Source organism: Arachis hypogaea, chromosome 5 (genome assembly GCF_003086295.3).
Source record: "Arachis hypogaea cultivar Tifrunner chromosome 5, arahy.Tifrunner.gnm2.J5K5, whole genome shotgun sequence".
In the NCBI taxonomy this organism is placed as follows: domain Eukaryota; kingdom Viridiplantae; phylum Streptophyta; class Magnoliopsida; order Fabales; family Fabaceae; genus Arachis; species Arachis hypogaea.
The window spans coordinates 10,539,293-10,598,742 of NC_092040.1; the positions used below are offsets into that span (position 1 = coordinate 10,539,293).

Below are 59,450 nucleotides of genomic sequence, written 5' to 3' on the forward strand. Positions count from 1 at the left end.
CACAGAAAGCTTATGATTCCTAGCTTAGAGGTGCAAATTGGGAAGATATAATAACATCACAATTTAATCAGTTTGTGTTTCTTGGTTTTTATCTAAGATACCTATTTTCTTCCTAAGATACCTGTTTTCTTTATTCTTCTCTTAAAGAAAATATCATAAAATATGTTTTATATTCTTAGACAATTGATTTAAAAATCAAAATACTTATCAAGTTGACCAATTTTTACATTTTTTTACTATTACAAAATATTTAATGAATTTTTTTCCCAAAACTAATCTCCAGTTCACATTATAATTCCAAGACACCAAGCAATGAACAAAAATATGGGAAGTTTCAAAAAAAAAAGAGCAAAAGGAGCAAGCTTTGTATGAAAACATTAATAGAAAGTGAAGAAATATACAAATGGCAGCTAAAAGTGAAGTTGGTATGGCAAGCCGCTCGATTTTTTATAACAATATGATATGATATGAAGTGTATATCGGCCGCTCTCAATTTTTTTTCCTTCATTAAAACAGATAGCATAATGTTTCTAGTTAGAGATTACAAATAATTTAATCAATCGGGATATTTACTGCAAGTTAATCAAAATTTTAAAGGGAAGATATTAATTTTATTAAAAATTATAAATTTGTAACCTGAAATTAATAAAAATAAAATAAAATAAAAATTAGTTTACATAATCTTTAAAATTATTCTTATGATGATAAAATAAAAATTGGTTTACATGATCCTTAAAATTATTCCTATGAGCATTGCTATTTTGATGTTATTTATGATGATAATTATAAATGGAGTTAGTTCTAGTTTGCAGGTGTGCTAACTTGGATGGAGATGCTGATAGACTTGTTTAGTTTACTGTACATCCGAAAAGCAGTGGAGCAATTGATCTTGTTGATGGGGATATGATACTTTCTCTATTTGCTTGATTATTCGAGAGCAACTAAGCATTCTTAATGAGAAAGAAGGCACAAAGAACAACCACCAAGCCTGTCTTGGTATAGTGCAGACCGCTTATGCAAATGGAACCTCTACTAATGACCTTAATCAGTTGGGAATTGAAATCAATTTGACTCTAACTAGGGGTGGCAATGGGTAGGATAGTAGGGTAGGTTTCGATCTAATCCTAATCTTATCCGCAGATTGAGAATATCTCAACCCTAATCCTACCTGCTCTTAATCCGTGGATATCCGATCCTACCCGCGGGTTACAGAAATGATACATTATTATTATATAACTTGATGATAATTTAAAATAGATTTGACTTTTATGTAAAAAAAAATTAAGTTTAATTACTTTGTTGGTCCCTATAGTTTTGTGAAATTTTCAATTAGGTCCTTATACTTTTTTTCTTTTTAATTGGGTCCCTGCACTAAATTTTTTTTAATTAAGTCCCTTTTAGTAGTAATTGGCTTAATTTTATAGGGACCCAACTAAAAAAAAAAGAATTGGTATAGGGACCTACATAAAAGGGAAAAAAAGTGTAGGGACCCAATTAAAAAAAAAATTTGGTGCAAGGACTCAATTAAAAAAAAAAGTATAAGGACCAAATTGAAAATTTTGCGAAACTATAGGGACTAATAGAGTAATTAAACCAAAAAATTATTAAATTATCAATTAATGATTTTCTTTTAGTGGCTAAGAATCTTTTGTGTTTAGTGAGAGGTCTTTAGTTCAACATCCACTTAAAACATATTTTTATATAAGTATATAATATATACATATATAGAGTGCGGGTTGGTCGGGTAGGGTTAAGGCTCAACCCACACCTTATCCTACTCGCACGAGAACCCTACCCGCACCCTACCCTACTCGATGTGGATCGGGTTGGCAACCCTTCCCGATCGGATGGGATCGGGTTGAATACCCGCAGATAGGATACATATTGCCACCCCTAAGACTTCAACCGGAGTTAATACTTGCATTAAAAAGCTACTGAATTTGATATTGACATATATTTTGAGGCAAATGGCCATGGAACTGTCCTATTCTCTAAATTTTTCGTAGGGTGGTTAGAGGTCACTACAAATAAACTTTTCACAAGATCTAAAAGTTTAATTCAGTAGTTCTTGTCTCTCACTTTGCTTTTGAGATTAATCAATCTCTTCTTGTAATCATGTCTCACTACACTCTCAAGCAGTGAAGTCCAATTATAGTTGATTAATGGTGCTATCATAGCCACACCTGCTATCCTACACAAAAAAAGACATATTTTGGAATGCCAGTGCAAATAAAAAAAATGTAAAAGTTGTATTATTTCTGGTTAAGGGTTCAAAGTTTTTTACAATTGCATATTCATTATGCTGGGTATTTTTAAGATAAACCATCATAGCAAAAACTGCTCTAACATATTTCTTACCTAGAACAATTAAAAATAATTGTTAAAAATGATCAAATGTCATTCTCAATATAAAAATGGTAACACATAAGAGAAAGATATATAGAAACGAAAGGTTGGTTGTTTTGTTGCATATTTGTTGACTTGAATAGAAGAGTGATTTCCGAATTTTGATCAACTTCAATGTATCTTATGGTTAAAGAGTGCGTATTGTAAGCATATGAACATATATAGATAAAATTAATTATACAATAGCAACATCAAAAAAAAAATGAGAGGACAATAAACAACATAGATCACAAAAGATTCGCATAAAATAATCTAAGCTCTATACATTTTACACTGTTCTTAGATACAAGAATCTTCCCCCTAAATTTTTTATTATTGGCTTAATTTTCAATTTTGATCTCCATTCTCAACTTCTAAGGAAGCAACAAAAAAAAAAGGAGAGGACAATAAACAGTATAGATCACAAAAAATTCGCATAAAATAATCTGAACTCTATACATTTTACACGGTTCTTAAATATAAAAATCTTTCCCCTAAGTATTTTATTATTGGCTTAATGTTCAATTTTGATCTCCATTCTCGGCTTCTAAAGAAGCAAAATCTAACAATGAAATCTGAAGGGTATGCATAAAAAAGGTTAATTAGAAAGGTTTTGCTTTCCAAGAGAATCAGGCCCTTCTGTTCTGCTTCTCACAATTCTATGGAATACTTCCCTAATCGAAAAAACCTAATTGAAAAATTCGGAAATTAGAAGTTCAATTATGCACAAAAAATAAAAAGAGAGGGGAGAGAAAGCTCACTGAGATAGATCTCTTCAAAGGATCCGCTACCAATTTTTCGATTGATACAGAACTTATTTCCGACTCGAGACTCCATTAAAGGTCAACCTCTTTTGAGCAAAACCCTAAAATTTTTTTGAAAATTTGAGAAGATAAACGAAAGCCGAGTAACAGAGTTTGACCAAAATCCTACCAATTTTCGTTGTGGAAGAAGGCAGAGGATAATGGGTAGAGAAAGAAGCGGAAGGAAGAGGGGGTAGAAGAAAAAACTGAAGTTTATCGTTTGACAAAGAAGACAGAGAAAGTGGGTGGAGGGAAGAGGCAGGGGCGCATAGCTACAGCAAGCAAGGGTTTAGTTCTAAATTTTTATATTGGACAATATTAAAATATCAAAAGAGTTGTCATCTTTAAGTATAATTTTTAATAAATTAATAATAATTTAAATATAAACCATTAGATCGTTTATTAATGTAATCTAACATTTCAAATTCAATAGTGCATCAAATAAACTCAAAAGAATTGAGTTGATTTTAAACAAATCCAAAACAATATACTTAACACATTTTTTATTGAATAACTCTTATTAGTCAAATATTTTATAAATGAGAATCGATATGAGAATTTGATTAAATTTGAGACTCACCATATTATTATTATTATTATTATTATTATTATTATTATTATTATTATTATTATCTTCTAATAATAAAATTATAATTCATTTTAATTTAACATGAATCATAGATTATACGATCAGTAGACAAAATTTGAAAATTATGATATGTTATTAAATAAAAATTATAACTCTATTTAATTATTCATGATGAATTATAACTCTACCTTAATTATAATTATTCTTAGTTTATATCGACAATTTTATTAGTCATCATTGCCGATTTAATAACCTAACAGTCATAACATTAATATCTATATAAAACACTTTTTGTCTTTTAACAAAGAGAGATTCATGAACTTTTACAAACTAATATTATATTTTAGATTTCTATACTCATATTTCTAATATTTTATATTCATATAGGGACACTTTCACAGTTTCATCTATTTTTGGTTCAACTCGAACCACAACGGTTAAAGAGTTTTCAATAAAAAATTGTCCAATCAAGTTATAATTCAAAATTACCATCTCAACTCTGACCAAGTATTCCATGAAAAAAATTTTGACGAATCACATCATCGACGAACTACACATCCAAAAAATATTAACGACATCAGAGTACTGTATACAAAAATAGATTTGAATCTTCTAAAATTTAAATTTTATTTTAAAAAATAAAATATAATATCTTATCATTAATTTTATAAATAAAATTAAAAAATAAATATAAAAAAATATTCAAAAATAAAAAATTTTATTTTACTTTTTAAAGTAAAATTTAAATTTTAAAAGATTTAAATCTTAAAAAAATGGTAGAATTTGGATATAAGAAAATATCTATACTTAATCGGATCCCAATTATTATCGATTCGTGATTTTGTCCAAATTCAAATCCATTAGCCACCCCCCTCTCTATTTCTCTTTTCTTTTATCCCGTTTTCTAAGTTTCAATGCACAATTCATTACCTCTTAATTTTTAGGCTGTGTTTCTTTATAAATATAAATATTAAAATAAATTATATTTAACGAATGAAACAAAAATAAAAATATTATATTTAGAGATATTAAATTAATATATTTTTATATTTTTTTAAAAAATATAAAAATACTAATAAAAAATATATTTTATTTTTTATTTTTTATTTTTTATTATTTTTATCAATTTTTTATAATTATATTTTTATTATTATATATATTTTTTCATTTTTTATATTAAAAAATAAATTAAATTTTTATAATTTATTTTAATTTATTATTAAATAAAATATTAAAAAACTATTTTTATGTTTTTATTTTTATATTTTTTTTTAATATCTTATGTTATTTTCATAGTCAAATACAGCTATATAATCTTATCTCGTTTCGAGTCAATTTGTTGTGGGGCATACTTACGTAGCAGCAGTTGAGGCACTTCGTTCACGGCTGATCAGTTATCTGGCAGACATTCAGAACTCATGGACCAAAGTACAAGAGAAATTAATTCACTTCAATTATTTAGCCATTAGCATTCAATGACTGTGTAGTCCGTGTTCCACCATATAAAATATTTTTTTATGTTTTCTTTTCCTTGAAAAATGTTTTATACATTATCTTTTATCGTAATATACTCCAAATAAAATAAAAAGTACAACGCTCGTACAAATTTTAAATTTAAACTTAAATATAAAATTTAATAAATTAGGAGCTATAATTTATTTAGTTGGAAAAAATTATAACACTCTTTATTTAATAAAAAGTATTTAAAAATAATTTTTTTTGCATATAAGTTTTTTTTCATATATAAAGTAAAAATTAAGATAAAATATAAATAAATATTGTTAGGAAGTCAATTTTTCAATTAATATCCATTAAAATTATTATTTATTTTAATTTTAAACACTAAATCATAAAAATTTAATTTTAGATCCTAAATTATAATCTCTAAAAATTGACTAATATTAAGGAACTAAAAATTAGTTTTTATAATTTTTTAATATAAAATAATTTATTTTTCACTATAGAACAAATTTACACTCGAAATATGTGAAAATAAAAAATATCGTTTGTCTTATTATTATTATTACTATTTTTATCGGTAGTTCATATATAATCGACCCAAAAACAGGAGGATGCTTTAATAAAATAGAGCAAAAATACCTTTTTAATAAAGTACTATGGTTCAATAATAAGTAATAAGAATATGACCATAATTGTTTTTGTTAAATTTATTTGTTTTGTTGAACAAAAAATAAATAAATAAAATGAACCGACCAATTTTTTAAATTCAAATAAAATTAAATTAAATTTAAATCGGTTTTGGAATTATATAGATTGAGCTTTCCGGTCATTGATAAATTTATTTTATTTTTTAAAAGTTAGTTGTTTCATTTGGTTCTCAAAATTTTTATTTTTTTAAAAAATCAAATATACTCCACCACTACATATCACGTTCTCATTTTCATTACTTAGTAATAATAATTCTTTGTCACAAAGCATTTGTTGGCGGTCCTTAAGTCAAGTGGGATCACAACTTAAAACCAAAAAAATAAATAAATAAATAAAAGAAAGAAAAGCGGCTATATGCCAAGAAAGGAAGGGAGAGAGAATGTCTTTCATATTTTGAAACAAAAGGAAAATGAAAACCGAGAGAGTGAGGGAGAAGAGATCACGAAGGAGAAGGAAAAAAAATGAGAAAAAAGGTAATTTTAATGTGCTTTTATTGAATTGGTAAATTATTTTTTTTTATAAAATTTTAGTATATTATTTTTTATATAAAAATAAATATTAGAATATAATTTATTAGTTATATTTTTTTTAATTTAAAATATTTATTTTGTGGAAGATTTATGTTATTTTTATTAATTTTAATGATATATTTTATTGATTGTTGAGATATTCTGATATTATTAAAGAGATTGATTTTATATTCATTATTCTAATAGTAGAAAGTTTTATTAGATTAAATCTCGTGGATTTTTTTATTTCTTTTTTAAATTTTTTATAATAAAAATTTTAGTGTTTGATTATTTAAATTTTACCATTATATTTGTTGTTTGAAATATATTTGAAGTAGTCTATTTTAATTACGCAAATTATAGAAAAAAATATATTTTTAGTGCTTTTCACGTTAGACAAATTTTTTTTTGAAACTCAATTTAATTTCCAACCGCATTTATTCCACTTAATTTGAGAAATCAGTCAAAAAAGGGAGTTGGTTTGATTACATAGTTAAAATAAGAATAGAGTACGATTTTGTTTTCTAAAATATAAGTTGAAATTTTTTTTATTTTTAACATTGTTTTTATATAAAATCATCCCTAAATTTTAATATAATTTTAAAATCGTCCTTATTTTTGGGATTAAAATCGTACGGACGAAAGTAACAGTAAAAATAGAAACAGAGGTAAATCGTGGATAACTTCTTTTTTTTCTTTTCTTTCTCTTTCTTTTTCTTCCTTTCTTTCTTTGTAGGAGGAGAAACATTCTCTTTTATTTATTTATTTATTTATTTATTTATTATTTTATAAATTTTTTTATTATAAATAATTTAATTTAAAATTTTAAGATTTAAATAAAAAAATAATTTTAGAACTTAATTTTAAATTTTAAGAATGATTTTATATACAAAATGAGAATAAAAAAAAATTTTCTTTTACTTATATTTAAAAATTAAAATCATACTTAACCCTTAAAAAAATTACTAATTAAACATATTGCTGCCGGGATTGAGAACTACTATTTGTTGAAATGGTGAACGCGGTGACCGCTCACTGTTCAATTTTGAAATGGCTCATGAAGATCTCGCCTGGGGTGAAACCTACACAATGGAGATAAAAACAATCGTAAATAATCGTGACTACGCTCCAGTGTTTAACTGAATTTTTTTAGCATTTTGTGTAGTGGCACTGTGACATCTAATAAGCTAGCTATATATACATTTAACATTTAAAATATAAAAATTACACATTAAAAATTAAAGAACTGATCTAAATTTTAAAAATTACGCATCCAAATTCTTAAAGCTACATACTTAAATCTAAAAATTAAAATAAACAAAGTTATTAAATTGATTTAATAGTAAATAATTCAAATAACACGTACAAAATTTTTAAATTCACATTTTATTATGCCATTATTTGATGTAATAAAAATGGAATATGAGAAAAAATGAACCTTATAACAGTGTTATTTTTTACCATTACTAATAAAAGTTGAGATAGGCCTTATTGGAGTATTTCTAACTCATTGGCAAATGAAAAGAAAAATCAAAAGAATTCATTTTGAAATCTTTTTTATTCTTTTTAAATATATATAAAAATTGAAAATTTATAGACCACATTGCTCTCCTAACACTCAATTAAATGAATTTGAGTGGGGGTTGAAGTTGCAATGTAAGGACATATTCGGGACAGATGCATGTGCAACACATGGGTATCAAAAATTGGTAAAGTATATTTTTTTATTCTTAAAATTTATTAAAATGTTTAAAAATATTTGTAAATTTTATTTTAACTTTGTTTTAATTTTTTTGTATTATCAAATATATTTTTGATAATTAATTTTTTTAAAAAAAATTAAAATTAATTCAGTAATATTTTTATAAAAATAATCTTTAACACATATAAATTAAATATAATTGTTATATATTATTATTGGATTGATCTTAAATTTTTTAAAAATTTAACTATTAAAAATATATTTGATGTTGATTAAAATTTTAGAAATAAAATTAAAATAAAATAAATTTAGAAATATTTTTAAAATTTTTAACAAATATTAAAAATAAAAAATATATTTTATTATTTAAAAAAATAATAATTTTTATTATTTTTTACGTTTTTTGTGATCCAAAATATATTTATTATTTTTATTAATTATTTTTAATATCAAAACTAGAAAATATACAAAAAATGTATATAATATTCTTATTTTGTAATGGAATGATGATATACAAAAAGCTTTAGGGTGGGAAAGGTGGGAACTATATATAATTATATATAGTGATGGGTGACTCTCTTTCTCCTCTCTTATTTCTGTGGGCCAACTTTTGGATTTTTTTATTATAAAATAAAAAAATTTGTTTTCAAAAATAAATTAAACTAATATTATTTGTTGGAATCCGTTATTTTAATTTTCTGAAGTTCGCCTCATTGGTAGACAACTTGGATTTTTTATTTTAATAAATAAAATAAATATTGTAATTACTGAAATAAATAATTTAAAAAATATTTACCATTTTAAATATTTCAGTTATATTTCATTTATGTTGTCGAATTTGAAAATTTTGATATTGAGCAAATTCGGTGGTACAGAGGTGAGGAAAATTAGAAGGGTAGAGTATAAGTTGCTGGCATCCATGGGCAGCGAAGTCTTCTGGTTTCTACTATTCCGACTTCAAAGTGACGAGCATGTGCGATCGATATTCGACATCTATGGGAGGATCATGGTGGAGCAAGTAATAGAGCTTTCCGCCGAGGTGCGTGGGACATAGTGGTCGCGGTGGTTTTGTACACTCGATCTATATACAGGATGACCGACCTCTCGTATCACTGCCCATTCATGTCGCCATTCCAGTGGATGAGGCAAAGGAGGGCAAGGAGGAGTCAGACGATGATTACATGGCCGATAGTGCAGACAGTGATTCGTTCGATGGTGGCGATGAGGATGAGTTTGTTCCGGAGACACCTGCCCAGACTATGGCGCGCCATGTCCTGCTTCTACCTCACCCAATTCCGGCGCTATTGCAGTGCCAAGTCACTATCACAGTCTGGATCTAGACGCCATGCATGAGAGGACTCCGTTTCTTGACACGGGTGAAGAGGATTACAATCTAGACTGCGGGGTAGAGTTCCGGGTCGGCCACAGGTTCAGAAGTCGAGAGGCAATGCTTCAGGGTGTGAAGAACTACAATATTCGCAGGAGTGTTGAGTACTGGGTGATCGAATCGGACCGGTTAAAGTACCATGTGCAGTCCCGTCACAAAATTTAATATAATTCAACACATGCACTCACAAAATTATAATATATTTTATGTTATTACTAACCTCATCGAATTGTAACCGGTCGATCGAAACCCTCCAATGCAGGACTTTAGCCTCATGTTGATCCCTGCTCTGCTGCTGCAATCCAACCAACCTGACACATCTCAAGAGAATATATTCAGTTCGTTAAGTAACATCCCATAAAAATTGACAACAATATTTAATGCAAATACATAAATAAACAGTTCTTACCTTGCAGCAAGCGGATACTGGTAAATCCCTCTATATGGTGGATGCCACTGAGAAAATCTCTGATAGATCAGGGCATTAACAGCGGAGTGCAAACGGCGATATCCGTGACGCCCCGCTGTGCCGCCGAACAAAGTGACTGGTAAGTCTAGGCCAGCACAGCAGAGCCCCCAGGAAAACGCCCTACACTCCCCAAAGTCCCAGAGAAGAGGTAGCCAACATACGTGCACCATGTTGTTGGACTTGTCAGTCATTAAATACCCTCCGATCAGTAACATAATATAGCACCTGGCGTACTGTCGTAGGGTCTCACAGTCGCCTGTCGGGGGCATCTGGTGGACACGATCCCGCAGCCACACAAGCTTCTGCGTGGAAAACTCCTTCCTCTACGTAGCGTGTTGTGCTGCCACCAGAGGCCTGGTACCAAGAAGCTACTCCACCAACGCCCATGTCTCAGTGTCGTATCACCTACCCAAGTCATGGAGGCACCCCCAACAGGGTCACCGTGCGTGCGTAGGCCTAGGTGGTACGCCACGTCCTGCAGGGTGATAGTGACCTCACCCCATGGGAGATGAAACGTGTGCGTCTCCAGATGCCATCACTCCATGAGTGCCGAAATCTGGAAATTGTCAAAAGTAAAGTCCCTAAGGGGTACCGTGTCGCCGAATCTGGCCTCAACCAGATACGGAACGATGGCGTCGGGTGGAGGAAGGGTATGACTCACTCGTCAAGGCAGTAGAAGGCGAGGCCTCTGAAGAATAAAAAAAATCATGCTTAAAAAAGAATTCAGCCAGATATTGATTTTTTTTTGGTTTAGTAATTATATCAGCTTAACATGATACACAGCACATCAAAGGTTACACAAATATTTCTTTTTAACTTAGAGCTACTTCTACTTAAGCACATACTTCGATGTTTCTAGCCTACACATGTCTCTAAATTACATATTCCATACTAAGCAAACACATACTAGAACGTTATAAATACTAACAACCTAGCACAAGTAAAACAGAGTTCCAAACTAATAGTTATATCATAACAACCTTGCACAAGCATACAGAGTTCTAAATTCCTCCTAGAGACCTATCCCTAAACCATTTAACTACGTTCTACCTCTTCAGGATTACCCTAATAATGGCCACATACTTAGATTAAACAAACAGAACACAACTAACCTCGAAGTCGGCCGCCCGGTGTAATGCGACGCCTCATTCAGCCTATTAATGTCTTCGTCGTTCCCCGCCTGGCACGCCATCACCGTATCAGTCTAAAATATGGTAAGAAAGGGTCAAAAGAGGGAAGAAAGAGATTGACAAGGTCAAACGGAGTCCCGAAATGAAACTGTAAACAACTTCTACTTATTGACGCAGACAGACCTTATCTTGTTTACAGTGTAAACGAGATAAGCATGCGCGTATCTCATTTACAATATGTCATGCTGATGTGTCATATCTCATTTACACTATAAACGAGATATGACTGAAAAATTTAAAACGATAAATATTTTTTAAATTATTTATTTTAATAATTTTTATATTTATTTTATTTATTTAAATAAAAAATCTAGACAAATTTTTGAAAATTACACAAAAATCGCCTAAGACTTAGACGGATTTTTAAAAATTACACTAAGTTTATCTAAATCTTACAAAACTTCCTTCTAACGTATATTTTCTTATTATATTTATTTTTATTTTTCTATTTTATATTATAATTAAATATTCGTTCTATTATAAAAATATTAACGAATACAATAAAATAATTGCATTATGATAGTAAGATATCTATAATAAATACACACTATATAATACCTTTTATAAACAAAAAAAAGTCATCTGTTTATATCAAATATTTATAATAAAATGGGAAAGTTTAGGGGTCAGCAGATTTATTAAAATTTGGCTAACACTTAGCTAACAAAAAAAAAAATAAGTAATTCTCCACCATTAGATGAAATCTCATACCATTAAATAGATTATTGATGGCTAATTGATGACTACAACTCACAAAATCTGCTGGTCCTTTAGCACTCCTCTAATAAAATTTTCTTGTTCTCTTAATGTATTATTGACCAATAATGTGTACAGTAAAATTTTTTGCACCATATTATTAATTATTTTTTCATTATGTTTATTCTTATTTTTCATTTTACATCATATTTAAATATTCATTATATTATAAAAAATATTAATGAACATAATAAAATAATTACTTACTAATATTTTTTAGAGTACTTATTAATATGTTTATAATATAATAAATATTTTTTATTTTAAATTTAATTAATACTAATGTATCAATATACACCAATGTGTGAATTTATTAAACCTATATAAAAGATTTAATCAATAAGCATGTTAATGAGTTTTAATATACCAATATTAGCAAGTAATTATTTTATTGTACTCATTAATATTTTATGAAAGAATGAAATGAATATAATGAAAAAATGTACGGTAGAAGAAAGGTCACCTTAGGCTTAGACAAACTTTTGGGTAATTTTTATAAGTTTGCCTAAGATCTAGGAAAACTTCATGAAAACTCAAAATAAAAAAAAAGACAGATTCCACAAAATAATGTTAGTGTAATTTATTTTTAAAAATATTTTTTTATTTTATAATGAAAAAAAATCCACAAATTTCATGGTGTTTATTATTGGAGTCTAATTTTTATCTAATTTATTTTATATAACAAATTTTAAATATTCTAAATTTATTAAATTTTATAATTTTAAATTAAATATTATTTTTTTAGTAATTAGACATCAAATTTTTAAGCACTACAAAAACTTTTTTTTGGTATTATCTTATCTCTTCTTTTCTATTGTACTCTTTCTATTGTAAAAAGTTGTTGTTGATAAGACATGTTTTAAAATTCTGCTAATAAGTCTATTGTGCTATTTTTAGAATTTTTATATACTAGTTAAAAGATCAAATGGTGAACGTGGTAGCAGCTCACTGTTCTTTTCTACAATGGCTCATGAAAATCACGGCCGGGGTGAAACCCTACACAGTAGAGATACACCCGGGAACACACATGAGATTCTGGGTTCCTTCATATGCCATCTCCAGTCCTAACCTCGTTTCCAAGCCCAAGAAGCCAGTAGTAGTGCTCCTTCACGGCTTCTGCGGCGATGGAATCATGACCTGGCAGTTCCAAGTTGCATCCTTATCCAAACACTATGCTGTCTACGTGCCGGACTTTCTCTTTTTTGGCGGCTCCTTCACCGACAGACCTAACCGGTCGCTAGAGTTTCAAGCGGAGTGTTTAGCCGTGGGATTGGAGAAGCTCAGGGTGGAAAAGTGTGTGCTGGTTGGGTTCAGCTACGGTGGGATGGTGGCTTTTAAGATGGCGGAAATGTATCCCGACATGGTGTATGGCATGGTCATCTCTGGCGCCGTTGTGGCCATCAAAGAGTCCATCATTATGGAGATCGTGAACGGTGTTGGGTTTTCTTCGTGTTCAGAGATGTTAATGCCAATGACTGTTGATGGAGTCAAGGGCCTTCTCTCTTTGGGGATTCACAAAAACATTTCGTTCCCTAATCGATTTCACAACGACTTTCTCAAGGTTTGTGCTCAAGTTATTCAACAATAATATTATTTACTTTTGGTACATTTTATTTAACGCAGTAAACTTACTTAATATTGCTCAACCATCAGTTTGACAGAATGTGTTTGGATTAAAGTTTATAAATAGAAATTTACATAAAATTGATTTTATAAATTTGATTTTGATAAAAAGTCAGTTAGTATTATCATAATTTATGTTTGGTAATTTTGTATCAAAATGAATTATAGTAAAACAAATGTTATTTGAATTTCATTATTCAAAAAAGGAATGAGGTCATCAGAATTTATTATTTTTGGCCATCAATTACTCATCAATGTTTAAAAGTATATGATAAAGTATGTTGTTAGATTACTAAACTAAAAGAATTAGACTAAAAAAATTGAGTTGATGATTAAATAATGGCAAAAAATAATAATAAAGTCTGATAACCTCCTAACATTTCTCTATTCAAAATCACGTCTAGATAAAAATTATTAAAAAAACATGAATTTATATTATTCAAAATAATATTTTTTAACCCTTTTGGCTATTTTTTTAAAGAACTTAAATTTATGTGTTGAAATTTAGTACTCTCTTATCGTAATTTTTTCTTTTATTAGTATTTTTTGTATTTAATTTGGTCTTTTTAATAAATTAATAATTTATAATATAAAAAATAACAAAGTTGCATACAAAATACATATCAATAAAAATAATTAAAAAATTTTATATGAATAATGAATATTAAAAATTCTATTAAAAAATACAATAATATGCATTAGAGAATATAAAAAAAAGCTCTAAACAAAAATATCCATATTATGAACAAGAAAAATAATTAAAAAATTGATAAAAAGGTTGAAGCTCAAAAAGAGTACTAAAAATGATAACATAAAACAAAATATTTGTTTGTAAAGCATAGCCATGAAAAAATACAAGAATTCCGATGATTGATGATTGTTCTTGGTATCTCTTCTAACAAATGAAATTGAAGGATAAAATTGACAGAAAAAAATAAATTTCTTCAATTACTTCTCCAATTTAACAATTGAACGCAAAAGTTATAATTTATTATTTCTGATATTCAAGAAGATTAAACGTGTTTTTTGTCTTTTGTTCTAATGCTAAACCAAACATACCCACAATCCCACCTACAGCCAACCCAGGCAAAACATCAAGCGAACAATACGATAGTTATTTTTTTTTATGGATTTTCCATTCTTTTTATATATGTGAAATAAATTGATCATTTACTTATCATTCCTAAAAAAGAAAAAAAACTGGTGATTTGTGTTTTGAACGTGAGATCCAAATGCTTTTTGGTGGTGGTCTCGATGTCTCCTCTAATGGGGCAAAGCCGTTTGAGGTCTTCGAGTGAAAATGGGGTGGTACTTGCAAGATACTCCGATGCTTAAGGTTAGCAAAGATTTTAGGCATGTTTTAGTAGATTGGGATTCAGAGATACATGAGTTATGAGGTGGTATATATATATAGTGGAAATGATGGCTTTATCATCACTTTTGTAACTCCCCTTCCTACTCTGGTGGGAAGTTATTTTTCCTTTTTATCCAGGAGTTGTTAAGGTCTCATATTTGAATTGTTGGCGGATTTGTTGGTGCAGTTAAGATTCTACTCGTGGGTCGGGTGTAAGGCCCAATGGATCTGCTCTCGTGTAGGTCAGACAGATGAAGAATGGTTTTCTGGACCTTTATTTTGTGCGTTGGCCTTGTCTATTTTGGACCAGATTTTATTATTAGGTCAGGGTATAAATAGTGACACTGCTCGATGTTGAGTTTGTCCAAGTCAGTGTCAGCCATTCAGCCGAGTTGCTTCTTGAGTCACTATTGTTATTTGCATAAGTTAGTTAAGTCAGCTTTCTCGACGTAATCTCATATATGAAGAGGTCGGCTATCTCAACATGATTTTAAATTGATGTGATGTTTCATACGTTTGTAACCATTCGCACGTCTTTTCAGTTATCTTGGTAACGTGCAGAATATTAAAAGCTTTTTTTAAAACAGGGTGAATTGGCTAATTTATCCCTATTTGAAGCTATATAACCTCATCTCTTCTCCCCTTCTTCTTTTTCGCTTTTCATTTCCTTTTCACATAAACCCCTTCATTTTCTCTATCATGTTCTTGCGGCACCATTTTTCTTTCCAATTTCTTTTTTGTTTGTGGTGATCTTTCCCTCTTATGAGTTGTTTCTTGCAATTTTGTGGGTCTGTCATCTCTCCGAGTCATGTGGTGTGTGTGTGCTTCTTTGTTACCCCTTCTCTCTTATCCAACTTGGCACTTCCTTTTTCTTCATTAATTTTTTTATGCTTTTACTTGTTTGAGTATGTGGTTATAGATTTCTTTTTGCATGATGTGTCTGAGTTTTGAGATACTTAATAATTGCGATTTGTCATTTCTGCAAAATGTGATTTTTGAAACTTCTGAAAAATATCTTTTAAAATCATGATGCGTCTACTTGTGGTGACAAAAGTTGTTATTTTCGTTGAGCCTTTTTATGGATGAATTTTTCTTTGAATCTTTGTTTTCTTGTGATAGCATGCTTGATGTTTTTGGTTGATCTTTGTAACATATGAATTTTTGGGGTTTTATCTTTCCCCTAAATGGCACCATTGCTGCTTTTGATGATGGTGCCATTTGAAACTCTGCGAACTAAGGTCATACATTTGGCATCTGTTATTGTTGAGAACGGTCATGGTTGCTTAGATATTTTTCCTATGTTGTTCGACTTATTGTTTGTTCGATTTTGTAGTAACTTAGTTGCATTTCTTTTTTGTAGGTATATTTTCTGTATGTCTCATTCAGTAGTACAAGTTATGCCTTCTAACATTCCCTCCGACCAAGACTGGATAGATAGCATAATCCTAGTTGCTGTATCTGTAGTAGATAGTGAGATGTTAAGAAAATTTTGACTTAAACATAAGATTTGTAAGGAACACGAAGAAGTTGAGAAGTATGTGTTAAAGTCCCCTGATCCCAAGAAGAGGATTTGTTGTGCCCAATATAACAGGTCGGAATAGCAGTTTCTCTTCATGTATGAGTGTCTCTTTGTTAGGCTAGGTGTGAAGAATCCTTTCACCAAATTTGAGTAGGGTGTCCTTTTTGCTTTTAGAGTCGCTCCTACCCAACTTTACCCAAACTCGTGGGGTTTCTTAAAAATTTACTAATTGATTTGTCAAGAACTTGATCTGCCTTTGTCCCTATAGGTTTTCTTTTATTCTTTTCAATTAAACAAACCCTTTAACTCTAAGAAAAAATAATGGACTTCTTTTTGAGTTACTCAAGATCGAAGATTTTTTCCATTTTTGAGGAATTCTTCCATGAGTTTAAGAACTATTATTTTAAGGTCTGACCTGTCAAGGGTGTCTGACCTTTTTATCGGAATGAGCAAAATGATTATATGTTTTGTTTGTATTGGGAGGAGGAGTTTGTAGTCGTGAAGTATAGTTTTGAGGAACTTGACGAGGAAGAGCAGGATATAGTAACCTTATTCTATGAATGTTGGGGTCGATCTCCCCATCTAGACACAAAGAAATTTTCGGTAGAAAATTCAAGCTATCCGCTGACCGAGTTAGGTAGATACCTTTTATTTTGTAGATAACTTTTCATATGCATGTCTTGTAATTGCTAGGTCCATATTTCTTTTAATTGTAGTCAAAATTACTAGTGGCTCAACTGCCTATAACAACTTAAACAAGCAAAGAAGAATGAGGATGCTCGACAAGCCAAGTTAAAAGAGGAGAAGTTAGGCGATAGATCAACCCCTTCTCTAAAACCTGGTTCGACCTATTCTCAATCGAAAAATCTACATAGCCTTCTCCTCTCAAACAATGCCCTCTTTCAGCCCTAGTAGTACCCCTAGTGCCTCCTTTTTCTGAGCCTCCTCAGTTGTCGGCCTCTGGATCTTCTCAGAAATGGAAATATGGTAGTGTCTACGAGTAGGGTTTAACGCTATTGCTTTTGCTAAAAAGTATATTATGCCTAGTAGCTCTATTGATATGGATGATACTATCATAGAGAAGAATTTATAGGAGCTGGCAAAAGGAGGTATCCAAACTGCTGGGGTGTGCACGACCCTTCTCAAAAAGCCTTGCCGAATTCTACTTAATGCCACGCAAAAGGATGTATCCGACCTTCGCATGGAGGTGGATGAGCTTAAGAGGGCCAAATCCAAGTTGGAGGTTGAGAGGACTACTTTGAAGTTGGATGCTTCTTTTCTTCAGAATATGGTGAAGCAGTCTAATGAGAGGGAGACAAAGAAGAGGCCCTAAGAAAGAAAGTGGGTGAGAGCTATGTCTAGGTCTTTAGGGAGAGGTTCGACTTAGAGGCCTAACTTTGAGGAGTTCAAACAGGAGCACGAGGAATTTGAGAGTGCTGTTGTGAAGGGCTTGGATGATATTGTGGGAAAATTGAAAGCCCAGTTCAAGGCTCTTGCTCCTAAGGTGGATATCTCTCCCATCAATCTCGATAAATTCGTGGTGGATGGCGAGATAGTTCTCATTCCTAAGGATGACGAGGATGCCACTCCTTCCGATGTCCTCAAAGCTTTTGTTGTCCCTATTGTTGTCCAACTGACTGCCTCTTTCGGAGAGGTTGCACATGCTGCTCCTATTGAAGAGGTCGTACAAGTTGCCCCTGTCTTTGAGGTTTCTCAGCCTGCTTCTTCCGAGGAGGTCTCCTGAGCTGTTGGTACCAAAGCTTCCCCTAAGGCTTAGCTTTTCTTTTGTTTTACTTTGTAAAGGTGATGTCCCGAGTTGTGGGTCTTTGAACGATATAATTTTTTTATAGTATTGAACACTTGTTGGCCTATTTTGGGCTTTTTAAATGTTTGATTTTTGCTAATTTCTTTGTATCGTTACTATTTTATGATTTGCATCATTTTCATAATAACGCTTTATCATGCTAAGTCATTTTTGTGATTTACTTTCGTATTATCTACACAACTCGTTTACATCCAAGCTATTTTGAAGGTATTTGCTTGCATGACTCACACACCAACTTGAATCTTGTCATTTTATTTGGCCGACCACTTTGAGGCCGGTCATGATGTTCGTGTTTTTTGGAGCATGAATTGGTGTGAATAATTTGGTAAATAACATATTATTAATAAAATGGATTACAAATGTATTTGCTAGTTGCTACCAAGAGTTTTTCTAACTCTAACTCTTAGTCCTTGCTATGATGTCTCATTAAAGCCCTCTACAGAAACACCTTTTGGGACAAAACCATGAAGTAAGAAAAAAGAGTAGATCAGGGAGAAATGTGCGCTTTCCTAGCTATAATATCTCGTTACCCTTTAGGTCGGACACTTTGTAGTAACTATTTTCTAAGACTTCAGCAATCTTGTAAGGTCCTTTTCCATTTACTGTCAGCTTTCCTTCGTCCGACCTCTGTGCCCCAATGTGATTTTTTTAATTAAGATGGGGTTGTTCATGGCAAAGTTCCTCCTTATAAATTTCTTGTATACCTTGTAGCCATTCTTTACTTCAACGCTTCCTCTCTTATCCAAGCTTGTTTTCAGACTTTTGAGAGGAGGTCTAGTTCTTCATTTGGGGCTTGAACATTACTGACTTCATTGTAAAATCTCATCCTTGGAATTTTTTCATTGGCTTTAATGGGGATTATAGCCTCCATTCCATAGGCAAGTCGGAAGGGAGATTCTCCAGTTGTTGACTCTGGAGTGGTCTGATATGTCTATAGTACTTATGGTTGTTCTTTAGCCCATACTCTTTTTGCTTCTTGTAGTCTTTTTTTGAGCCTAGATAGCAACGGCTAGATACAGCACAAGTTATTCTCCTTCCTCAGGGGCTAGCTCAAGAATTTTTCAAATTCTTGAAAAGTTTGTTCACATTCTTGAGTCCATTGAAAATTGTGCCCATTCCTGTTGATCGCAAGCAGTGAAAATGATCTCAGGTCGGAGCTAGCCAAGAACCTGGACAGAGCCACCAATTTTCCATTCAACCGATGGACTTTTTTTAGGCAGTTTGGACTTTTCATCTCTAAGATTGCCCATTTGTTCAAGTTAACTTCAATGCCCCTTTGGGTAAGCGTGAACCCAAGAAATTTTTCTACTTCTACTGTGAAAGTGTAATTAGTGGGATTTAATCTGATCAGGTGATACCTTATAGTGTGGAATACTTCTGATAAGTAGGATAATAAGCTAGTTTCGTCCTTGGTTTTGACAAACATATCATCTACGTAGACTTTCATTAACTTTCCCAAATGAGGTTGGAATACCTTATTCATCAGTCACAGGTATGTTGCTTCAACATTTTTCAACCTAAAGGGCATAACTACATAACAATAGTTGGCCCTAGGTGTAATAAAAAATGTCTTCTCTTGGTCGGAATCATACATGAGCATTTGATTATATCCCGAGTAGATATCCATGAAGGAAAGAATCTTGTACCGTGAGGCTGAATCGACCAAAATATTAATGTTAGGCAGAGGGTAAGGATCGTTGGGACAAGCTTTATTAAGGTCAGTATAATCTATGCACATTCTTCACTTTTCATTTTTCTTCTTAACGAACACTACATTAGCTAGCTATAAGGAGTATTTTACTTCCCTTATGAATCCAGCTTCCAGAAGTGCTTGAACTTGATCCTCCATGACTTGTGCTCGCTCGGGAGTGACATTTCGTCATCATTATTGCACAGGTAGTGAGCCTGGGTATATGGCAATTTTGTGGGACATGCGGCCGGGATGGATGCCGGGCATGTCAGAGTCTTTCCATGCGAAGTGGTCAGAATTTCCTTGTAAGAGCTTGATGAGATCACCTTTCAGGTTTTGATTTAAATTGGCCCCCACATTAGTAGTTTTTCCAACTTTGTCCCCTATTTACACTTCTTACGTCCTCCCTTTAGGCTGGGATCTCAAATCTTCTCGAACTCAAATACCGCCGAGCTCTATTAAGTTTATTTCCTCCCCCTTTGGGCAACCCCATAGATTTAGACTTTTATTGTAGCATCTTCTGGCCAGTTTCTAATATCCTCTTATAGTAGCTATCCTCTTCGGAGTCAGAAATTTCATGCAAAGATGAGGAGTTAAAGCTACAATAACAAGTCAATTTCAAGTTTGTATGATCTAGCAAGGCATTATATGCTTATGACATGTCTACTACAATGAAATCGACGTTTATGGTCCGTGCTTTTAAACCTTTACCAAAAGTAATGTACAATGTGATGTACCCCAGAGGTTAGATAGGTGAATCACTTAACCCAAAAAGAGAGTTTGGGTATGCTTTCAAATCTTTCTCCTCCAACCCTAATTTGTCAAAGATTTGTTTAAATAGGATGTAAACTGAACTTCTTTGATCCACCAAGGTCCTATGGAGATTAGCATTAGTTAAGATCATGGTTATAACCATTGGATCATGATGTCTGGGCATAATGCCCCTAGTGTCTTCTTTGAAGGAAGTTACCATAGGAGGGTCGGGTATTTTCTTATTCTCCTCAACTTGGTAGACTTCCTTCAAGTGCCTTTTATGGGAGGACTTAGTTGTTCCTCCTCCTGCAAATCCACTAGCAATTGTGTAAATGTGCCCTTCAGGTGTTCTTGCTAGTCTTTCTCACCTTTTCCTATCTTCATTGTCTTTTTTTTTTCTTTTATTGGTTTCATCCATCCTCCCAGCAAGATATTTATCAAGTCGCCCTTCTTTGGCTAGTTTTTCTATCACGTTCTTTAAGTCGTATGAGTTATTGGTTGAATGGCCTTAAATATTATGGTATTTACAGTATTCAGACCAATTTTTCCCTTTTCTTGCTTCAAATGAGTTTGGGAGGTGATATCTTTTCAGTATGGCATATTTCTCTATAGACGTCAACCCAAGAGACTCGCAATGGAGTGTAAGAGTGATACCTTTGAGGTCTTTGAGTTGAATTCTTCTTTCTTCTTTGGCTCATTTTCTTTATCTCGAGACTGGTATTGATTGTTTAGTCCTGAAGCAGGCCTCCTCAATTGAGTGGTTTCTTACATGTTGATGTATTTCTTAGCTTATTCTCGAACCTCGTACAAAGAATTCATGTGCCTTTTTGATATGGACTGTGAGAAGGGACCTTCTCTACGGCCATTAACGATCCCTATGATAGCTATTTCAGTGGACAAGTTTTGAATCTCCAAACATGATTTGTTGAACCTTTCCATGTAGAACCTGAGAGATTCTCTAACCTCTTGCTTGACACATATAAGGCTTGAAGTATGTTTAGTTTTATCCTTTTGAATGGAGAATTGAATGAGGAAACTCTTGGCCAAGTCATCGAAGCAAGTAACCGAACTTGGTGGGAGATTGTTGAATCACTTCATTGCTGCCTTGGTCAATGTGGTTGGAAGGCTTTATACTGAGTTTCATCAGAGGTGTCGACCAAATACATGCGACTTTTGAAATTGCTTAGGTGGTGTTGTGGGTCTCTCATTCCATCGTAGATGTCCATGTCTGGGCTTTTAAAGTTACTAGGAACTTTAGCCGCTTGATTTCTTTTGAGAATGGATCTTCACTCTCTAGAGGCATGGTTTTTTGATCAATTCAGGATCTCTTACCCATGAGGCTGGATTCCAACCTCTCTAGTTTTTCTTTCAATTCCCTTCATCGTTGTACCTTCCGTCATAGGGATCTTTCAGACTCACGTTGTAGTTCTAACTCGATATCAAGTTGTTCCAACTGACCTTGATATCCATGAACCAACCTCATTAATTTTGTTGCGTTTCTGTCTCCTAAAGTTCTAGGTCTATGAACTTTTGATCCTATTCTTCTTGGATCGTTTTGATCCCTTCCTTCATCAGTCCCCCTACCTCTTGGTAGGGAGGAGAGATAACAATTACTTGGTCATCATTAATCTGTTATTCTTTTTGGGGTTCTGATTCAGATGTCGTTTGTCCATCTTTTGAATAGTTGTCTGCCATGATTGGGTGTTGACTCTAGGTCCCGACAACGGTGTCAATGTTCTAAGGGTTACCTGAAATTGGTAATTTGGGTCTAAACGTGAGATTCATACCCTTTTTGTGGTGGTGTTGACATCTCCTCCAATGGGGTGAAGCCGTCTGAGGTCTATGAGTGAGAATGGGAGTGGTACCTACAAGGACTCAGCTGCTTAAGTTATCAAGGATTTTAGCAAAATTTTTAGTAGATTGGGATTTAGAGATACCTAAGTTTTAAGAGGTATTTATATAGTGAATTATGGATTTATCATCACTCTTGTAACTCCCCTTCCTACTCTGGTGGGAAGTTATTTATCCCTTTTATGTTTTATATAGGGGTTGTTAAAGTCTCATATTTGAATTATTGGGCGGATCTGTTGGTGCAGTTAAGATTATGCTCATAGGTCGACGGTACGGACCAATGGATCCATTCCCCGTGTAGGTTGGGCAGATGAAAAAAGGTTTGTGGGCCTTTCTTTTGTGCGTTGGGGTTATCTACTTTGGACCTGGTTTTATTATTGGGCCAGGATATGAATAGATAGTTACGAAAAAAGTACATGGGAGGGTGAAAAAGTGAGGAAGAAATATTTTTTATAGATAATTAAATATTTATTTGAAAAAGATATAATTTTTTAAAATTAATTATATTTTTATAAGAACTTTTTTATAGATTTTTTTTTATTTTGTTATTATTCAAAATGAAAGTTTCGTGGCAGAGTATGTATTTTACATATGAAATTTTTTATTATTATTTATTTTGTAATAAATTATTACTCCTATAAGTGTAATTAGAGAAGAATGTAAGAATACTCCAAAAGCTGACTCAGTAAAATAGTTAGAAACAAGGAATAATTAGAGATTAGAAGAGTGTAAAAATTTTCTGTAATTAACTCTCCAACTCAGCAAAGCTAAAAGCTGAAATTGAGTATAAATATCTTATACAAATAGACCTCAATGTGTGTGAATGAAAAAATGAAATCTCTAATAGAATTCTCCATCATTCTCTCTCTCTCTCTCTCTCTCTCTCTCTCTCTCTCTAAATATATATATATATATATATATATATATATATATATATATATATATATATATATATATATATATATATATATATATATTATCAACAATTTCTGATACCTTATATGGTATCAGAGCTATTTGATCCATGGAACCTGATTTCAGCACTATCTGAAGCTGTTCCGAGGGTTACCTGAAAATGTAGGTCGATCTCGGTCGAGATCTTCTGTGTTGGTCGGAGCCGACGTGTCCGGCAGGTGTACAGCAGCCGGAACTGGTGTGCCCCACTTGTGGAACTAAGAGTGCTGCTGATCCTTTATCACCGAAGGGTGGGGGGTACCTGCAAGGGACTCCGATGCATAAGTTAGCAAGGGTATTAAGCAGGTATTGAGTAGAATCAGAGTATAAGTTATACCTGGGTGCTCTAGTGTATTTATAATGGTGAGATGTGACTTTCTTTGGATAAGATAAGTTAGTTATCTTATCTTATCTTATCTTTTGTCGAGGTTAGCTTATCTTCCATGAAACCGCCCTTATCTCTATAAGCTTGGGCTACCTTTGGATCGGGGTCATATTCCTTGAGTTGGTCCCTTCTTTGGGCTTTCCTGTCGATTTGGCCGAGTTCTTGACGAAGAAGTCAGTCCGCTTGACCTAAAGAGGTCGGTCGCTTTGCTACTGAACATCCCGGCTTGGACAGCTCGACCCAGGGTATGAACAGTGCCCCTGCTTGAGCTCGGTCTTCTTTTTTGAGGTCGAGTCCTTGACTTCGGTCCTTCTCTAGTGAAGCCGAACTCAAGCATTTTGTCGATTCCTTTGTAGGAGCTTTTGAATGTAGAACGTTTTTCCTCTAAAAGCGCGCGCTTTTGTATCGGCGCTTTGGGAACGTGCGAGGGTTTAATGCCTTCATTAATTTTAACATTAATTGCCCCGTTTCCCTTAGGCTCTTTATTTTGATTTTGAAAACCCAGAAACGGTTTCTCTCCTTCGCCCTTTTCGTAACTTCTTTTCTCCGCTCTCTTCGCTCTCAGTTTTTTGCTTGCGCTTCTGCTTTCTTATGTTGCGGCTTTCGTTTGGCGATTTTCCGGGCAGCTTTCATTTCTACGCCTCCACATTTCTTTCTCTAAGCTTCTTTCGTCTCCAGGTTAGTCCCATTTCGTGCTTTCTCTTTGTTTTTTGTTTTTGTGATGAGGTTTTGATTTTGATCCTCCTTTTAGAGAAAGTTTGGATCTTTCTGTTTCCATTGTGCCCTAGATTTGTTGAAATGTGCATTTTGGGAGTTTCTCCATCTTCTGCATGATCCTTTTTGCTTTTGCTTGATGCTTTTAAGGTTTTGCATGTTCTTTGTTGTTTTCTGTTCTGATACCGCTGTCCGCATCTGTTCCTCATTTTATTTGAAGGTTGCTTTTGTCTGATTCTGAAAAAGGTTGTATCTTTAATGGCCTCTGCTTAGCGTGTTTGATGTGGATGGTTTTTGCTGATTTAGATTGTAAGGCAATGTTTTTTGATGACGTTTTGTGTTTTGCTTTGATGGAAAAATGCTTGCTGTTTGAAGCCTTCTTTTCTTGTTTTAAGGGGTGCTGGGATGCGAGAAGTAGGTTTTTCCTAGAAACCTTGCTTTATTATTGCCTCCAAAGGATGCCCCAGGACTTTTGGTTTGAGTCTTGGGGTTTTCCTTTTCTGTGTGTTCGTCTGTATCGCATTGAGTTGTTTTCTCCTTTGTCCGAGATATTTTTAGTAACCCCATCTTCTTTTCTTACTTGTAGGATTAGTTGGCCTCATGTCTTCTCAAAATAACATTGTAGAGATGTCTTCCAGAGTTCCCGAGGGGATGTCCGATTGGCTGGACTCCCTTGTTTTGTTGTGTGTTTCTGTTGTGGATGCTGAATTTTGCACAGAGCTGAGGAAGCGCCATAGGATTTGTAGTAACAGTGCTCGTGAGGAGGATTATGAGCTTGTTGCTCCTGATTCTGATGAGAGAGTTTGTTTTCCGACTTCCATCGAGAGGGAGCGTCCCTTCTTCTATGCCTATGAATACTTCTTCAGTCAGTTGAACATTACTTTTCCTTTTACTGCTTTCGAGACCGACCTGTTGTGGTCGTGTAATATTGCCCCATCCCAGCTTCACCCAAATTCTTGGGGTTTTATTAAAATTTTTTAGCTTCTCTGCCGAGAATTAGATGTAACACCCTCTCAGACTCTTTTCCTTTATTTGTTTGTTTCCGCCAAGCCTGGCGGTTCTTCAAAAAAGAAAGCTTCCTGGGTTTCTTTCAGGTCCGCCCAGGGCCATAAAGTTTTTGCTATGTATGATGAATCTTTTAAGGATTTTAAGAATTACTTCTTTAGGGTTCGTGCTGTCGAGGGGCCCGCCCCTTTTTTCTTGATGAAAATGATGAGCCTTCTTTCCCTCTAGAGTGGTAGAGGGATGTGAGAGTGTCTCGCTATACTTGGGTGATGCTTGATGATGTTGAGTGTGCCTTTGTTGTTGTTCTTGAGGATCTATGGGGGGCACCACCCCATCTTGATACAAAAAGGTTTTTGAATGACCCATCCTTGGTTCGGACTGTTTTGGGTACTTGTCTGACTTGTTTTTACACTTGTTTCTTTAATTTTTTCTTCCTCTTCTTGTGACTGTAACTCTTTGCTGTGGCTGATTCTGTATTTGCAGAGATGTCAAAGAACAACGACTCCATGAAGGCCTTTAAAAAGGCAAAGAAGGCAACTGCTGCTCTGAATATCTCGGCCAAAGTGGCCGGAGAGGGATCTTCTCAGGTCCCAGTGAAGCCTCCTGTGCCGAGTTCTCCCGGGCCGAGGAAAGCAATTCCTACTCCTTGGTTTCGTTAGGTCGATCCTCCACAGACTTCTGTTGTTGCTTCTGGTGTTCCTCCCTTAAAAAAGCAAAAAACATCCGAGCCCTTTAACCTGGATGCCCCGGATTTTGATGCTGTCGAGTTTGTTGACCAGCAAATTGCCCCCTATGGTGGGCTCTCCATGGACGATGTGTCTCTTCTTCAGCATCTGGATTTTATCACCAAGAGTAATGTGAAAATGGCACATATGGGAGCGGCTATTTTCCGAACTGTTCAGGGGATCCCGATTCATGCCACAAAATCCTTCATGGAGGAGGCCAAATCAGAATTTGATCGGATCAAGGGTCTGAAGGATGAGTTAGAGGTGAAGCTGGCAAAAGTAGAGAAGGAACTAGAGGGTGAAAAGGCCAGTTCTATTGCTTTGGCTGCTTCTTTGAAGTTGGCTGAGGACATGGCACTGAAGCACAAGGATAGCTATGTCTCAGCTTATAGGGAGTTAATGCATCTCCGGGATGATTTAGAAACTGCTCGGGTTAATTATGCCGAGCTTCAGGGTCACCTTGTGGGTAGCGTAACTGCCGCCTCTGAGAACCTGATGGAGCAGTTCCAGATTGTTGCTCCTGATGCCGACTTGACTCTCGTTAGTCTTGATAACGTAGTAAAGGATGGCAAGATTGTCCCAGATGATCCCGATGATGATGTTGAACCTCCCCCAGTGCCTTCTATCAAGGTGTCGACCTCCTCGGTTCCTCTAGTTACGTCTGATCTAGATTGTCAGATTCTGAACCGGGATGATGGAACTGTAGATGCTGTGCTTATTCAGACTCGTCCTCCTTCTCCCTGTACTGATGCTGTCGGTAAGGCTCCCGATTTTTGCTGATCTTCTTTTTAAGTATTTATGTAAATAGCCCGGTTTGTGGGCTTTTAAACTGTTTTATTGTTTTGTTTAACTGCTGACGCTTTTTAGTTGCCTGCCTGGCAACTTTTATTTTGAAAAACAAAAGTAGCTTTCTGAGGTAGATTTTGGTGGCCTCTTGAAGCTTTATTATACTATGCTTTTATTGCGCTTTAACATGGTATCTCTTCTGGTTTCTGAGAGTGTTGGAATCTTGCTGCTTGACCTCTTTGGATTGCTTTTGTACTTTGTTGTTTGTAACTTGGATCCTTTGAGGTCGTGACTTGTATGGAACCGACTTGTTTGTCAGTTTTCTCGCTTTTGCTTGTATTTTTAGCGCCCCATAACCGATTTCTTCATGTTGGTCCCCTTCTGAGTTATTTTTGTAATCCTCTTTCTTGGACCTTTGTTAGGTCTCTTTTAGGGATTACTTTTATAACTTGTCTTGTAGGGGGCCGACTTCATTAAGTCGATCTCTTCTAAGTTATTTTTGTAATCCTCTTTCTTGGACCTTTGTTAGGTCTCTTTCAGGGATTACTTTTATAACTTCTCTTGTAGGAAACCAACTTCGTTAGGTCGATCTCTTCTAAGTTATTTTTGTAATCCTCTTTCTTGGACCTTTGTTAGGTCTTTTTCAGGGATTACTTTTATAACTTGTCTTGTAGGAGACCGACTTCGTTAGGTCGATCTCTTCTAAGTTATTTTTGTAATCCTCTTTCTTGGACCTTTGTTAGGTCTCTTTCAGGAATTAATTTTATAACTTGTCTTGTAGGAGACCGACTTCGTTAGGTCTCTTTCAGGGATTACTTTTATAACTTGTCTTGTAGGAGACCGACTTCGTTAGGTCGATCTCTTCTAAGTTATAGCAATTCCTCTTTAATAGGGTTGGCCAGACCTCTTTCCAGGGATTTGCTGATAACTTGGGTTGACTTGGTCCGACTTTTTAGTGTCGGCCAGTCTTTTTAAGTTATTATATAGCAATCCATAAGACCTCGTCAGGTTCTTTTTGGGATCACTTTCGATAACTTCTTGCATTATTTCTGTGTTCATCTTTGCCGATTTGTAGATGGTGGTTTTTGTCCCGGTTTGATCATCCTTTAGGTGAATCACATTTTCACCTTTGTCGGTCGATCATTCCTATCAAGATCGTACAGTGAATCTGTTCTTCACTTTCTGTCGATCCGTTGCTTTATAATCGGACGATGAATGCTTCAGATTAATGCGTCTTGGGAATTTGTAGAATATCTAAAATGTATTTTATTCAAAGAAAGTGCAAATATATACATGCGGGAGTTTTTCGTACCCTTAAGTCGGATTAAATCTCAATCTTGACGCCTCATTAAAAAACCTTTTCAGGAAAAAGAGTGCATCTTGTGATGAGATCTTTTACCTGTCCTAGCTATAGTACCTTCTTAGGTTACACGCGTGCCATGATCTGGGGAGTTCTCGTCCCTCGAGTTCGGACAGTCTGTAGTAGCCTTTCCCAAGTACTTATGTGACTCGGTAGAGTCCTTTCCAGTTGGCTGCCAGCTTTCCTTCTCCGGGTCGAGTTGTTCCAATATCATTTCGGATTAAGATGAGATCATTCTCAGTAAAACCTCTTGGCACTACCTTTTGCTTATACATGGCAGCCATTCGCCGCTTTAGTGTTTCTTTTCTGATCCGAGCTCTTTCTTAGATTTCTGGAAGTAGGTCGAGCTCTTCTCTTTGAAGTTGAGAGTTGGTTTGTTCATTGTAGTGGACTACTCGGGGAGACCCTTCCTCGACTTCTATTGGAATCATTGCCTCCACTCCGTATGCTAATCGAAATGGTGATTCGTTCATAATAGAATGGGGGGTTGTTCGATACGCCCATAGGACTTGTGGAAGTTTCTCGGCCCAAGCTCCCTTTGCTTCTTGTAGTCTCCGTTTCAGCCCGGCCAATATGACTTTGTTGGCCGCTTTGGCTTGTCCATTGGCTTGGGGATGTTCGACAGAGGTGAACTGGTGTTTTATATTCAAGTCGGTCACTAGTTTTCTGAAGCCTGCATCTGTGAATTGGGTGCCATTATCTGTGGTGATGGAGTATGGGACCCCGAACCTTGTAATGATGTTCCTATATAGGAATTTCCGACTTCTTTGAGCAGTGGCATTGGCTAGGGGTTCTGCCTCGATCTATTTTGTGAAATAGTCTACCCCTACTATGAGGAACTTGACTTGTCCCGATCCCTGGGGAAAGGGTCCGAGAAGATCGAGTCCCCACTTTGCAAATGGCCAGGGTGAGGTCACGCTGATGAGCTTTTCCGGCGGGGTGACGATTGGATTTTTGATGGTTTAGAATTCTCAAATAAAATCTCGTTGCAAGTATAGTTTCTAAACCAATCACTAATCCTTTCATACAAAAAGTTGTTTGTCACTAAAACAAACCACTAAAATTTATAAACCGAAGTATTGAAACCTTGGGTCGTTCTCCCTAGGAATTACAATAAAGTGTCTTGTTATTGGTTGTGAATTATTTTGGGGTTTTGATAAGAAGTATGAAAGATAAATGGCAAGAAAGTAAACTAAGGCCTAAAAAGGTCTTGGCAAGGGTTGGTGGTCAAGGATCTCTATCCTAATCACTAACCACAATATGAGAATTGGCAAGGATTAATCTCATTAAATCATCCTCTAACTAGTTAGTAAAGGAAAGTCAAATGAGCTATATCAATCCTAGTCCATAAGTCCTAACTCTCCACTAATTCAATTAGTGAGAACTAGAGTCAATGGCTCCCAATCATCAATCACTTGGACATTAGTAACTCAAGAGGTCCTAAGTTACCTTTCCAAGCCAAGAGTATAAAATTCTACTCTAAAATCCAACCAAGCATTTCATCAAACACTTGGAAGGCATAAAAGGAAAGCATAGTGAATTGATAACAAGAATAGAATCTAACAACAATTATTGAAATGAATTAACAATAACAATCAAAAGAAACACATTTATTATGAATTACCTTGATTGAATTGAAAGAGAGTAAAAGAAACAAAAGTAGATCTACATCAAAGTATAAGAACAACATAAAGGAGATTACAATAAAGGAATGGAAGAAGAATGAATGTAGCAACAAAGAATTGAGATGTAGAAGTAGAAGAAAGCAAAGATTAAAACCTAGATCTAAGAACTAATCCTAATCCTAATCCTAATCCTAATTCTAGAGAGAAGTGAGAGCTTCTCTCTCTAGAAACTACTTCTAACTAATCCTAATGTGTGTGAATGGTTAGCATCCCCTTTGCTCTTCAATCCTTGGCTTTAAATAGCAGTTTAGGCGCCAAAGTTGGTTGAGATTGGGCCCCACAACCCTTCAGAATTCGTTGGCCACGTTTTCATTAAAAAATCATAAAACGGCACCGACGCGTACGCGCACATCACGCGTACGCGTCCATGGGGTAATTCGCAGGTGCGCGCAAGCGCCAGGTGCGCGCAAGCGCCAGGTGCGCGCGCACGTCCATGGGCGAGCTCAACTTCTTTGACTTTTCATGATTTCTCCACTTTGCATGCTTTCCTCTTCACTCCTTTGATCCATTCCTAGCCTTTTCAATCTGAAATCACTAACAAATATATCAAGGCATCTAGTGGAATCAAGGAGAATTAGATTTAGCTATTTTAAGTCCTAAAAAGCATGTTTTCACTCTTAAGCACAATTAAAGGAGAATATACAAAACCATGCTAATTCATTGGATAAATGTGGGTAAAAGGTGATAAAATCTCTTAAAATCAATACAAGATAAACCCTACAAATGGGGTTTGTCAACCTCCCCACACTTAAACCAAGCATGTCCTCATGCTTAAACCAAGGGAAAGCAAAGGGCATGACATTTATTCAATGGAAACTAACTAAATGCAATCTACCTATATGCAACTATCTAAATGAATGCAATTGCTTGGTCAAAATAAATTAATTCCTAAGAAGCATATATAAGCACAAGGGCAAAAGGTATTAACAACCATGCCAAACCACAATTGAATTGAGCTATTAAATATTTTTACAAACTTGCATGAAAGGAGATGATCATTGGTGGAAACATGTAATTGAGCATCAAACCCTCACCGGATGTATTTGCACTCTATTCACTCAAGTGTTTAGGGTTGATTCACTCAATTCTCTCCTAATCATGCTTTCTGAGGTTTGTTTTTCTTCTAACAATCGACATATATTTCATGCATGCATACAAGTATCATGAGGTCTTTTCTTTGGTTGTAATGGGGCTAGGGTCAAGGTAGGATGCATATATGGTTAAGTGAGCTTGAAATTTGAATCTTTGATAAGCTTAAACTTCCCACCTAACCTATGATGTCCTATACAATTAAGTTCTAATCTAACTACCCATTCCTCACTTTTTCACATACTCATGTATTCCTTTTTAATTTCACAACACCTATGCATTGATTTTATTGGACTATACTTTGATTTGGGGCATTTTGTCCCCTTTTTTATTTCTTTCTTTTTCTTCTTTTTCTTTCTTTTTCTATTTTTTTTCTTTTTTTCTTTTCCATATTATTTTTTTTCTTTTCTTTTTCTTTTGTTTTTCTCATTTTTTTTTCTATGTACAAGAACCTCAATGCATAAGGTTTTACATTTGATCAATACATGAGCATGTACCCAATTCCCAATATTTCCAATAATAATACAAAACTACCCTTTTATTCACCCAATGTCCCAAGGTTCCCACACTTGAATGATACTCACACACACTAGCCTAAGCTAATCAAAGATCCAAATAAGGACATTTATTGTTTTCCGCTTTAAGGCTTGTAATGTGCTAAATTAAAGAACCAAGTGGGTTAATCGTAGGCTCAAATTGGCTAACAATGGAAGATAAAAGGTAAGGCTTTTTGGGTAAGTGAGCTAAATGAAATGATGGCCTCAATCATATAAATGCATGTATACACAAAATAATGGAAATAAAGAATCAAACAAATCAAAGATTACAATCATAGAAAGATAATAATGCACACAAGAAGGAAGATAAGTGGTTATAAGATGTAACCACGCAATTAGGCTCAAAACTCACATGCTTGTGTTCTTAGCTCAAAAATAAAACATGATCCACAAGATATATAATTCAAGCAAGTTCTATGAAAAGTTTTCACTCAAATCAATTGGTGTGCCCTATAGATAGAAATCTTGAAAATTTTCATTATTTTGACTAAGCTTATTGTGTATATATATGCAAAAATTAAAAGAATGCAAGTAAAAATCCTAAAATCCTAGAATGAAATGCAAAAGTGTTGGGATTAGAAACTTGTCACCCAAAATCGCCGACCGTTCGGACGACCTCCCCACACTTAAAAGTTTGCACCGTCCTCGGTGCACTCAAAGATGAGCAAGGGGGTACGGCGACTCTCCGGATTGCTACGTGTTCTTAGTCTTGCTTCCGTTATTGCTCGTGGTGCATTCATCATGAAAAATAAAAATATAACACCATAAGGTAAGGTAATACAAAATCAAGGAAGCATAATTGTTGGAATGAGGTAAATCACTAGAATTGAGTGAGTGAATTAGTGTGACATTAAGAAATATTAGGTGTGTGAATTCTAAATTGCGCGGTTTAGAACACACATTAGCATAAAAAGCTATGTCACCAAAGAGGCTTGCATTTTACTCATTCTAATATGCTTGAGATGCTTTAAGTAAACTTGTAAGGTAAAACAAGCATTAAAGAAGCATGAAAGCATTCAAGTCAAACACATATGGATGCATATGATCATGAAACACAATGCATTAAGGTAAATGCACAACATCATCTATCAAGAAGTTGCCTAATCACAAAATAAGGCTCAAATCACATGGTGGCCAAATCATGCAATTCAAAAGGAGTTACAAGTTCGAAGGCAATTTTCATCACTTGGTGTTTTTCAAAAGGTAAGCATGAAAAACTCAAAACCAAGTAGTAAAGTATAACCTCAATCATAGAATCCAACAAAGATTATCTAAGAACATTAATTCTAAATTAGCATTTAGGCAATAAGGAGGCAACAATGTGTAGTAAACAAAGTCAATAATCCAACACTTATGATGAAAGGAGAGAAAATAAAATGAAAACTAAACTAAAACTAACTAACAAACTAACTAACTAACTAATTGACTAACTAAAATAAATGATTATCCATGGTGTTTGGAAGTGTTGGATGAGGGGTAGAAGAAGGAAAGAAGAAAGGAGAAGGAAAGAAATGGAAAAATGAGAAGAAAAGAAATGTAGTGAAGGAAGGGCATCCACGCGTACGCGCACATGGCGCGCCCGCGTCAATGGCTTATTTCGAGAGTGGCGCGTACGCGTCATGTGCGCGTACGCGCAAGTGGGGTTGTGCCAAAGGCACAACGCGCGCACAGTGCGGGCCTAACTCTCGGGTTAATGCATGGAAGGTGGAACTTCTCAACCCACGCGTACGCGTGCATGGCGCGCTCGCGTGGATGGTCGAAAATGCTCAATGTACGCGTACGCGTGCAGTGCGCGTACGCGTGGATGGTGCTCTGTTTTTCAAAAATTTTTGGTATGTTTTTACACCAATCCAAGCATTCCAAACCTCCAAGCTACTACCAAAACACCATAAAACCTTATTTAACATGATAAAATGCTAATTAAACTCAACAAACTAATCAAAGCATGAATTTAAACTACTTTTACCAATGTGTACAAAAAGGAAAATGAAAAGAAGTTACCATGGTGGGTTGTCTCCCACCTAGCACTTTTGTTTATTGTCCTTAAGTTGGACTTATGGGGAGCTCCTCATCAAGGTGGCTTGTGCTTGTACTCATCTTGGAACTTCCACCAATGCTTGGACTTCCAATAAGCTCCATCATTCAAGATTAATATCTCCAAGCTTTGATGGAGTTCTTCACAAACCATGGGCTCCCAATGTTGATCCTCATGTGTTCTCGGATCCCATATTTTGTCTTCACACCCATCTCCAAGTTGATTATCATTAATCCATGTGGGTGGTGAGCAAGGTGAATTCTCAAAAAAGTGACCAAACATCCTTCTAGGCCCATGTATTCTAGTTATACACCAACCTTTACAATTAAGCTTTGAGCATGCAACCATAATGAACCTAGAATGATATTTCAAACCACTAACCATCTCCTTTTTACTCTTAAAGCCACAAATATGTCTTAGTTGACCATCCGTCTTAAGCAAACCATATTCAAGGGGAATAATAAATCTTGAGCATAAGGAATTTACCCACTTAAATGAGAGAATGGATGGTGGTGGCTTGGGGAGAGGTATCTCCAATGTGCTTGCAAGCTCTACTCCCTTGTTTTCATCCTTGATTGCCTCCACCTCCTCATAAACTTCTTCATTCTCAATCCTTTGTTCATCAACTTCATCTAACTCTTCTCCATCACTCAAGTCATAAATGGGAGGACGAGAGAAATCTACCTCCATATCACTTTCAAATTCATTGGGAGAAGGTTCTTCAAATTCAAAGGATTCTTCACCAAGAAGATTGGATGCATGATCTCCATCACCAAGGGAACTCAATTCTTGTTTTACTCCTTCCAAGTCTTCATATGGGATATGCCTTGGAGGTTGTGCACATTCCTCCTCAACATCAACTTCAATCTTCTTGGAGGGGTTTTCTATAACTCTAGGTTCCCATGGAAGTTCCGCATCTCCTAAGTCTTCAACCACTTCTTCCTTTTCTTCAATGGTCATAGGTTCCTCCAATTGTTCTAACACAAAGTAGCATTCCTCCTTTTCCACCAACGTTTCCAATCTCTTCTTTAAGCTATGCTCCTCTTTAAATTCTCCACATGTATCCATGGGAGTTCCTTGAGTGTCCAAAAGTTGGGATGCTAGCCGGTTTACCACCTCATCCAAGGCGGTCATGAATTGTTGCACATCCCTTGTCATCTCCTCTTGTCCTTGAAGAAGAACACCGAGGGTTTCATCCATTAGAGATTGGGGTGGATGGGAGGGTTCATCATTTTGGAGAAAGGGTTCATTATAGGAAGGTGGTTCTTCTTGGTAAGGTGGTGGTGTGTATTGAGGTGGTTCTTGGGAGTAGTAATCTTGGAATTGTGGTTCCATGTATGGCTCATATGGTTCAAAAGTTGGTTGGTGTGATGGATAATGATCATGGTCATAGGGAGGTGTTTGTTGAAAATAGGCTTGTGAGTGTGGTTGAAGGTCATGTTGAGGATATGGATCATAGGCATATGGTGGTGGTTCTTGAAAATCACAAGGAGATTCACCATAGCCATTTGATTGGTATGCATCATAGAATGGCTCTTCTTCATAGTTCATTGGTGGAGGTTGTTGCCATGAGGATTGATCATATGCATATGGCTCCTCCCACCTTTGGTTGTCCCATCCTTGATACATATCTCTATTATAGTCCTCATCACCTACAACATAATTGTAATCACACTCATAGCCAAAATGAGAATTCATGGTAGCAAGAGAAAATAAAAATCAAAAGCTAATAGAAAACAAGAAAAACAACTCTACAACTAGCAAATAAAGCAAAAATCAAGCTATTCACAATATTCACATATATACAATAACCAATAACATAACACCATTGCAATTCCCCGGCAACGGCACCATTTTGACGATTGGATTTTTGATGGTTTAGAATTCTCAAATAAAATCTCGTTGCAAGTATAGTTTCTAAACCAATCACTAATCCTTTCATACAAAAAGTTGTTTGTCACTAAAACAAACCCCTAAAATTTATAAACCGAAGTATTGAAACCTCGGGTCATTCTCCCTAGGAATTACAATAAAGTGTCTTGTTATTGGTTGTGAATTATTTTGGGGTTTTGATAAGAAGTATGAAAGATAAATGGCAAGAAAGTAAACTAAGGCCTAAAAAGGTCTTGGCAAGGGTTGGTGGTCAAGGATCTCTATCCTAATCACTAACCACAATATGAGAATTGGCAAGGATTAATCTCATTAAATCATCCTCTAACTAGTTAGTAAAGGAAAGTCAAATGAGCTATATCAATCCTAGTCCATAAGTCCTAACTCTCCACTAATTCAATTAGTGAGAACTAGAGTCAATGGCTCCCAATCATCAATCACTTGGACATTAGTAACTCAAGAGGTCCTAAGTTACCTTTCCAAGCCAAGAGTATAAAATTCTACTCTAAAATCCAACCAAGCATTTCATCAAACACTTGGAAGGCATAAAAGGAAAGCATAGTGAATTGATAACAAGAATAGAATCTAACAACAATTATTGAAATGAATTAACAATAACAATCAAAAGAAACACATTTATTATGAATTACCTTGATTGAATTGAAAGAGAGTAAAAGAAACAAAAGTAGATCTACATCAAAGTATAAGAACAACATAAAGGAGATTACAATAAAGGAATGGAAGAAGAATGAATGTAGCAACAAAGAATTGAGATGTAGAAGTAGAAGAAAGCAAAGATTAAAACCTAGATCTAAGAACTAATCCTAATCCTAATCCTAATCCTAATTCTAGAGAGAAGTGAGAGCTTCTCTCTCTAGAAACTACTTCTAACTAATCCTAATGTGTGTGAATGGTTAGCATCCCCTTTGCTCTTCAATCCTTGGCTTTAAATAGCAGTTTAGGCGCCAAAGTTGGTTGAGATTGGGCCCCACAACCCTTCAGAATTCGTTGGCCACGTTTTCATTAAAAAATCATAAAACGGCACCGACGCGTACGCGCACATCACGCGTACGCGTCCATGGGGTAATTCGCAGGTGCGCGCAAGCGCCAGGTGCGCGCGCGCGTCCATGGGCGAGCTCAACTTCTTTGACTTTTCATGATTTCTCCACTTTGCATGCTTTCCTCTTCACTCCTTTGATCCATTCCTAGCCTTTTCAATCTGAAATCACTAACAAATATATCAAGGCATCTAGTGGAATCAAGGAGAATTAGATTTAGCTATTTTAAGTCCTAAAAAGCATGTTTTCACTCTTAAGCACAATTAAAGGAGAATATACAAAACCATGCTAATTCATTGGATAAATGTGAGTAAAAGGTGATAAAATCTCTTAAAATCAATACAAGATAAACCCTACAAATGGGGTTTGTCACGGGGCGTTGTGAAAGTCAGCATGCTTCTGACATGGTGGACATGTCTTTACAAATTCGGTAGGTTCCTTTCGTAGAGTTGGCCAATAGAATCCCGCCCAGAGTACCTTTTTGGTGAGAGCTTGCGCTCCGAGATGATTGCCACAAATGCTGCTGTGTACTTCCTCCAAGACTTCCTTTGTATTGGAGGTCGGTACGCATTTAACAATGGTGCTAAGATCCCTCTTTTGTATAGAGTGTTGTTTATGATAGTGTAGTACTGTGCCTCCCTTTTTAACCTCTTTGCCTCCTTTTCATCTGTAGGGAGCACTTCTGTTTTGAGGTAGTTAATTATGGGGGTCATCCATCCTTGATCCCGACCTGTTATGGCTAGGACTTTTTCTTCTTCCGATATTGACGGGTTTTGTAGTATTTCCTGGATGAGGCTTCTATTGTTGCCCTCTGGTTTGGTGCTGGCTAGTTTTGAGAGTGCGTCAGCTCAAGCATTTTGCTCGCGGGGTATATGGCAGATCCTATATTCCTCGAGTTGTCCGAGCTGTTCCTTGGTTTTATCCAAATACTTTTTCATTATAGGATCGTTGGCTTGGTAGCTCCCTGTTATTTGTGAGGTAACGACTTGTGAATCACTGTAGATGTTGAGTTTCTGAGCTCCAACTTCTCTAGCCAGCTTCAAACCAGCTAATAACGCTTCATATTCCGTCTGGTTGTTTGAGGCCGGGAATCCGAATTTGAGGAAAAGCTCAAGTTGGGTTCCTTGGTTGCTTTCAATTATCACACCTGCACCACTTCCGGTTTTATTCGAGGAGCCGTCCACGTATATATTCCACTCTATGGGGATCTCCGGGATGTCTGTGAATTCTGCAATGAAGTCGGCTAGGTATTGTGATTTAATGGCTGTTCGCGCCTCGTATTGGAGGTCAAATTTGGACAACTCGATTGCCCACTGTAGGATTCTTCCTGCTAGATCTGTTTTCTGCAATATCCTCTTTATGGGCTGGTTGGTCCGAACCTTAATGGTATGCGCTTGGAAGTACGGGCGAAGTCGTCAGGATGTGAGTATGAGAGCATAGGAAAAACTTCTCTATTTTCTGGTAGTTCAGCTCTGACCCCTGCAGTGGTTTGCTAATGAAGTAGACGGCTTGTTGCCCACCCTCGTCTTCTCTAATTAGTGCTGATGCTATTGCCCGGCTTCCTAGTGCGAGGTACAATATGAGTGGTTCTCCTTCTTGTGGTCGAGATAGGATAGGTGGCCGCCCCAAGAATTCTTTGAAGTCTTGGAAGGCTTGCTCACATTCCGTTGTCCACTCGAAGTTCTTTCCCTTCCTTAAAGTAGCGTAGAAAGGGAGGGATCTTATCGCTGACCCTGCTAGGAATCTGGACAAGGCCGCCAATCTCCCATTGAGTTGTTGTACCTCTTTGACGCAGGTTGGGCTCTTCATGTTGAGTATGGACTGGCATTTATCTGGATTTGCCTCGATTCCTCTTTGTGTGAGCATAAAGCCCAAGAACTTACCTGCTTCCACGGCGAAGGTGCATTTAGCCGGGTTAAGTCGCATGCCATGCTTCCGTATGGCGTCGAATACTTGAACCAAGTCGGACAGTAATGTTTCTTCACTTTGTGTCTTTATCAACATGTCATCCACGTAGACCTCCATGATTTTTCTGATGTGATCTGAGAAGACCTTATTCATTAGCCTCTGATAAGTAGCTCCCGCGTTCTTAAGGCCGAAAGGCATTACGATGTAACAATAGTTTGCTTTGGGTGTTAGAAACAAGGTTTTTTCTTGATCCGGTGGATACAATGGGATCTGGTTGTATCCAGAGTATGCGTCCATAAATGAGAGATACTTATATCCCGATGAGGCATCTACTAAAGCTTCGATGCTTGGGAGTGGATAAGGGTCTTTTGGGCAGGCTTTGTTGAGGTCGGTGTAGTCGGTGCACATTCACCACTTCCCATTTGACTTTCTTACCAAGACGACATTTGCTAGCCATAGTGGGTACTTAACTTCTCTTATGAATCCTGCCTTTAGTAGTGCTTGCACCGGTTCTGCTACAGCCTGAGACCGTTCTGGCCCGAGTTTTCTTCGTCTTTGTTGTACCGACCGGGATCTCGGATAGACTGCCAACTTGTGGCTCATCAGTTCGGGATCTATGCCTGGCATGTCGGCAGCTTTCCATGCGAAGAGATCAACATTATCTCGTAGGAACTGTATGAATGATTCCTTTGCATCTCCTTTCAGGATCGTGCCAATATTAGTTGTCTTATCCGAGGTGTCTCCGATCTGAACTTTCTCTACTTCACCCTCGGGCTGTGGACGGAGTTCTTCTCGCTTCTAAACTCCACCAAGTTCGATTGTGTGGAACTCTCCTCCTTCGCCTCTGAGGTTTAGGCTTTCGTTATAACAGCGACGTGCCATATTTTGATCTGCTTTTATTGTAGATATCCCTTATGCAGTTGGGAATTTCATACATAGATGTGGAGTTGAAACTATTGCGCCGAGTTGGTTTAACATTGTCTGACCTATTAAGGCGTTGTAGGCTGAGCTTACGTCGACCACGATGTAGTCTATCTTGAGTGTTCTGGATTGGTTCCCTTTTCCGAAGGTTGTATGTAGCGATACGTATTTCAGTGGTTGTACTGGGGTATCCCCAAGTCCGAACAGGCTGTTCGGGTATGCTCTTAGCTCTTTTTCTTCTAAGCCGAGCTTGTCGAAGGCAGTTTTGAATAAGATATCGGCGGAGCTTCCTTGGTCAATTAATGTACGGTGGAGGTTGGTGTTTGCCAGTATGATAGTGATGACCATGGGGTCGTCGTGTCCTGAGATGATTCCGGATGCGTCTTCTTTGGTAAACGTGATTGCTGGGATGTCTGGCGCCTCCTTCTTTCCTTCGACATGGTATACTTCTTTGAGGTGTCGCTTGCGAGATGATTTGGAGATTCCTCCTCCCGCAAATCCGCCGTGTATCACATGGACGTGTCTCTCTGGTGTGCGAGGTGATCGCTCAGACCGTCCGACATCTTCATCCCTTCTTCTTTTTCTTGGCTCTTCGTCCCGGTTGGCCAAAAACCGATCTAGTTTTCCTTCTCTTACTAATTTTTCTATGACATTTTTCAAGTCGAAGCATTCGTTGGTCAATGTCCTCGGACTCGATGATACTCATAGTATTCGTTCCGATTTCCTCCTCCTCTTTTGCCTTTGAGTGGCCGAGCTGGGGGTATTTTTTCCGTATGGCAGACTTCTTTGTAAAAATCTACCAAGGATACCCTAAGAGGGGTGTAGTTATGATATTTTTTATTTTCTCCCCGGAGCGATCTTCCTTTTTCTTGGATTCTTTATCTTTATCTCGGTAGGTGGAACCGAACCTCGAGACTTCCCCAAGTCGAGAATTCTCCTCCATGTTGATGTACTTCTGCGCCCGTTCTTGTACTTCGTCCAGGGATGCAGGGTACTTCTTTGATATAGATTGGCTAAACGATCCTTCTCGTAGGCCATTTATAAGGCCCATAATGGTAGCTTCTGTTTGTAGACTTTGTATGTCTATGCATGTTTTGTTGAATCTTTCCATGTAGTTACGAAGACTCTCCTGATCTCCTTGCTTGATTCCTAGTAGGCTGGGTGCGTGTTTAGCCTTATCCTTTTGTATGGAAAATCTGGCCAGAAACTTTTGGCCAGGTCGTCGAAGCTCGAGATGGATTTTGGAGGTAGGCTATCGAACCATCTAATGGCTATCTTGGTAAGAGTTGTTGGAAAGGCTTTGCAGCGAACTGCATCTGAGGCGTCAATGAGGTACATTCTACTTCTGAAATTGCTGAAATGATGGTTAGGGTCTGAAGTGCCGTCATACAGAGTCATATCCGGAAGTTTGAAGTCCTTTGGGATTTTGGTCTTCATAATTTCCCTGGTGAATGGATCTTGATCCTTGCGAGAGCTATCCTCTGGAGTAGATCGAGTAGATTTAGTTTTGAGATCGGCTTTGAGTTTTAGAAGTTTATCTTCTAATTCTCGGCGTCGCCTTATCTCCCGATGCAGATCCTCTTCTTTTTCGCGTTGATGTTGGGCTTCTTTCTCGAGTTGCTTTAATCGATCTTTAAGCGCCTCTATCACTCCTGGATTTGATGAATTTTTGTCCCCGTTGGGCTCCAGAGTATCTTTGAGTGTAACATCCGCGTTCTTGTGCGGCGTTCTATCTTCCAAACCTGAATCGTGGTCATTGTCATGGTCGTCCGCCATGGTGATGGGATGACTTCTAGGTTCCCCGGCAATGGCGCCAATGTTCCGAGGGTTACCTAAAACTGTAGGTCGATCTCGGTCGAGATCTTCTGTGTTGGTCGAAGCCGACGTGTCCGGTAGGTGTACAGCGGCTGGAACTGGTGTGCCCGACTTGTGGAACTGAGAGTGCTGCTGATCCTTTTATCACCGAAGGGTGGGGGTACATGCAAGGGACTCCGATGCTTAAGTTAGCAAGGGTATTAAGCAGGTATTGAGTAGAATCAGAGTATAAGTTATACCTGGGTGCTCCAGTGTATTTATAATGGTGAGATGTGACCTTCTTTGGATAAGATAAGTTAGTTATCTTATCTTATCTTATCTTTTGTCGAGGTCAGCTTATCTTCCATGGAATCGCCCTTATCTCTATAGGCTTGGGCTACCTTTGGATCGGGGTCGTATTCCTTGAGTTGGGACCTTCTTTGGGCTTTCCTGTCGATTTGGCCGAGTTCTTTACGAAGAAGTCGGTCCGCTTGACCTAAAGAGGTCGGTCGCTTTGCTACTGAACATCCCGGCTCAGACAGCTCGACCCAGGGTATGAACAGAAGCCATGAAAGTGCTACTCCACAAACTCCAATGAGTCTCTTCATCCAAAACACCTTCGCTACGTTCTCATCAATTAAAACTCCTCAGTCTCAAAGTATATGGCAAAGATAAACCAAGTTGTATATTCTCTAAATGCTCATGGAATACCACTATCAAAGGAGGAATACATTAAGACATCACTGGGAGGTTTGGATGAAGAATGCAGTGCCTTCATCAGCATAACTAATGCAAGAATAGATCAAATATCGGAAAGTGAATTCGAATCATAGCTGAAAACACAAGAAGAATTAATTGAGAGGTTCAGAAAGTAGAGCTTGGATTTATTCAAGCAAACCTCACTCAAAAGAACGATGCACCAAACAACACAAGGCAAGGAGAAAACTATGAAAATCGCAATAGTTCATAAACCTTCAGAGGAGGCTTTAGAGGTGGACGTACCAGAGGTTTTAGAGGAAGAGGTGGCAGATCTTCATGGTGGCAAGAAAACAGGCCCTAGTTCCAAAGTGGGTGGAAGGATAGGGCACATTGCACTTCGGTACTACCACCGTTTTGACCGGAACTTCACTAATCTATTATCCACAACTGCAATCGCTAAATGCAGCACCTCTTCCCTCTATGGCATTTTACAACACTGGACAAGCGCCACAAAGCACACTACAATCCATCTCCCATCCATCTATTGCTCAAAGCCCTCACGCTTACGTTGCCTTGCCTTCTGCAATCCCAGAGACAGGATGGTACCCAAACTCTAGTGCATCACATCACATCACCTTCGATCAGAACAACCTTAACACAGGACAAACTATAATGGATCAAAACAAGTGTATGGAGGTAATGGCCAAGGTATGAAAATTACACATATTGGAAGCTCTATAATGCATGCATTTCCATCAAATAGACCTTTTGAGCTACAAAACCTACTCCATGTTCCCAACATTTCCAAGAATCTAATAAGTGTAACTAAATTTACCCTGGACAATTGCATTTTTTTTGAATTTTGTCCTTATATATACAATGTGAAATGTTAGATAACCAGGAAGACTATTGCAAGGACTTCTTAAGGATTATCTCTACAAGTTTGCAGGAATTTCAGTAAATGCAAGATACAATACAACATACACCAACCCTCCACCTCTCTATATACCAACATGTTTGAACACCACTACTCAAGAACCTCCTTCACCTACAAAAAACAACAATACAGCCATACCTTCCCCTGTGACCACTGAGCTCCCATAACATACTATTGTCATTTCTGAATTTGATGCTAACCACATGGTTGTGCAAAGTGTTTCCAACACTGCAGCAATCACAAATGAGAATAAAAGTGTAAATAACAGTAGCTCTATAGAAACCTACACTGAACACAAAACACTCAAAATGTACATTCAAACATTACATGTAAAAGTAATAACCTTGCTATGTAGCTGTGGCATCAAAAGCTTGGTCACTGGTGCACGAAATTGACTCTGTAATATTCGCACAGATAGACCGACAAGTGCACCGGATCGTCCAAGTAATACCTCATGTGAGTGAGGGTCGAATCCCACGGAGATTGTCGGATTGAGCAAGTAATGGCTACCTTGTAGATCTTAGTCAGGCAATTAGAAAAGAAGGATGTTGTGAAAACGCATAAAAGCAGAATAAATAAAGTGTTACTAGATAGGTGTGAAATCAGTGATATGAGAATGGTTGAGGCTTCAGAGATGCTTCCTCCTTCTAGATCAACTTTTCTCACCGTCTACTTCAACTTCTGATGATTCATTCCATGGCAAGCTGTAGGTGATCAACGCCAGGGTCAGTGGTCATTAATCTCTTCTGCTTCAGATCAAACACCGGTGTCAATGGTCATCCAATCTGAACGAAGGTGAAGCTCTAGTAGTCCAATCTCTGATGATCCTACTCAAAATGCCACAGACAAGGTTGAGTCTTCCAGATCAGAGAATGACACTTTATGATTCTAGCCTATACCACAAAGGCCCTAATCGCCCCATACCTCGGCTGAACTGATGTCTCTAAGTCCCTAACGAAGTCATGGATTAGTCGTCTAAGAGATGTATAATCAAGCTTGTGGTTCAGTACTATCCCGTCAAGGACTCGCAAGAACCCATGTAGAATAGGAATGACGGTCAAGTTACACTTCCATTTCATTAGGATGAAGAACGAAGATACATCTTAGAATAGAATCAAGCATAGATTGAAATAGAACAATGATATTATTAATCCATAAGAATCAGCAGAGCTCCTAACCTTAACCTAGGAGGTTCAGTTGTTCATATTGTACAATAATGTTCGAAATTAAAAGTGGTGGAAGAAACTCCTAAACAAGGGTGATCTTCTCCTTTAAATACTAATCTAATACTTAGGGATTACAGAATTAAGATAGACTGGACTCTTAGTGCTAAAATCCACTTATTGGGCCCACTTGGTGAGTGTTTGGGCTGAGCTTGGGGTGTAATCACAAGCTGGGAATTCCCTTGGGGTGTTGAACGCCAGCCTTGGTCCTTTGTGGGCGTCCAAATGCCAAGCTACTCCCTTTTGGGCGTTGAACGCCAGAAAGGGGGTGATAGTTGGGCGTTCAACGCCCGTTTTGAGACTTAATTTCCAAAGACAAGTATAAACTATTATATATTGCTGGAAAGCCCTAAAAGTTAGCTTTTCAATGCCATTAAGAGCATTTCATTTGGACCTTTGTAGCTCCAGAAATACTCGTTTGAATGCACAGTGGTCAGAATCTGACAGCATTTGCATTCCTTTCTCAGCCTCTGAATCAGACTTTTTCAAAAACATGCCAGAATCACCCAAAAATTACCTAAAAACATAGGAAAACCATAAAAACTCAAAGTAGTATCCAAAAAATAATTTTTACACTAAAACCTACTAAAACTTGATAAAACTTAACAAAACATAACTAAAAAAATAAGAAAATAGTGCTAAAAAGTGTATAAAATATCTGCTCATCAGTCACCCAAGTGACAAAATAGTAAGCCTTGTCACGAAAGAATGTAATATTCTTCATGAATCAATAAATAAAGAAAATTATATTCCTACTCTTTGGCATGCATGTTGTATTAGTATTCTCAGACATTTAGGGACCATCCACTATTTACAATATACTAGGCCACAATTACTATACTTGTTTCACTGATGCAAGTACCAGATATACCTGACCTATCTGTTAGAGACAAAAAGACCAAGCCTTTGATGCTTTTGTGAAATTTAAAGCGCTCATTGAAAATAGGATAGGTCTGAAGATCAAATTCCTCCAAATAGACAATGCTCAGGAATATCTCTCAGCCGCATTCAAAGCCTATCTCGACTCCAATGGAATCCATCACAGACTAACCTACCCATAATTCCACCAACAAAATGGTACTGTTGAAAGAAAATACTGCCACATCACTGAAATCACCCTCATACTACTGGCCCAAGCTTCTCTGCCTCTATCTTTCTAGGGAGACGCCACCCTCTCTACGACCTATCTCGTCACGACTGCCTAGCCAAACACTCTCCTACAAATGACCACTCGAACTTCTCATTGGATGCAAACCTGACAATCCATTCCTTAAACCATTTGGTTATGCCTGCTACCCCCTACTCAAACACTACAACCCTCACAAATTCAACCACAAGTCTCACCAATGGATATTCATTTGGTACATAGAAGACCAGAAAGGGTATAAATGTTTATCTCCATCAAGAAAGAAATTCACATCCAAAGACATCATCTTCAACAAATTCGAATTCCGATACTCCCACTTCTTCAATACCTTCTCTCACTCTCCATCATCACCATTTATAGCCCAATCCAACCAAAATCCTCTCCTACTTTCCCTTATAATACCACTCTCACTACATCCTCAGCTTCTAGCAGCCGTGCAACAAGCATAACAGTCCTCAACTCAGCCTTCTAGCCTCTCCCCTGACCATCACTGCCATCTTTCCACAACCTCAGCACCTACACAACAACCCTCGGCCCATCCTACCTGCTCCCCACCCCATAATCGAACACCTAACTCCATGCATCCATTATATAATGCTTTCAATATTGTTAATTGCATACCTGAGTCATTACTTCCTGCGTCTGTGTCTTATCCTACATTTTCTGATACTATTATTGATGTTTTCCCTAATCATAACTCCCCTGCAAGTTTTGAATTGAGAGCTTTGTAGGAACCGTTGCCATTGTCGTTTGTGGAACTGCTGCTGTCATCATCGTTTGTGGAAGTCCCTACATCAAATGTCCACCCAATGCAAACCAGGAGAAAATTAGGGATCTTTAAGCCAAAAACATATGTTACAGTAGTTAGAGAGGGGATTTACCTGCGCAATCATGCTTCTATGGCAGTGATTGACGCCAATTCTGGTCTGGGAACTCGGGTTCTATGCACTCCAGCTCTTGTGACAGCGGCGACTGGCGATTCTGGCCGGCGCGATCCCGCTCCTATAACGACAGCAGACGCAGACTCCTACTCATGATCTCGGGTTCGTGATCGTGCTCTTATGGCGGTGGTTGACTAGCTCCATGGCTGAGGTGTTGAGCAGTTCCCACTGGCATGAGGTGATGCAAGAGGAATAGAAAGCCCTAATTCATATGAATACAAGTGGCTCACAGACAGGCCCACTCGCACAGCCCCTGTCATTGGTTGTAAGTGGGTATTCCACATCAAGAAGTATCCTGATGGCATGGTGCAGAAGTACAAGGTAAGACTTGGTGCGAATGATTCCATCAGAAGGAAGGCATCAACTTTGATCAGGTCTTCAACCCCATGGCTAAACCAGCCACTGTCAAGGTTGTGTTAAGTGTTGCACTTGCAAAAGGATGGAAAGTTTGCCAGTATGACTTCAATAACGCGTTCCTCAACAACGACCTAGAGGAAGAGGTCTTTATATCTTAGCCTGAGGGATTCACTTTGTCTGTTCATCCTCAACATGTTTGCCAACTCCAGAGATCTCTCTATGGCTTAAAGCAAGCCCCAAGAGCCTGTTTTACCGAATTACAATACACCCTTCACTTGTTTGGCTTTCAGAGCACTAGATTAGACATTACCGTCTTCATTATGTGCACAGCCACCTTAGCCACATTCATCCATGTGTAGGTTGATGACATTCTGGTCACTGTCTCTTTTGATGCTGAAATTCAAGCAGTTACACTCCACCTTCTTTCTCAAAGACCTTGGTGAGATGAGCTACTTTCTGGGCATAGAGGTCGTGAGACACAAGAAGCAGAAATTCACATTTCACAAAACAAATATATCAAAGATCTTCTCCATAAAGTTGAGATGTCCAATGCAAAACCTATGCCTACCCCCATGACCTCTGACGAAGGAGAACCCTTCCCCAAACCAGCCTTGTATCGATCAATTGTAGGTGGACTCCAGTAAGCTACAATCACCCACCCTGAGATCTCCAATGTTGTCAACAAAGTCTCCCAGTTCATGCAGTAAAGCGAATATTGCGATATCTTTCCAGAACTATTCATCATGATCTCCGATTCCAGAACTCAACAAATTATAGACTCTATGGGTTTTGTGACTCCTACTGGAGAAGTGATGTGGATGATAGAAAATCAACAAGTTAATTTTGTGTGTACCTAGGAGCAAACTTTGTCTATTGGTCTAGCCGAAAGCAAACAATAGTCTCAAAGAGTTTAACATAAGTAGAGTACATAGGTCTTGCAGCAGGGCTCACGAAAATTATTTAGATTCAGAACCTCCTGATTGAAATGCATGTTGTATAGCTAAACTGAGTCTCTACTACGACAACTAAAGTGTTGTACTACTAGTTGCCAATCCTGTGCTGCAGAACAAAAGCAAGCATTTTGAACTAAATCTTCATTTTATCAGAGACTATGTTACGTAAAAGAAAATCATCATCCAGCATATTCCATCCCAAGATAAGATTGCTGACATGCTAACAAAGCCACTCTCAGCATCAAATTTTCTAAGGCTTAGAGCCAAACTCAGAGTAGCTGAAAGAGACCACATTAGCAGGGTTAATGTAAGTACACCTCCAAAACAAAATGAAAATCATGAAGCAACAGGGTTGATGTAAGTGTAGTTAGAGAAAAATGTAAAAATACATCAAAAACTGACTCAGCAAAGCAGTTAGAAACAAGGAGTAGTTAGAGACTAAAAGAGTGTAAAAACTTTTCGTAACTACCTCTCCAGCTCAGCAAAATTAAAAACTGAAACTGAATATAAATATCTTATACAAATAGATCTCAATGTGTGTGAATGAAAAACTGAAATCTCTGTCTCTCTCTCCATCGGTTTCTAATACCTTACAACTTCCAAATTGCAAACAATGATCTCTACTACGATTAAAAAAAAAATCAATATGATTTGTGTATGACAAATTGATTAGTTTTTTAATACAACTATATAAAATACACATTGAAGTTTAAAATGTACCTCAGAAACAAATTAAACTATAAATATATTCATACATAAACATTTGATGTGTAAATAATATTTTTTTATTTTAATATGTGTCGGTTTGTGTTAAATTATATAGTTGAAAAGAAGTGTTAAGTATAAATGAAGTCGGAACAAGTTTATATATAAAGTGAAAAGCTTAAAAAGAAAAGGACAACACATTAACATAAGATGAATTGGCAGGTGATGTTCAGCAACAGAAAAGAAAGATGTGAGCTCTTGGAGGCCTTACTCATTAGCTACAAACACATCAACATCCCAATTTTTTCTCAGGTAATCTTCTTTATTCGTTTCTCATTCTCCTAACCCCTCCATAAATTCCATGTTCTCTTTCCTTTGCATGCAGCGAATTCATCTTCTGTGGGGTGAGAATGATAAGATCTTCAAAAAGGAGCTTGCACACAACATGAAAGAGTAAGAATCATATATGCGTAGAGCCTGCGTATACTTTTACTGTTTTACCCTCTTTCATTTAGCTAGTGATTGGAAAGACATGGTAACATGTATGTACATCACGTGACATATACAGGCTGCTGGGAAATAAGACAACATTTGAAGGCATAAAGAATGCGGGTCACCTGGTTCACATGGAGAGACCCTGTGCATTTAATACTTCTCTCAACCATTTTCTTTCTTCCCTCTTATTCCCAACTCCCAATTAATCTTTCATTTCACAACCATCTTCGGCTCTATCTATGTTTAGAAATCAAAGTGGCTCGTGAACAAGCTAAACAGTTAAATAAATCCCATTGAGATCCTCTAAACTTGTTCAAATAAATGGGATTGAGATCCTTTAAACTTGTCCAAAGTGATCATATTTCATGCATCTAGCTACCACTTTAAACATTGTTTTGGAGGATTCCAATCTAGCTAAATGCATTTCCTTTGTACTTTTAATGTTTAGTAAATTCTCTTTTCAAACAATGTCTGTGTATGGTCTTCTCGTTTCATGATCCATATAATTATGTTGAAAATTACAAATATCACGTATAATTTTGTAGAAAATATAAAAACGGTTAAGCAGCAAGTGTGAAGATTATAATAAATTAATTTTAAATTAAAGAAAACAAAAAGAAACGAGAAATTTATAAGATAAAAAATCTATTAAATTGATCTTTTAAGATTTTGAGTTGAATATTATGTAAAGAGTTCATTTGAATGGCCCAACAAATAGTATAACAAGAAGTTAGGCACGTTATTCCAACTATCTAAAAGAAAACTGAATCTCTTCCAAAGTTCTTCCCTTGGTCTCAGGAACCCATATTGCCGAAAAAGCAACAGTAAAAGCAGCTACCACGGTGTAGATTGCGAATGTTCCTGTTTGTTAATACATACAAAATTAGCAATTTAATTAATAAAATACATACTCTATGTTGTTTTACAACGATAGATTTATTTATTTTTTTGAGTATATCTTTTTTTAATTATTTTGTGATGATAAATTAGCGTGAAAAAAATTACTATGCTTCGGTATACATATGAGAATTACACCTTAAAACATGCATAAATCACAAACCTGCACTGTTCCATGTCAAAAGCAAGTTTGCGGTCATTGTGATCATCCAGGAAGTCAACCAATTTGTCAAAGTGGCTATACTCCCTGCAAGGCCCTTTATATTCACCGGAAGTATCTGAGTGAATCATAATTAAACATATTAATGTGACATTTTCTGTCTCAATTTTTTTAAAAAAGAATCATTTATATTAGAAAAAATACTCAGTTTGGTCCTTGAAGTTATATTCGAGTCTTAATTTAGTCTTTGAAGTTTCAATTGTTTCAATTTAGTCCCTAAACTTTTCAAATTTTAATCACATTAATCCCTGCGCTGGTTTCTTTCACATAATCAATTGAAAAGTTTAAAGACTAAATTGAAGAAATTGAAACTTCAAGGACTAAATTAAAACTCGAGTGTAACTTTAGGGACTTAATTGAGTATTTTTTCTTTACATTATTACTAAGCTACCGCTACTATGTACCTCAGACATTATAAGCCAAGGAATAGGTCCAACACCTAGAGAGTAACCAATCACCATAGTCTACAAAGAAATTTGATCAAGGCGGTAAAAAATGAAACACATTATATCAAATTATATCAAATGAAAATAAATTTAAATGTTCAATGTAGCCAACAAAACATGCTTACCACCAACCCAACAACAGAAACTATTCCCGAAATGCTGTATAGATGAGAATCCACAGATGTGAACCCCTGACAATCTCAATAAAATGAACTAGTTAGTTAAAAACAATCCCAATAAACTGATGAAAATCGAATCACAATCTTATATAGTTACTAGTACCAACCTCCAGATAGAATGCTACAGAAACAATAAGAAGGCTAATTGTCATTACAGATGAAGATATCTGCATATCAGAGCATAACAGATGTGAGATATATCCTTGAAGAAAAGAAAAGAAAAGAAAGGAAATTGAATCACATATCATGCATATCATAATACAATAAAGAGTATGAAAATATTGAAGGATCAATTAATTACTCACTATTAAAAGCAGCCTCCGGCCACTTTTGTCGACTAACCAAGTAGTCAGTCCAGTAGCTATGACCTGATGAACATGAGAATTGAAAGCTGGTAATGATTTATGATAATTGTATCTCTTATTTGATATTTACATGAATAATTAGTATCTAACCTGAATAGCTCCAAGTCCAACTGTAGCAGCATTGCTAGATGAAATTCCTGTTACAAAATAATACTTTATAATGAAGGAAACAGGCCTACAATTATTAAGAGATGATGAGTACATAGAGAAGATACATAACCTGCGTTTGCAAAGATGGTACTTGAATAGAACAACACCCCATTGGTACCACTCAATTGTTGGAGTACAAGTAATCCAATCCCTACCTGCAAGTATATATAAGATTTTGAATATTCAGGGAAGGGACAAACACAGAACAAGGGAACAAACACAGCATACCATTAAAGGATACCAATATCTTTTCATCTTGAGATCTGCAAACCGGATTGTAAATGTCTTTCCGGTCGATGCCACCGATCTCTACACAAATATAACTGTGTTTAGCAGTTATTCTTGTTCTTCAAGTATACTGAGTCTAAAAGACTAAAGCCATATTTTGAATATGCTCCTATTACTGTGACGCATGCACATGAATCTTAATCTTATGATGTAAGAAAATACCTTAATTTCGTGTACTTCAACAGATATATCTGTGTCAAATCCTCGTAACACTTGCAAAGAAGTCTCAAACTCTTCTGTCATCCCCATCTTGGCCTAAATTCCCACAACAATCCAGAAGAAAATAAATAAATGAATTCATCTAGAGCATAAAACACTGTCTTCTTCTTTCCTTTTTCAGGATTGCAAAAATTCAATTAGTATAACGGACAACATGTGATCCATACCAACCATCGGGGAGATTCCGGTATAAAAAATAATCCGGGTATTAAAACTATACAAGGCAAACTTCCTGCAATTGAAAATGGAACAAAAAATGCTATTTGTTACAAGGCATAGTTTTTGGCATGATTGGAATTATGACAAATAATTAGAAATTAGTCAATTCTACTTAAAACTCTCCAAAATAAAAGATAAATTACCCTTATGATATATCTAATTATCGTTGTATGAAATGAGTTGGCTTGTCCTAATTAACATTAACTCTTAATTTAACCTAAGTTATGATAAGTTGATAACTGAACTTTTTTTTTTAAATATAGCTATAGTATTAAACATAAATCATAAGCTCCCTATGATTTTATTTGGCAATATCATGCACATTTAGTAAAAAAATAGTGATAATGACCAAAGATCAAATTAAAGAACTTATAAAGTAATTATAACTAATGTTAGTTAAATGCATTTCTCACTCTAGGAATCTCATCACTATTTTCTTGCCGTTGAAATTAAACTTTAAACGACTTTACATTTAAAAATTTACTGGATAAATACATTTATTAAGGGGAACAAGAGGAAGAATAAAAAATGTAAAATACTAGAACAGATTTTGCTTTGGTTGCAAAATAACCAAACTCAGCTTTTAACTGACTATTGTATTATTATCTTCAATTCATAGTTACAAAGAATAACAAATTTGACCTTTTTTTTGTGACTAAATTTGACCTTATTTAATCGCTCTTCATAATTACAAAATGGAACTTCTCTAATAATTTTTATAAATTGTTTAAAAAAGGTTATACTTTGGTTAATTGGTTAAGTTATTATAATTTAGGTTAAATTAAGAATTAATATTAAGTATGATAAACCAACCCATTTTATCTAATAATAACTAAATATGTTACAAGTAATAAATTATTCTTTATTTTAGAGAAGATCGGAAAAAATACATTTTAGAAATTTACCTAGAACTGCAAGTGCTCTCCAGTTAACAAAAAGGCCTAGGAGGTATGCCAACATTATTCCAATTGTGATAGAGAGCTGATCAACAAATATATTACAACTTTTATTTCAAATAATAATATATATAATAAATATAAGAGGTGAGAAAAAAGAGATGAAGTTTTGACTTTTGAGAAGCAAAAGTAAGTGGTACCTGATTGACCGATCCAAGGGTACCTCTCATATTTTGAGGTGATATCTCAGCTATATAAACAGGAACCTAAACACAAAGTTAAAGGAAAACCCATAGTACACTAATTTCACTTAGAAATCAAAGTCCAAACAAAAAAAAAAAAAAGATGAAAGGGACATCATGATTACCACGTAAGAGATTATACCAACGCCGAAACCTTCCAATAATCTCCCCATAAACAGAAAAGATGAGTCCTATATCAGTAACAACAAATTAATACATCCATTAAAGTATTAAACCCCAATCTGTTAGTTGCTTATTAACACTTACCTTGGCAAAAGAGATTGCGAGCCATCCTATTATATTTGGGATTGCAGCAATCATCAATGACTGCATTCAACATACCAAAAGCATCACAATTCATTCCTGTATAAAGTCAACCTGGAAGAATGATTTAGTTTCTTACCCCTTTGCGACCAATGTATTCAGACATTTGACCACTGACTATAGCTCCCACCATCGCCCCCACATTGGATAATGATCCGAATAAAGAGAACTGCCCCCATCACAGCAAAAGTAAGCAAAACGGTTTATGATCCGAATAAAATCTAAGAAGGAAACAGAACCAACCAAACCTCTGAAAGTGAGAGCTTGAGATCACTAATTATACTTTCCTGAGTGGGAGAAGAATATCCACACTGTACAATGCGAAAAGGAGAACATTAAGGAGTGTATATATACCAAAGAGTGAGCAGAATTTGATGGTGAATGTTTATGTACCGTGAAACCAAACTGAATCGGACCCAGAGCAACGATGAGGACGCAGAAGAGAATGGAGACAGAGGAATCTCGCACCACCTGAATTGAAGATCCTACGATGCTGGACTGTCTAGAACCCAACATCTTGTACCAACTCCCATTGTGCAGGAATGGCTTCCTAAGCTCCTTGTTTCCATCCTCACCGCTACTGCTATCTTCTTTCGCCTCTCTCATACTAAGAATCTGGAAACTGGATCTATCAACAATCTATAACTGCTGTGTGTGATGTTTGTAACAATCAAGGTATTTGACAAGTGACAGTCATACAACAAAACATTGACACACATCTACCATGTTTTGTTTTTATATTAAAAATAACCACAAACTACAAAAAGCTTAACACGGTTGTTGCCTTCGTCATTTTCATTTCACCATCATCAAATCATGTATGATGTATGCAAGATGAATACAAGAGACAAACCATCTTTCTGGTGATATGTCACGAGGAGTTGCTGGCTTTGTGAAGATTAGATCCATCCAATTAATTATGGACCCACTAATAATTAAGTATCCTAATTAAACACATGGGATAACATTATTTAAAAGCCACTTCATTTTTATATTCAGTGTCCTTAATTTGACTTGGACCTAGAACAATCTGCTACCATACTACCATTCCATCCAATTTTACCACTTATTAATTCGACTTTGCATCTCAAAAAACAAAATATGTTTATGTATAAATATATATTATTTAATTTATTTTTAATATATATTTTATATTTTAAAATATTTTTATACGAATGAATAATTTATTGTTTGATTTTATATGTACCGTTACATCCTAAAATCCCACATAGTAATATATGTCTAAAAAAGTAATTAAACAGAAAAATATTAAGGGCCAACAATTTTATTTTATATTGACAAATATTTCTCGCCACAATTTTAATATTTTTAGTTTAATAACTTAACAACATATTTGTAACAAACACTTTTAAATATTGTTATTTAATTATTAATAAAAAATAATAAATTTTGCTAATCTTCTAATCTTATCCATAATTAAATAAGAAAGTAAAGTTACGAGAAATTCATGGAACCCTTCAGATGTACTTAAAGCCATATTTAATATTTTTCTCAAATAAAAAAATATAATTCTTGTATTTTTAAAATAAATATTTTGAGATATCATAACTTCAAGAAATTCATTCTATATATTATATTATCTAAATAAAAGATTCTCCGCAAGTTCACTTCTATTCGATTTATATACTAGAATAAATTATTAAAATGGTGCTAAAAAATTCGCATAACAGACAAAACAAATCGTGCAAGATATTAATAATAAATAAATTCTCATAAAATTTTAAAAATAATAAAAAGAATTAGATATTAAATATATATTTTAAAAAATAATTTTAAATATTAAATTTTGATGTAAATTTTTACAAATTATAATTAAAAAAATAAAACTTTTTATTTTTAAAATTTTATAACCAAGTGAAATTGTTTTAAAGAAAATTTTATTGAGAATGACCATATTTTTTAAAAAAAAAATCTAGATATTAAATTTTGTTTCGAATTTTTTTACGTACTTTTTAAATATTTATTCAGATATTGTCACAAAAAAATCAGATCTAATAAATAAATCGTTTATTAAATATAAAAAGTTATTGTTATTTATAAAAAATATAATATTTATTATTTTTTTGTCATATTTTTAAATTATTTATCAGTTGTTTTATTGATATAAATTTGTTTTATCAAAGGCTATTAGGAGTGTACATGGTTTGGCCCGGCCTGAAGATCCGGTCTGACCCCTAACACTTTAGGGGCTAATTTAATATGATTTCATCAGGTCTAAGGTCGGGTAAGGGTCTTAAAAATATATCCGGTCATTATTTCAGGTCGGGTCCGGGCCATAACTCGGATCACTCGAACTCGGTCCGGTGACCCAGTTACCATACACAATTAATATTTTGTGTTATTAGTGATGGATGATGATTATTCTTATGTGGAATTTAAATATTGTAAACTTTAATATTTTGTGTTATTAGTCATCATAAGATTATAAATTAATGTTTTATGTTTAAAATGCATAAGACTTTAGACTAATGCATAATATCGTGTTATTTGTATTTTTTAAAATATTTGGTATTATTAGACAATATTAATATTGATTATGGTTATGTTTTAATTTTAAAGAAGAATTGATTCTTGTTATATTTTTTTAAGTGAATTTTACTATGTGAATTGTGAAATAATGGTTGAAGATTAGGTGATATTTACATGCTAAAAATTCGATTTTTACCCAATTTTTACCTAGACCAAAGATGCGTAAGTTTTATCGGATTTAGAATTGGATTAAGATCTAAAAATTATGTCCGATATATATTTTAGATCAGATCTAAATTAAACTAAACCGAGTGTGGTTCGATCCATGTACATCCCGAATGGCTACTTTTTAAGTTGATAATTATAAAAATAAAATACTTTTACTAGAATAAACTGAATCGTAATACATATTTATATAGTTTTACTATCAACGCAATAAAACTAAAAAATTGCAGCTGTTGGAAATATAAGAATTTCCTAGACAATGAAAAGACCAGTTGTTGATTCCCGCCCTATTATGATTTTGCAAGTAATTTCACCTTAAAAAAATAAACATTTTTTAATCTTTAATAAAAAAAATTCAATGTTAATAGTTAACAAAATAAAGGTGTAAATACCTAATTCGGTCTTTGTCCATTTTTATGAAGGACAAAGCGATTTCTGTCCAAAAAAAATGACACTTTGATCCTCAATCTTTTTATTTTAGGACAATACGATCTCTCTATTAAAAAAATTATTTAAATAATAATGAAAATTGGTTTTGTGAGAGTTTTATTTGTACTATTAATAAGTTTGTTTTTGAAAAATTCATTCACCAATGGTAGTTAACTGAAGAAAAACTATCAATAAAAATGATGCCACAAAAAATAGTAATTGTAGTACAAATACTTTTTAAAAGAAAAAAATAACATCAAATAAGAAATGAAAAAAGAAAATTTTAATGTTGATAATATTAGTATTAGTGATGATGACAGTAGAGAAAATAATGATGATGATGATAAATCAATAAAAATAATAGAAGTATAAGCCATAATAATAAAGATGAAGAAAGTAATGGTAGTAGTGGTAGTAATTAACTATATTATTGAAAATAATTTTATAAAGATTTAAAATTTCCACAAAATATAAATAAAACCTCCCATAAAATCAATTTTTATTATTATTTAAATAATTTTTTTAACACGTATTATCCCAAAATAAAAAAATTAAAGTTCAAAGTGTCTTTTTTTTTTATAGAAATTACTTTATCCTTTGTAAAAATAAACTAGGACCGAACTGGTATTTACTCCAAAATAAAGTAGAACAAAGAAAAGTTGCCTTGTGCATAGAATACCAAGAGCCTATCCCCATAAATAGAAATAGAAAGACCTTTGGTTGCAAGGTAGTGTTGACTTATCCTCATTCTGTTGTTCCTTTTTCTCAAGTGTTTCTGAAAAAGAAAAATGAAGCGAACTCGATCTCAAACCAAAGAAAGCATTTCCGTCTCCAAATCAGAATCCCTAACCGCTTCCTCTTCCAAACTCCCATTTCGCGCCAAAAAGATCCCAAGACTCCCCTCTTCCTCCAACAACAACAAGAACAAAGAAACCCTCATTCCCGAAGATTCAACACCACCACCACTACCTACTCCGAAACCGTTGACTTCTACAGGGGAAATGGAGCTCGCACTTCACCACCTCCGTGCCGCCGATGTCACCCTCGCCGCCTGCATCGACGCCTTCCCGACGCCGCACTTCCACACTCACCGCTCTCCCTTCTTCTCTCTCGTCAAGAGCATCATCTCCCAGCAGCTCTCCAACAAGGCCTCCCAATCCATCGAGGACCGTTTCGTCGCCCTCTGCGGCGGCCCACACTCAGTTGGGCCTGACTCCGTCCTGGCTCTCTCGGCCCAACAGCTCCGCGGAGTCGGGATATCAGGGCCCAAAGCCACCTACCTGCATGATCTGGCAAGCAAGTACCGCGATGGGCTCTTGTCGGATTCGTCCATACTGGAAATGGACGACGAGACTCTCTACAAGAAGCTGACGATGGTGAAGGGAATTGGGCCTTGGTCGGTCCACATGTTCATGATCTTCACACTTCACAGGCCTGATGTTCTACCAGTTGGAGACCTTGTTGTTAGGAGAGGTGTGGAGCGCTTGTATGGGCTGAAGTCATTGCCTCAGCCTTCGCAAATGGAGAAGCTTTGCGAGCAGTGGAAGCCCTATAGGTCTGTTGGGTCTTGGTATATGTATAGGCTTGTTGAAGCAAAAGGAATATTGCCATTGCCACCACCAACATCCCTACTTTGAATTATTCACGTTTTTGCTATTTTTTGTTTTGGGCCTCATTAGGTAGTCCATTAATGAAACTACTTGGGCCTTCTTAAAGTGTACGAAGCTAATGAAGGCTTTATTGTTCTATTATGTGCCAGTAATGAAAGATATTCTCTTTCTTCACTCACTGTGCGAATTGGAAGAAAAAGACAAAAGGTGAGGATCATAAGGCATGACACGGGGCACTTTATATCTTGGGATAGATAGAGTAGAGCTTAGCACTATGAGACAAAGCAATAGACGACAAAAGATGATGCATCATTCATTCATGTTTTAAAGTTTTGTTCTCTTGCTTTAATGATAACAATAATAATGCGTGCCAATAAACTTGATGCTGCAAAATGCTAATCTATCTTTGTCTTACGTATTTACGTAACACAAGCAAAGCCGCAGAAGAAATAGAGACAACTGGCAATGAGCAAGAATGATCAAGTTAAGGGTTAAATGCACGCATGAACCTCGTATACTACAGACGTGGGACGTCCTTCCTGCGTTACCCGAATAAATGCCATTGCCCCGTACAAACACTATTATAGCATGTGAATGTGATGCAATATCGAAGGTTACAGTTTGACGTAATGTTGTTATAACAAATTAAAGAATCTTTACTTTAGGGCAGCCTATTGCAAAGCTTAGCCAATGACACTATTAGTGGCTAGTGGTTACAGAAATAAAGATATAAAGCCAAATTGCTAAGTGGCGATGATATATGTGCGGTAATAAGATTTCAGCGCCTGCAAATTAAGTTAAGTTGATCTAATAATTAGTTTATTAGTAAATATTAAGAATTTAAATTAAGACAAATAATATATATCTATTACGGATAAAATAGAATACGAATTTAGAGTATATTATATCCTACCTGCATTCTTAATATATTATATAAGTTAAAATTTAAAATAACTACTAAATTAATTGTTTAAATTACTAATTTAATATACTTGTTATTTAAAGAATAATGTTTGTAAGCATTTAGAATTAAAAGAAGAATGACACATTTATTTTTATTTGTATTATTTTAATTTTATTAAAAAATTAATAATTATGCTATTTATAATTTTATGTTAAATTTTTTAAAAATTTTATTATTTTTAATTTAAATTTAAATTTAATTTTTTATTTTTATTTTTATTAATTTGTATAAAATATAAAATAATTAAATTTTATATTTATTTAAAAAATTTTGATTTTCTTGTGGGTACGATAAAGTTAAAAAATTTAAGATACAGATAGGATTAATGTTAAAAATTTTAAACTGTATGTAAAATAAGATTAAATTTTAAAAAGAATTTTAATTTTCAGA

The 59,450-nt window shown here is 35.5% G+C and overlaps 3 protein-coding genes across 3 annotated transcripts; 2 read left to right on the top strand and 1 right to left on the bottom strand.

The window, feature by feature from the left end:
* The first annotated feature begins 6,284 nt into the window (after positions 1 to 6,284).
* On the top strand, positions 6,285 to 49,365 carry LOC112800713 (uncharacterized). Its single transcript, XM_025843081.2, has 5 exons — positions 6,285 to 6,419; positions 12,857 to 13,520; positions 48,625 to 48,714; positions 48,788 to 48,855; positions 48,971 to 49,365. The coding sequence occupies exons 2-5, from the start codon at positions 12,885 to 12,887 to the stop codon at positions 49,101 to 49,103; spliced, it is 927 nt and encodes a 308-aa protein (XP_025698866.1). The 5' UTR covers positions 6,285 to 6,419; positions 12,857 to 12,884; the 3' UTR covers positions 49,104 to 49,365.
* Positions 49,366 to 49,525: 160 nt separating this feature from the next.
* Positions 49,526 to 54,227, bottom strand: LOC112800712 (sugar transporter ERD6-like 6). The gene is made up of 18 exons (XM_025843080.3): positions 53,736 to 54,227; positions 53,591 to 53,653; positions 53,422 to 53,511; positions 53,286 to 53,345; positions 53,144 to 53,209; positions 52,977 to 53,042; positions 52,786 to 52,861; positions 51,829 to 51,893; positions 51,605 to 51,697; positions 51,383 to 51,463; positions 51,225 to 51,309; positions 51,095 to 51,141; positions 50,945 to 51,007; positions 50,747 to 50,806; positions 50,586 to 50,651; positions 50,419 to 50,478; positions 49,958 to 50,072; positions 49,526 to 49,758 (listed from the first exon to the last, which is right to left on the bottom strand). The coding sequence occupies exons 1-18, from the start codon at positions 53,946 to 53,948 to the stop codon at positions 49,646 to 49,648; spliced, it is 1,482 nt and encodes a 493-aa protein (XP_025698865.1). The 5' UTR covers positions 53,949 to 54,227; the 3' UTR covers positions 49,526 to 49,645.
* A 2,876-nt stretch (positions 54,228 to 57,103) lies between these two features.
* On the top strand, positions 57,104 to 58,270 carry LOC112800714 (alkylbase DNA glycosidase-like protein mag2). Its single transcript, XM_025843082.3, has one exon. The coding sequence runs from the start codon at positions 57,275 to 57,277 to the stop codon at positions 58,121 to 58,123; it is 849 nt and encodes a 282-aa protein (XP_025698867.1). The 5' UTR covers positions 57,104 to 57,274; the 3' UTR covers positions 58,124 to 58,270.
* The last annotated feature ends 1,180 nt before the right edge of the window (positions 58,271 to 59,450 follow it).

Bases quoted from the DNA above. Each gene is read 5' to 3' on its own strand.
- LOC112800713 (XM_025843081.2), top strand. From the start codon at position 12,885: ATGGTGAACGTGGTAGCAGCTCACTGTTCTTTTCTACAATGGCTCATG. The intron at 48,715-48,787 runs GTAATCTTCTTT...CTTTGCATGCAG, and splicing joins ACATCCCAATTTTTTCTCAG to CGAATTCATCTTCTGTGGGG. The intron at 48,856-48,970 runs GTAAGAATCATA...TGACATATACAG, and splicing joins CTTGCACACAACATGAAAGA to GCTGCTGGGAAATAAGACAA.
- LOC112800712 (XM_025843080.3), bottom strand. From the start codon at position 53,948: ATGAGAGAGGCGAAAGAAGATAGCAGTAGCGGTGAGGATGGAAACAAG. The intron at 53,346-53,421 runs GTAAGAAACTAA...TGTTGAATGCAG, and splicing joins AATACATTGGTCGCAAAGGG to TCATTGATGATTGCTGCAAT. The intron at 50,479-50,585 runs GTAAGCATGTTT...ATTTCTTTGTAG, and splicing joins TTTCTGTTGTTGGGTTGGTG to ACTATGGTGATTGGTTACTC.
- LOC112800714 (XM_025843082.3), top strand. From the start codon at position 57,275: ATGAAGCGAACTCGATCTCAAACCAAAGAAAGCATTTCCGTCTCCAAA.